Below are 60,948 nucleotides of genomic sequence, written 5' to 3' on the forward strand. Positions count from 1 at the left end.
GAAACAGAGTAATCAATCGGTAGAGATTCAGAATTCTGAGCTCACTCCCTGTTCTGCATCCTTCTTGCGGGCTACCAGGGCGGGGTCGACTGACTGGGCTTCCCTTATTCTCTGGATTAACTCGGGCTAGACTGTCAGACGACCCAAACATGCGACTCTCTTCAGGTCCTGAAGCCGAACCTGTTGTGTGGCCCCAATTTGTCTGCATTCTGAAACCATCAAATGGGTTAAGATACTTATACTTTTCCTGCTGAGGGCATCTGCCACTACATTGCCCTAACTCGGATGATACAATATATTACAATCATAGTCTTTAAGGAGTTCCATCTACTTTCTCTTATGCATGTTGAGATCCTTTTGAGTGAATATGTGCTTCAGACTCTTATGATCGGTATAGATCTGGAAGGTCTCTCCGTATAAATAATGGCGCCAGGTTTTCAAGGCGTATATGATTGCGACGAGCTCTAAGTCATGGGTGGGATAATTCTTCTCATGATTCTTTAACTGCCTGGACCCATATGCTATGACCTTTTCATACTGCATCAGGACACAACCCAGGCCTAGATAGGAGGCATCACTATAAACTGTGTATCCCCCCGATCCACTCGGTAAAGCCAGTACGGGTGCAGTAGTCAGCCGCTTCTTTAATTTTGAAAAACTTCTTTCGCAGTCCTCATTCCACTCAAATTTGGCATTCTTCTTTGTGAGTCGGGTTAGAGGAGCTGCCAAGCTGGAGAATCCTTCAACAAACCTGCGGTAATAACCTGCCATCCCCAGGAAACTCCGGATTTCCTTAACTGATGTCAACTTCTCCCAGCCAAGTACCGCTTCAACCTTTTTGGGATTCACTGATACTCATTCCTTTGATATGATGTGTCCTAGGAAGGCGGTCTGTTCAAGCCAAAATCCACACTTACTCAACTTTGTATATAACTTCTTGTTTCTGAGGACCTGCAAAACTTGCGCAAGATGCTGAGCATGTTCTTCTCTACTATTTGAGTAGACTAAGATGTCATCGATGAACACGATAACAAATTGATCCAGGAACTCTCTGAAGACTCTATTCATCAGATCCATAAAGATTGCCGGGGCGTTAGTTAGCCCAAATGGCATGACCAGGAACTCATAGTATCCGTACTTGGTTCAAAAAGCCATCTTGGGGATGTCTTCTGTTCTTGTCTTCACCTGATGGTAACCTGATCGCAGGTCTATTTTAGAGAAGACTTGTGCACCCTGCAGCTGATCGAAGAGGTCATCAATTTTGGGAAGGGGATATTTGTTCTTGATCGTAACCTTGTTCAATCCTCTGTAATCAATACACAGTCTCAACGTTCCATCTCCCTTCCTTGCAAAAGTGACTCCAGCACCCCAAGGGGACACACTATGTCTAATAAAACCACTGTCATGCAATTCAGTTATCTGTTTCCTCAGCTCTTCCATCTCAATGCGGCTCATGCGGTAAGGAGCAACCAAAATGGGCTATCTGCCTGGCTGTAAGTCTATAGTGAACTCGACTTTCCTGTCCACTGGCAGTCTGGGTAGTTCGTCCAGAAATACATCTCGAAAGTCTCGGACTATCGAAATCTCTTGGATACAAATTTCCTTCTTGGGCTTGCCTAGTTAGAGAAAATAGTAAGATTAAGGTACTAAAAAATTAAGGAAACTTGTCATCAAGGAATAAGTACTAAATGATTTTATTAATTTATAAATAGTTCCTCATTGGGAGGATTAAATACAACCTTCTTGTTAAAGCAATCTATGGTGGCGTGATACGCCGCTAGTCAATCCATTCCTAAGATTACATCAAAATCTCTGTGTCTAAACCTATCAGGTCTACACTCAATTTCCTATTTGCAATCTCGGCATAAGCCCTATAGATAACTTTCCCTAATAGTGTTTCACCCCCGGCAGTAGACACAAATAATAATGAACCAAGTTTATCAGGTAATACATTAAGTTTGGAAGCAAAAACATGTGAAACAAATTAAAGCGATGCACCAGTATCAAATAAAACATGAGCAATATGGTCACAGATAGTGTACATACCCTGTACCACGTCCGGGTCGGCGTCGGCATCCTGTTGGGTAAGGTTGTAAACCCTGCCCTAAAAAGGAGGTCTTCCTTGGTTCTAATTCCTCAGGCACTCTCTCGCATAGTGTTGGGCACTACCACATATGCGACAGGTATTGTTGAGGCGGTATTATAGTCAGTCCCTGTGATCCCTGCCACAGTGCTGGCAGATCTTTCCACGTGCTGCCCCTGGAGCCTGAGGAGGGGCCTGGATAACTGGTCTAGGCCTCTTATTTGGTTGGACCGGCGCAGTAGGTGTTGGTCTGCAGGGTGGAGCCGAGGGTTGGTGACTCCCTGCTGACTGAGGACGGATGTTGAAACTCCTCTCCACAATCTGTGCCTTTGCTAGAACGACTGAGTATGTCTTAAGCTCCAGTACTAATAAGTGTTGCTTGATTTCTGGGCGGAGGCCCCACTGGAATCTCCTGGTCTTCCTGCCCTCATCCATCAATGTCTCCGAGGAGTATCGGCCCAGCTCTAAGAACTTACTAGCATATTTCAATACCGTCATGTTTCCCTGGACCAGCTGAACAAACTCCATCTCCTTTAGGTGTCGGATGTGCTCAAGGAGATACTCCGCATGGAAGGCCGCTAAGAACTACTCCAAGGTGGCTGGTGTAAGCAGGGTGGCCTGCTTGAGCTCCCACCAACGACTTGCTTCCCCTACCAACATGTAGGAAGCAAGGGCAGCTCTTTGCTCAGGAACCACTCCCAAGGTCTTGAAAGCTTTCTCAGTCTCCGCCAACCAGTATTGGGCATCTTCAAAAGAGGATCCCCCTACAAAAGTGGAAGGGTTCAGTCTCCTGTACCTCTCTATGTAGCCCGGGTCGATCAAGGAATGAGCTAAGTCCCGTGGAAGAGGGACTGGGCCCGGCTGAGGATAGATTAGGGGGCCCTGTGGTAGCACCTGCTGATATAGTGAGGGCACCTGATTGTACTGTGGCAGTGTCAGGTAGTACGGTGGCTGGGGCACTAGTTCATACTACGGCGGTGGTGCCGGGTGGTACTGTGGTGGAGCAGGCTCGTGCCGGGATGGCTCGGGATACGCTTGCTGTAGAGGTGGCTCAACCCGTGGTAGTGGGGGAGGTTCGGGTAACTCCCTTCTCTCCTCTCGACCTTGCTGGGCGGCCATGATCCTTTCCAGCATCTCAAATATTCTGTCCACATCTTCCCGAAGCGAATCATCCCGGGCTTCTTGATTTAATGGGGGTCTTCCTCTCTTTATTTCTTTGCACCTGCATTTTACACGGAAGAGTTGAGTAACGATTTATCGGTGGGTATTTCTCTAAGCATTATTGTGTAAGGGATGAGTCCGAGGAACGCGGCTCTAATACCAACTATAATGGCCTCGTAAATTTAAATGAAGATATATGTATAAAAAATCTTAAATGCGGAAGCGAAATAAAAATTTTGATTAACATCCCTTACACAATAACCAAAAAATGTATTCCACATATGAAAGAATAAGCTGATTAAAACAAATACTCGAAATAAAAACTATAAATAGAACTATAAAGTTTCTAGACGTCTAACTCGTCGTTTTCCTGTGGAACGGGCTCGGGAACCACGTCTTCCTGATCTGAAATGGTTAAGTAAGGAATGAGCTACACTAGTCCAGTAAAGACATCACACTATCTCACTGCCACAGAAGTAAAAGTTAGTAGAAAACAAAAACAACCAATGGAGCATAATTTATAGTAAACTTATTTATTAATAATAAAAACTTTTACTGTCCACTTACCTCGGTGAGATTTGTGAAAATAACATATGAAAACAATAGCATTATAACCATCATAAAATCATATACACTTAGTAATATAGCACATGTCATACTTTTGCACTTCAATAATCAGGCAGCAAATTTCCTCTTTTAACAGCCTACTAGTATCCATGGGATCCATAGGGGGTCCCTGCTATACGTGAACTATTAACATTAATAAGCTGATTCCAGGGACGTCCTCATACCCCGTCCGGTATGGGTGCCAAAACCATAAACCTCAATACCCCGTCCGGTATAAGGGTGAAACGGGCCGTCCCCATACCCCGTCCGGTATGGGCACCAAAACACATAAGGTCTCCATACCCCATCCGATATAAGAGACCACGTTCCCAGTAGGGTTCCCTACGGATCCGGTTCGTCCACCATCTCCCAGGATATCTAGTCAGACTGTCCACATTATCCATTTATCAATTCACATAACCTTTTTTTCATTTTCCTTGGTCTCAATTTTTCAATCATACACTAACACGTAAATCAATAATAACACCAAACAAAACAACACAACATCGGGTTCACCATAATTTAAATCGTAATAAAAGAAACCATGATTCATGCATACGAAACCATAAAATAAATACATCAAATACCATACTGCATTTAATACTGAAAAATAGATCAAACAGCAACTGACCGACAATAAATCAGATTCGGGCTCCATTGGCAACCTCAATCAATTATACATATCTATAAAGTCATAAAATACCGTTTTATCATTTATTAGGCTTTAATGTCGTGATAGGAAATAGGGTGAGAGATCCTTACTTGTTTCGGGGTCTGAAATCGGCTCTACAGTACGCCTACGGGCTATCCCTAAATTCCCTGAATTTTCTCCAGAAAACTGAAACGCACTACCGGTACCTGCACGTGTCCCAAAAAATCCCAAATCAGACCTAGGGCCCCTTTCGGCCAATATCAGAATTCCAGCATGGCGGCTCCGCCGTGCTCCTGCAACGGCACCACCGCCCGCGGCGGCGATCCGCCTCGGGTTGGCCGTTTTCACCCGAATTCGGCCAAACATGCATTGGTTCCCTCGATAAAACAACCCTAGGGCCCTCGGTGGGCCAAAAAATCACGAAAAATCGAGACTTATCGGTGGCGGAGCTCTCGGGTGCGGCGGCTTCTCCGGCGCGAGTCACGTTTTAATGTTTTGCTTCGGTTAACCTATGGAGAAAAGGACGGTGATCATAGTGGTATAAAAATTGCATCAAACGGGAACCGAAAAGGGCCTCATCGGAAGCAAAAATCGAGAGAAGCCACGGATGCTGGACTTCGGCGATATTTTTTGGCCGATTGGCCGGTGGTTTGGCTCCGATTTGGCCATAGACGGATTCAGCTTCGAAAAACGAGCCAATTGGGGAAAATTTTCCTCGTTTGGCGGTTGAAAAACCCTCCGGTGTGGTGGCAGGTGGTGGCGGCCGGCTCCTCCGGCGAGGCACTGACGGCTAGGGTTTGGGGTCGGGTGTGGGTGAGGTTATTTATAATCTTTCTCTTTTAATCTCAGCCGTCCATTACGATTTAATCTGGACCGTCCGATCGCGATTAAAATAAAAATAAATCTGGGCAGTCCATCGCGATGCGATCTGGGCTGTCCGTGCGTGATTCAATCTGGACCATCTGCACGCATGAGATTTGGGCCGTCCGTGCGCGTGAGATCTGGACCGTCCGCACGCGTGAGATCTGGACTGTTTGATCGCGTGCACCATGTGGCTCCGTCCGCGTGGTCTCTCGCGTCAGTTTCCTTGCCACGCAGCGTGTTCTGGTTGGTCGAACGCAGCGTGTTCTGGTTGGTCGGGGCCGCTGACTGGGCTGCTAACGTGGCTACTGACGTGGCACAACTTTCCTAAATTGCGTTTTAACTCCCGGTTTCTGATTTTCTTTTCAAAAACACCCCCAGAATCTAAATTTTCACCCCTTTTTCCCAAAATCAATTTCAATTAAATCCCAAAAATAATTTTACCATATTTTATCATTATTTTTATTTTTATTTTCATTAAATTAAATTAAATTAAATTAAAACCTTATAAATTAAATATTAAAAAATTAAATTAAAATTCTAATATAAATTAAAATAAATTAAAAAATAAAAATAATAAATTTGGGTGTTACAATATTTGTATATGTTAAAACCATATTCTAATTTTCAACTTTGCTAAAAGTGTTTCTAATTGTTTTTGATATATTAGTGCTTCTGTTTTATAGAAACAAAGCCAAAAGTTATTTTCAGACAAACCCTTAGTTGAGGTGGAAGTAAAATCTTATCATTAATTATAAGGTGGAAGTAAATCCTACCATTAACAGAATATTCTATTTACCTTAAATAATAGATTAAACGAATTATCTCAAAGACTAAAAAATCCAATCAATTATTTAAAATTTATATGTGGAAGGAAGAATAAACTATAGACCACCTCTTCATGTACAATTTTGTTGCTCTAACATGGAGAATATTACATGAGATGCATTATAGTAGATTAAACTTTATGGAATAGCAGAAAATCAATATATTGGAAGGTAATATGCAACAACTGATGTAGTTATTGTGGATTATATGCAATATTCAGTAGGTTATAAACTAATAAAAATTTAAGTAAAGTTGGTGGTCTTCGTTCAAAGCTAGTTAGGAAGTTACAAAACTAATATTAGAATTAGAAAGACTAAATATCTAGTGCCGAGCAACCAATGTGTGAATATAATAGTGGCAAGACATACTAATAATCGGAGATAATGCCCTCCACTAAAAGGATGGATAAAAATTAATTATGATGCTTTAGTGGCTTCGAATGGGCTTATGGGTATGGGGATTGTTTGTCACAATTGGAGGAGACATGTGGATTTATTTCCAAAGGACTTATGCCATTCAAGGCAGAAGCTGCTGAATTACTTGTGTCGCAATTCAGTCTAGAGATTACTCGATCAAGAGGATTGATGAAGGTTATTTTTAAAGGCAGAGTCCAAGTGGTTTTTAAGTTTTTCCAATATTTGACGCATGATAACTTGAAGGTAGGTTTACTAGTGGAAGATATCTTGTAGTTATCTTCATGTTTTAGATTCTTTACTTTTTCATGGACTTCTAGTGCTAACAACCATGTTACACATACTCTTTTTAGAGAAGTAATGGTATTTTTAAAAAAATAATTGGTTGTTAGAGGCTCCTGATCTCACAACACTCTATTAAGGCATGATACTTTGGATTCTTGATTAATGATATTATTTTTCTAATCTAGAATAAAAAATAACGAAATTATTCTTATACTCTGGCCTTCTTTGGCTCTCTATCTCTTTCCCATAGTTGTCATACTTCCTTTGTAAACTTTCAAAAATTACTTAGAAAAATCAAGGTTATGATCTTTCAAATTATCAAAATTTTATGGGGTTACTAATGACACCGACATAATATTGACAAAAATTATCACCTCAAGGATGAACTCTGCTTATAATAGGTCAATAATCAAGCCTTCTTTAAGTTGTTTAATATAGATCATAAATTTTTTTCTTAAATTTTTTTTCTCTCAACATAGAACTTTTTACTTAGATTTGTAGACCTCATATAGTCATTCGAAATATGAAATTCATCGGTTAAAATCATTAGAGAAATATTTTAAAATCTCAAATTTCAATTCTACTTTTGAGCTTCAAGGTTTCTAAGGTAATAATATCTCTATTTCTAAATTTTTATAAGTAGTCAATCTCATATAAATGAATTAGTAGCCACAATAAGAACTTTTTTACTGCATAGATTAATATTTTTATTTATTACAACACTTGAAATAAATTTTAATGTCATTATTATAGTTTTTAATTTATATTGAATCAATACTGTCATCCGAACTTTACAAATAACTCATTTCTCTCTCTTTAACAATAATCGTAATTTTTCATCAAAAATATTACTAATGCACCATAAAAATAAGACTAAGGATCCTTTAGCATGAAAATAATCAAACACTCAACCCTATTCCTCTACTTAATCTAGCTAATAAAAAGTTCTCGAGACCCTTATTAAATCTGTAGTTATCGGAACCATACTAGTAACCATTATTACAGATAATACCATTATCTAAAATAACAACAAGCTAATATTTTTCTCAATATTAATATTTTCTCTATTAGTCAAAGTGTTATTTAATATTTTGATATAATTTTTACTTATCATACTATTATAATATGTAATGACTCAAAGCTAAATATGTATAAACATATAAAATCTAATAAAAACCTCCGAATAAAGACAAATATATACCTCAAATTTTTAAATAAATATTAAATTTTTTAAATGTCACTCAACTCCAAATTTCAAGGAATTAAATTCCTTAAACAAAAATAATTTGAAACCCAAATCTAAAAATAAAGTTAATAAGCTACTAAGTTTTCGATTCAAAATTTTTTAGTTACTCACGCATGAGAGTTTTTTATGTGCAATTTAGTTTTCAAAATTTACTAAAAAGAAATGACATGAACTCATAGCTTAACAAATTATTGAAAGTGAAATATGTCATAAAATAAGACAAAATAATTTTATAAGTTTATAATATCACAAAATACGAGAATATATAATGAGGATCCACTTATAATAAAAAAAAAAATACAAGATTTTTCACCAAATATGTAAAATTTCTTTTGAAATTTTATTTATTGATATCATCAAAGAAATATCTAAAAAGTCAAAATAAAATTTTTGAATGCTAACAAGAAACTTATACTATGACTTCCAATGGCATGAGACAAGTATCCAAATAGCTCATTAGATATAATCAAGCTCCATATAGTTTTAATACAAGATTATGCTAATCTATATTATCACCTAAATTCATTATTCACTAAAAAAATATATATCGACCAATTTTTAATTATAATATCTTGCAATTTATAAACTTTAACATTATAAATTCGTCTATGACAAAACGAAGTTCATTATTTCAAGAAAATAACTCTATTGATTTAATTTTTTTTAATAGGTACCAGACCGAGAAATAATTCTTGTATACTTATATACTTAACATATAATTATAACTTAAAAGTAAAAATTAATTAAAATAATTGTAATATGAAGATTAAGAGCCTAAATTTTTTTAAACATGACATGTGGAAGTTTTTGTACCTCTAGATATTAAAAACTATCTCAATTCTGAAATAAATCATGCAATTCTAGTGTTCATCAATAGCTTATGTTATAAAAATTATAAAATTAAAAATTTTAGTCATATAGAAAATTGAATTTCGATAAATTTAAATTATCTAACTTGACACATTATGTGTCTTTTTATATGTTTATATTTCTAAAATATAGTCAATATATATATTTATTTATTAATTAACAATAACTTCAGCCATATTCTAATAATTTACCCAATAAAACTGCCATAGAGTCTGAATTCCAAAGTTGGGGCCAGCCCATTTTGCTTGTTTAGGCCTCTTGGTAATCCGCTCCCATGTCCATATGAAAGCACAAGAAAATTTCCCACTTAATATTTGTTATAACTTCAAATTTTTTATAGAATTTATTTATAAATATATATTTATTTTTCTAAAAAGATAATATTTGAATTTTTATGAAAAATTTATGTGAATTTGAAATAATATATCACAAATTTCATAAAATATATCAAAAATTATATTTTTAATTAAAATACATGTAAATATATAAATAAATTTTTAGTTGGGTCAAAAAAAAACATGTTCGGTTAATTTTTTAAAGTGCATGTGTTAGCATAGAGAAAGAGATTACGACTTGGGAGTAAGCAACCGTTGACAAGTAAACTCGCAGTTATCTTATATTAAATCAATTAATTAACTAATTAATTAAGGTACTAACCACACTTCAAATCACATGCCATGGGATGATGAGCCTCTCTCTAATTACATTTCTTTGATCACTTTTGACTTTTTGATGGTGGAGCTTTTTACATTTGGACAAAATGATCCAAACCTTTCTCAGCTTGATTTCCGTCAGGTCATTGTTAATGCAATTTAGGTTTATGCTAATTAGATTCTCCACATGATTTACTTCTCTGATTTTCTTAATTAATTCATCATGCCCAAAAATTAATTCAACTGAAAAGAGAAAATACTGAAATAAACAGTTTTTTTTTTTTTTTTTTTAATTAAACAAAAATTCTATCTAATAATTAATCTTTTAATAACATGATTAATGATGCATTAATAATAATAATGATGATAATAATAGTAGTAATATCATATCGTGGGATTCATCATGTTATATTCTTTAACTTAAAATCAAAATCAAACTCATAGATATATACCACTGTATATGAGTTACATGAATTTAGAATTCATTAGTGGCGTATATATTTACACCGTACATTGTATTCACTCTCCCATCTCTGTCCAACTTAGACAAGGCCCTGAGAAAAACAGGTTGAGGGGAGGAACCCGATAAAGAGACGCTCTATTCTATCCAATCCAACTCTTCAATGTCGTCTTCTTTATTTGCAGAGGCCAGAGGCTGCCCCTGCTGCCGCTCCTGCAAAACTTCCTATTTCATTTATCTCATCACTTGTTGCATTTCAGTGAACTCATGGCCACCAAAACATAAACACTAAAACCAAGTATTCTGGAATCTCTACAGTCAGAAATAATGTAAAATTTAATTCTACAGTTTGATAAAACCAAATATTGACACTGTAAATTATTTCTACTGCTACTGGAAGTAATGACTGATGCCCACGAATGGATGTTGGGTGTGTTTTCTTTTGTCTCCATACTCCCCCCCTAGTATTAGCAGAGGACAAAGAGGAAAGACCAGGAGCCCACATCAATCATCATCTATGCTTTTCATTTGCAAGAATAAGAATATACAAGAAGCCAAACAAGTAGGGTTTCAGCTATAAGATCTGTGTAGGACAATAATACAAGACAATTTAAAATCAACCCATATACCATATCTATATACTTGTATGTTGTTGACTTTTTTGGGCAACAAATGAGAAGATAGCATATGAAGCCAAATATTGAAGCTACCACCATTAACAAAAGTGTTGAATCTTGATTAGAGACAAGAAAACACAGAACAGAATTCTTTTTTTTTTTTTTTTTGGTTATTTGAATAATTTAAGGAAGAAGAAGAAGCATGCCACTCAAAATGGAAAGGTAAACAAATTCAGGGTGCTTTTTATCCATCAAGAATACATAGGCAGATGTGTGTGCTTACACAACAAATGCAGCAAAATTAACCACAGTAAAAAAAAGAACAAAAGAGAAGAAAAACAAAAATAAACACCTTGTAACCTCCCAAATTTCAGTACAATCGCAGTATGCTCCTGGCTATGGACTGTGCTTGATTGGATCTACCACTACTCTTGCCTGACCCACTTCTCCGGCTACCTCTCATCGGCGTTAAGTAGAATCTCAACAGTCCATTGTCGATGTTGGGCGGCGAGTATCTGGCGCTCCTGTTCCTCTCCAACACAAACTCTTCCCTCCTCTTTTTACCATTTGTAGTTGTCTCCACATTGCTCTTCCTTCCACCCATTACAGGCCCTCCGAAGCTGCTGGAGTTCCTCCAGCTCACACTGCTATTGCTACGCAACATCTTTGGATTGAATCCTGGTTTGAGGTCCCCATTGCGTTCCCCTCGCAACTCCGGCCAAGATTCCGACAATGACCTCTCCACGCCGTTTGGTCTGCTAAACCTGTCTTCTTCCTCGTCTTTGTTGACACTTCTCCGGTATATCAACGCCCAAATGTTCCAAGCTTTGCTCCACCGGCTTGACTTCTTGGGCCCCTTCCTCTCGCCACTGCCAATGATCGATGCGTTATCCCTGAAACCCATGTCAAAAGTCTCTGAGTAATCGTCTCTCAATGAGTTCGAGTTTGAATCTCCTAAATCTCTGTCTGGAACGACCAGTTTAGATCCATTAACGTAGTCGACCGTTGCAGGGGACACCTTCGCATTGGAAACAGATTTTATCTCGTCCATCTCAGCCACCACAGCGGCTGCGGTCTTCCTTAAGGAGTTTGACCGCTCGAAGCTCTTTCTCCGCCGAGAGGAAGAATCTGAGTAGTAATCCCTTGTTTGAGCAGACCCACCAGGGACAGCCCCGTCCTCATTGATGGAATTCATTGGCTCCTCAACTGGGATTTGAGCATCAGACCTCGACACTTGAACGGGGGCATCTTCCACGACCGATAACATCGTTGGCATTCGCGGGAACGTTCTTCCGATTAGGTAACCATCCCATGAAGCCCGAGGCTCATCGAATGAGTACCTAGGATCATCGAAAGAAATCCTGCCTGCGTCAAGCGAGAACCTAGGATCCGTGTCGCAGGATCTTCTGCCGAAGCCGTAATCCGCAATCTCTGACTGAGTTTCCCTGTATTGCCTCCCAATTGGCTTCTCCACGGGCAATGTAGCAGAACCGCCACCATTTCTGCGTTTCTTCAGCTTCTGCTTCTGCCTCCATTTCTGCAATTTCTTGCTGAATACTGAAGCGGCGGACCAGAAACTTCCCGCAATCTCCTTGAAATCCCTACCTGAAGGCTTCTTAGTCTGCGAATCGAGATCTATGTGGTCCTTCATGGGCTTCAAATCCTCTTCTCGTACTTGTACTCCTTCGTCTCCTTCTCTTTCTTCTTCTTCTTCCTCTTCCTCCTCTTCCTCCTCCTCCTCCTCCTCTTCCTCCACAATTTCTTGAACTTTGTCTTCGATTACGTTGGCAGCCGCGGCAATGGGTTCATTCAAAATCTCAAAATCACCATCATCTAGGTCGCTTTCGCTCTCTGTCTCTCTATCCTCTTTGGACTCAATAACAGGAACCTGAACTCTAGACGAGGACCCCAAATTCCTGGCGTCGGCCTCAATTTCACCACCTGCAGCAGCAGCAACACCAACACTAGCACCAACAGGTCCTCCACCCTTGGCTTCCTTCTTGTAAGGGTTGCGCTCGTCGTCCTGGTTGAACAAGGACCAAAGCGTATTGCGAACCCTAACGTCGCAAGACTTCCTCTGGGGCTCAAAAACACCGGAGAAACCCTCGTTCTTGGAAGCAGAAAAGGATTTGGTCCGACGGAGCTCCGGGAAGAATGTAGGCCTGGAGCGGTTGTTGGGGTTGGAAGGGAAGGCGTTGGAGGCAGCAGATGAGGAGGAAGGCTTGAAAATAGCCTTAAGGGCGGCGGCGGAGAGGGGAGGCTTGCGAGAGGAGGAGGAAGAAGCAGAGGAGTTGTGATCCAAGACAGCAAGTCGCTCGCAGAGGCATGAGGGGCAGAAGCCCGTGAAATGCTCTTCTGGGTGTCTGTCACAGGAGGTAGAAGGCCTATGAGGCTGAGGCGGCTGAGGCGGTGGCGCTAATGCTACTGCTTGTGGTGGTAGTAATGCCGGTGGCTCGGTGCTGGGATTCATAACCGGTAATGGTGTGTGATGCGCACTCTGCTCATATTATTACTGCGCTTTTAGTGAGTGAAAGAGAAGAATGCTCAAGCTACAACTGTTTGGTTCCAACGGACACAGAGAGAGAGAGAGAGAGAGAGAGGGAGACAGACACAGAGAGAAGGAAGAAGACTGGAGAGAGAGAAAAAAAAAATGATGGGAACAACGGAAAAGAAAATTAAAAAGAAAAAAAAAAGTGAAAAAACCAAAAATAAAAAATAAAAAATAAAAAAATAAAAAGAAAATAGGGAGTGCCCCACACAAACACTCAACTGTGTTATGTGTCTCCTCCTCGTAAGCTTTATTTTCCTTTTCGGTTGTGCACTCGTGCTTTTTGGTTTTTACTATTGTCCCCCCAATCTCTATAGGAGCACTCTCGTACAGAATTACTATTTTGTCCCTACTGCTCTGAAGTCTTTCCTGTTCCCACGTTCGCTTGGCGCTCCGTATAGATAATTGCGTCCGTTCACAATCATGCCGTTTTTAGGTCCGGCAATCGTCGTTTGGGACATCAATGCCGTTTTTAGGTCCGGTAATCGTCGTTTTGGAGATCATCACAACAAAATGATAAAGAAATTAAGGAAATAATTTTAGAAAATGGATATTAATGAAGTAATTTCATTTTAATTAATGTTGCAAGAAATTTGGAGGAGAAATTATAAGTACTGACATTATGTACGTTCCGGACTTGTATGCTTTTCGTAGATTTATATATATATATATATATATATATAAGAGAAAAGTAAAACACCTTCTTATATTCATAATTTTTCATAATCTTTTTTTTTTTTTTTTTTTTTTTGAATTTTTAGGAAATGCTTTGGATTTTCAAAGATTCCTGTCGAGAGAAAAAGCAAAAGTGATCACGCCATCACTAAGGTGTTGCTGCTACTGTCTCTCTCTCTCTCTCTCACATTTCGCTTTCTTTCTTTTTAATTTTTCTTTTTATTTTCTCCCCAACCCCTTTTCTTCAAGGGTGGGGGGGATTTTTCTTTTATCTGGTTTTCCCACTTGGAATTATTTCTGAGTCATGCCTCGCCAGTGGGTATACATGGTTCCAGGCATCAACCGCATGCTCTAAACGCAGTCGTTTTCTAACTACTACAATTGTTTCCTTTCCCCCTGAATTGGTTAATGATTTTTATAAAAATAGGAAACTACTTGAATGTATAGAAATGTGTGTAGTGAGAAAACAGAAACTTGAAACACAAATCTGGAATCGGCCAAAGGCATTGTGAAAGCCATTAGGTTCCCCCCGATCCATTTCTTCAAAAGGGAAACTCATCTCACTTTCCAAAATACAAATCTCCTTCCATATAAAATTATTCTCCGCCTCTCTTTTCTCTCACTTTTTTTTTTAAAATATATATATATATATATCTCTCTCTCTCATAAACTAACATGTTTTTGTTTAAGTATGTTGGTGGACATGAACAATTTAACCATCATTTGGCTGAAAAATTTTTGTTAGAAACAAGATATAATACTTGACCTATAATAAAAATAGAGTTACAAAAAAAATTTATTTAAAACAATTAAGAATGGGATTTCTCATTCGAGTTTGTACCCTAACTCAATAATTAAATTTAATAATTAAATAATAAAATTTTACATATATATATATCATTTATAAGAGCTTACTAAACTTATTAAAATATCTATCTATAAATGTTTTCATTAGTCTTTACTATTAATCATAATCTCATTATTTTCTTATTTAAAAATTTAATTTCTATTGTCAGTTACGTGTTCATATCAATCTTTTAAATTCTTGAATATTTTCAGTCAGCAACTTTCATCTTAATTACTCTCATACATTTTAAAATCGTAAGTGTTATTGTCATTGTTAGTCCACCTATTTGAGTGATTTAACACTATTTACACCATTTTTGTCAAAACTAGCTCAACTAGTAATATTTCCTTCCTCCTTCAAGCATTTTCATCCTTAATTTTAATTCTTAGCAAATACAACAATGAAGAACCTCAAATTTTTAGAAGATAATATGTCCACTTTTAATATTAACCATCAAATTGATAATTATTATAGATATTTTTTGGTATTCTATATATAACATTCATGTTTAGTATTATTTTTAAACAATGTGACTCTAATTGTTTTACATTTTTACATTTTTGGAAGTACAAACAAATTCTATCATGCTCAAGGGAGAAAGTTTCTCCTAAGCTAAAAACGAGCAAGATTGAGATCTCTTCAAATACAAGCTCAAGTAGTCAAGTACAAAAAGTTTTTCCCCCCCTTAATATCTCTTAATTGGTAGAGTTTCATTACCAAAATCCCTTTAAGATCCTCCCAAGATACCTCTTTAATTTGGTCATAGGGTTTAGGTTTTGGAATTGCCTAAACAATCTTAACAATTTAGATCAATTTTTCTTTTCTTAATTTTTGTGTTAAGCTTTCTCAAATCTTGTCTTTTGTCTTTCTAAGTTTTTACTCTTTCAAGAATTTCGCCTTTTTAGGCCTATACAAGCTTTTAACTCTTTTTTCTTCTTCTTTCTACTACATATGCCAACATCTAAACATGTTGCCTTAACAATGTTATGCCCCTATAGTGAGTGACGTGTATTTGCCATGTTTTCTTTTGGCCCTTTGAGTTTTAGACCTCAACTTTCTCTAATTTCATATTCCTCAAACTATTTTTTTCTCTTAGAATATGATATTATTAGTATTTGTTGTCAAGTTCACTATCTACTTATAATTTTAAATCTTAATTAAGGTTTCTTCACATGCCTCAAGCATGTACTCTTTGTGTCTACGATTAGGCTTGATGATATCATTTAGTTGGCTATCACTTCTGAAAGTTTTATATATTTTTTTAAAACGATTTTAAATTTTGAAAAAATAAGGAGTATACACATATTTTAGTATTCTTATCAACGAAGAAAGGACCTCCACCTCTTTCTGTTGGACATGTTATACATCCACCTCCTTCTGTTGGACATGTTATACTTCTTAATGTCACTTGTCAAGTTATATCAACAAAATTCTTTTGTCGTATGGATATTTTCTATAAGCTCAATATCTCATGATGAAAATTGATTACGTTAAGTATTATAGATTACACATTACATGTAAATGTAAGTAAACATGATGAAAATGACCATTTCATGAATAAAGAAATTAAAAATTTTATTCACATTGCATATAACACATAAATATTTAATCAACATTAAAAATTTTAGACATAGCAAGTGTATGATTTAGACATCTAATATGTGTTCGGCATGAAAACAATAAATAGTTTATTTAATCACAAAGAACATATACTAGTATAAACGTTTATGTATCTTGAAAGATATTAAAATTAAAAACCCTAAGTTGGACATATGTTTGATTGAAATTTCTCTAGAAATTTAGTGTAAAATTGGTTAAAAATAATTTTCAGTTAATATTGGAGTATCAAATTTATAATAATTCTACATCACATAACTTATTATGTTCTCAAGGACTTCAACTAAATTTTAGATTAGTTAAATCTAAATCAATTTGATTATAATATGCATAATCAAGTCATAATTCTATCCCATATAATACAATTTAATTGGATTATACATCTCATATTTCACATAATTGATTTGTGAATTTTAATTACGTGTACTACATGACAGTAATTAAGAGCCATCTAATTATATATCATACTACTATATACAATTAATTGCAAAATAAACCTAATTTGACAACATTGAAAATAAATTAATTACTAATGTAATATTGGATCTTTCTTACAATTAATTCTCACTGTTTTTTATACTTTAATTTTATTTCATTATTTTCCATAAATTTTAAGGAAATCACTATAGCAAAAATATTATTTGATAAATTTAGTTATCAAGAAAATTTGTTAGAGTTCAAAGAAGAATAATAGTATGTTTTATTAAACCTATCATCGTTCATAAGAAAATTACTTTTTTTTTAAAAAAGTAACATGCTTCACTTCATGTAGAGAAAGAAGACGACTGACGAAGAGTTAAAAATAGCGAGTGAAAACTTCCTGTAAGTAATGATAATTTTAGAAACTATTCCACGATGGATTTCATTCTTATCTAACCTTGAGGTAGATCAAATTCAATCTATTTTGAATTTATGAATAACTGATCTAGGAGAACAATCTTTAGTCTGCTACTAAATTTCGTAGTTGACGCTTAAAAATAGTGATGACACTAACAGCAAAGTCAATTACATATTTAGTGAGCAACAAATTGTAATTTATCATAAATATACATTGATGCTTGTGAAATATCATAAACGGATTTATTAATAAATTATAGTTACTATAGTCTCAGTTCTATCGCTAAATTTATTTATACTTTTTTCTAATTTATTTTTCAAAAAGTATTAATAATGGCGTATTTTCTTGTTACTAAGTATGTCTTTGTATGCAAAATATATGTTTTAATAATTAAAATTTGTTAAAATTATAAAATAAATAAATATTATTACTTGTTGATTTTAACACAATAATAAAAAATGTAAATAAAATTAATATTTATATAATGTCAATGTTACATAAAAGAATAAAATATTGATCTATCTCATTATTTTTGTTGCCATGAGCATGATCCGATTATGGAGGAATTACGAGAGCAATGGTAGGAGGATGTTTGTAGAATTTAACAACAAGTGTAAAGTTTAACCTCGTGAGTCTGTCTATAATGTCCTACAACAACTTTCATAATATTCGTTGGTAGCTTCTATGAACCATAAAATGTCCTTGACCTCTTTCCTAATAAGAGGAATATGATGCAATGTATTTTACTTGGATAACAATTGTTCGAAAAAGTTAGTAGAATTATAGTCAAATTGATCGATGAGGTTGTAATGTTGAGATTTAAGATCTCATCCCATGTACATTATGCTAGGCATTGGGTCCCTAGTGATTTTAATAAACCTTGTTGACAAGAGGTGTGATAATAATACCTTTGTTGTGGCCCAAATTATTATGTTGTTTTTATTTATGTTAATTTTTATGAAAAATAGAGAAATTTTAATTTAATTTTTTGTAGTTTGAGATTATTTAATTTTAAATATCATAATTTTTTTTAATAATTTATTACATTTCAGTTGATATATTAGACAAATTTATAATCTCATAGTTACAGAAAAATAAAAAAATAAAATAAAATATCATATTTAGTCGAAAAGAATGATTAACTAATTTGATTAACATCTAAATCATGAGTTAATGACTTGTCAAAAAGATATTTTAAATTAGAAATCTCAAATTGTAAGGAATCAAACTCAAATTTATTTTAAAAATATAAAAGAAAACTTAATATGGAAAAAAGTACAATATAAAATAAATATAAAAAATGATTATATTTTAAATTTTTGTTATTGTGTAAATAAATGGAGACCAAGTATTTAAATTAGTACTCTCATTGAAATTAACTAACAGTAATCCTGTTATATAAACAAATATATTATTTTCTTTTTAAAGAAATTATGAGCGATCATTATGTTCATCATATGTCATATCCATGGCAGCATCTAAATTAGAAATTAATACACACACACATATAATCGGGAATTGACATATGTGAATTCTCTACTTTTTAAATTATTTTATATTACATATAATAATTATTTATTTCAAATCTTAAATTATAAAAATAATTTTAAGATGTATTAAAATAAAATTAACTATAATAAAACATAATATTTATATATTTTAAATATAAAAATAAAATTACTACATAACTGATTTATAGTTAATTACAAATTTCAAAATTATACACTATATAAATTCTTAATTATCTATTTTTTTCACACGTTTCATTAATTATCCAGATCTTTTAAAAAAAAACACTAAGATATAATAATTTTTGTATTTCTATTAAAAAATATTTTACTTTTATATAATTCTTATTCATGTTAAATAATATGTATAAAAATTATATTTTATGTTTAGCAAATCTAGTTTCAGAATCATAGTCAAATTCAAATTCTTCTTCTCTCTTTCCACTCCGATATAATTTTCTTCACCACCTTCAATTTTTATATTAGGCCTTTAAAAATTAGGATCAAATAGGTGAATTTTTGAAGTAATTATTTATTTTTTTTATTATACATCAAGTACGTCAAATAAATATATGGATTTGACATGCAGTAATGACGACGGCGCTATAAGAGGAAATTATTAGACGAGGCGCCGCTCGAGTCACGCGAGAGAGAGAGAGAGGAAGAATGAGGAGAGTCATTTACATAGATATATATATATATATATATATGTATGTACACACGCACACACATATATATTATAAGCCCAGCTGTGGAACTGTTATTGGGTTGGGTCCACCCACCAGCACCAGCTTTCGGTCGGTTGAACCTCAGACCTCACGGGGTCCCATTTAAACACCGCCTCTCCATATCTATTAATCACATGTGTACATATATATACAAATATATATATTTTCCTCCTCTCTCTCTCTCTCTCTCTCTCTATATATATATATATATATATATATACATATATATATATAGTTGGGGATATATGTTACTGTTTATGGTTGAAGGGAAGGCCATAGATAATATAAGATATTTGAAGTTGCCAAATGGGGAAGAAGAAAAACGTATATTGATGAGGATGAAATGAGTCGTAAAGTGAAGCTGTCCCCTATACCTACCCTTTTCTTTTTCTTCTTCTTTCTTTAAGTATATAATTAATTAAGCTTCCTTCCATTAACAATTCTTTAGTTGCATTATATTTTTCTCACTATGTATTCAAATTATATTTATATATATTTTAGTTAAAATTATATTGTTATTGATTTGCATGTACCATTTGTTTAATACAATATATAATCTTTAGGGTTTGTTTTTCATGGTTGTTGTTTGTTTTTGTTATAATTTAATTAATATCCATATATATCCAAAGTGGTATTCTTACTTACATATATAATATATCATATATATAATATATATATTTATAGAGTATATCTATGTATGTGTGGAAAGGGCCAACCCAAAATGAAGTTAAACAAAAAAAAAAAAAAAAGAATTGCAAGAAAAGATTTTTTAGAGACAAAAATTCTACTTGTGAGTGCCGGGGCCCCTCTCCTCCCATATGTAGTATGATCACATCGCACAAGTCTCCATCTTTTGTTCAATTATGGAAACATTTTACCATTATTTTCATATATTATACACATCTTTTTTGTTTTATAAAAGATATATATACACACATTATTAACTTCATACATATGTATAATATTATCCAATATTAATGTATCATTGTTGCCACTATATGTAACATATATGTTAACATGTATACCTTATGTTTTCTTGCTTGCTACAATAAATTTAGTAAAGTACACGTACGGTGATACTTCCCACCATATTTATATGCATGTATATATACGTGTTGTACACTGGTTCATATTTACCTATATATACTTATATGTCTCTTTCTCATCTATCTCCAATTTGTCATTTGTATGTTTATGTTTTCACAGTCGTTGTGTACATCATGAGACCAACTTTTAGTGCGTATTATTACCCTAATTTCTTAATCGTTTGATCGAATTAATCGTAAGTCAACATACTAATGTTATGAATTGTTAAATTCATTTTTGAATAATATATAATTTTTCAGATTGAAAGAAATGCCAAAAAGGGTATACTAGCGAGGAAGCTGCAATGTATATATACATACTTGGTACTAATAATGATCTTATACTGTAACTATGATGGAGATGATGATCAAGTTGATGAAGGCAAAATTTGACAAACAAAAACCACTTTTATTAATTAACCCAAAAATGAGAGGCTGAATGAAAATTACCCTTTTGCGTGGTCATTTAAAGGAAACAAAAGACAAGAAAAAATTGTAGAGAAAAGTCAGGACCGCAAAAGAAAGCATCTGATTATATATATATATATATATATATATATGCAACTCAAGCCATGCAATATGAAGATGATTAATTGAGACTTTTAATATATATATTGCATGGAGATGATTTATTGAGACTTTTAATATATATATATATATATATTCTAAACGTAATTAATTAATTTGTAGTGACCAACTGAAGATTCGGTGCTCGGACTAAATACTTTTGTCCCTCTTAAACTTCATGTCGTGAGAGTGAAATTTTCTGATTACCTGCATGCCTCCTTTTATTTTTATTTTCATTTTTTTTTTGTCATCTTCTCCATGAAAAGAAGAACAGAAAATCTCAATCTTCCAGTTTTTTAAGTATGTATATAATAACTCTTAATTATTAACTTATAATTAGACACGAGCAGTAACGCTCAGAGCTTTGTTATTACTTCATTATTACGTATAAAATAAACCCACATGTAAAATGATATAAAATGGTCTGCTGACTGACTACTGACAAGAGAACAAGGACTCTATACCATGAATTGGAACTATAAATATATATATATATTATATAATATGTTTAGATCTGCATATATTCCTAAGCATGTTGATTAATTACCTCATTAGTCTCCTTACATGCAGCTTTTAAACTGTTGTTAATCTAATTAGAAAGTTTAGGTGAAAATTGAGTAAAAACAACGGGTAATTTGGGAGGAAAGCTGCTTTTTGAGATGAATCATGAGATGAAGATGATGAAAAATATTATATTTAATTATGAGTGGTCAAATATTAATAGTGAGAAAAGATAAACATGCGCAGAGATGGATTTCCATAAATTTCGCTCAATCTATTATATCAAATAATGCTGTCTTTAATTTATACTACGCTGAGAATCAGATCATTATAGTCCATAATTACACAATCCCATTCTCACATTTAAAAAGCTACTGCCTTGTACCTGTAGCCACACACACACACACTGTCTTAATTCAATTCCAACTTTTTCTTTATGAAAGAAAATTTTAAATAAATAAATAAAGATTATATGGGTATGTGCAAATATATATAAATATGTGAGAGTAGGCTATGAAAATATATATCTGACCCGTAAAATAAAAGGGGGGAGGGGGGGAGAGAGAAAAAGCAAAACCCATCATTACAAGAGAATTATATGAGTGGAGTTTGCCCCACATATACAAACACTACATAGAAATCAGAGGCTTTTTTGTTTTCTAAATTTAAAAAAAATAATAATAAAAAAAAAAGAGGAAAAACAAAACAAAATGCATATAATGATATTCCAAACACTTTAAACAAAGCCTTCAGTTTGGACCCAACATGCCAGTCCAAAAAAAAAAAAAAAAAAAACACTTGGTTTTATTTCAAATTTTGAATTGGTTTTATATTATATATAACTTGAATCTATATCATATAAAGAAAGGAATGAAAGTTTAGAACCCAAAAAATAAAAACTGTAAATTGGTAAGCGGATGTGTAGCATTGCAGGGAATGTTCCCTAACTCATATCATGCCATACAGTATTCTGGTTGTTCTTTAGAATCTAATCAAATTTCTCTATTTCAATTTTGTTTTTCTTGCAGCTCTTAACTCAAAGCTAAGTTAAACAAGAAGGAAAACAAAGGGGCTACTCTTTGAAACAATTTAAGTTTGGACCTAATTCCAACAGTAGATGATTAATTAGGCGTTGATTTATTTATTTATTTGCTAGTAGTGTGTATATGAGTGAGGTATCACACAATAGCATTAAAAAAAAGATAATTATGGAAGGTAGAGTGAAGGAATCCCAAGAAAGAATTTAGAGTTTGGCATGTTACTAAAGCAAGACAAAAGCATAGAAGCATTTCAATACAAGAGGGTAGGGCAGAGAAGATTTTTCTTAGGGATTTACATATTATTCCAAACAGATCTTAGGTGTGATTATTTTCATTATTATAAATACTAGTAGAGAGAATTATATTATTCACTGACATGTCTTGAAACTTACAAATTTTTTACAGTTTTTTTTTTTTTTTTTGTCAAAAGAAGGATAAAAGTGATGAGTAGTAAGTAATAGGCTATATAGTTTATATACCAGAGACTGCATGAAAATCATCAAGCAGAGAAATAGTCTTTCAAAGACGAAAAGAAAAGATGGGTGCTTGCCTCTTTTTCTCTTTATTTTTTCTTTTTTTAATAAAAAAAAAAAAAAAAAAATGTTAAAAGTAGAGATAAATTCATGGTGGGAAAGTATGTAGAATATGAAAGAAAAGAGAGTGTTCACACAAGAAAGATCCAATGTTTTTCTCTTCCTTTCTCTGAAATTTCTTTTCAGGAATGGAGCCCAGCCTGTTGATCATTTTCACTGTCACCCAATTCTGATCATGATCGTGGCTGATTGAGCAGCTCTTTACGTAGATATATATGGTATACAATTGCCATTCATGATTACTGTAATGGGTTATCATGCTCAACAATTGGGCCTTCTCTCAATTTGGTGAATCTTCTTTTTGCAAATTCATAAATATCCAATTCGAAGCCTATACATTCTTTTAGGTTTCATATATTCCCACTCCCAGAATCTCCTTCCAACTCTAAATTAGCTTCTCAATCTTGCTAAAATGTTGGAAACAAATAAATATTCCCAACATGTACCAATGTAATTACAGCATGACCCCTTATATCATCCAAACATACGTAAAACTCTGTCAAGCACAAACGTTAGAAGTGTTCATAATTCTGTTTGAATCAAAAAACCAAATCGAATAAGATCAAATCCGATCTTTGGACCATAAATTTCTGCCTACTTTCTGTCGTATAAAGTTTTGTCATCAAATCATCAGGTATTTGTTAGTAATACTAACAAAATATAGATATTAATAATAATACATGAAGCGTTAAAAGTACTCTAATGAAAAACTACAATCATAAAAGAAATTCAAGCATTAAAAAAGAATGTGATTTGAAAAATAGTAAAATTATCACTTGGAAACACCTAGCCGGTTGTAAATTAGTGTTGACAATCAAGTACAATGCTGATCGTAATATAAATATGTTAAAAGCTTGATTAGTAGCTAAAAAAATTTACTCAATCCTACAAATCACAATATTAACACAATTTAAATATTAATGTTTGTAGCTGCCCAACATATTAGCAATTATTTTAACTAGAGGTGAAAAATATTTTTCTTAATGGAGAAATGGACGAAAAAATCTATATGGAGATATCACATGATTTTAAAAGTCAAGTCACTAATAGAAAATTCTGCAAACTCAAAACGCTCATATAGGAACTTCAACAATCTCTAGTAGCATGGTTCGACAAATTCAACAACGCAATTAAGAAGTTTGGATTTAATCAATGCCAAATAGATCATACTATATTTGTCAAGTATATCCTGCAAAGAAAAGAGTAATCTTCGTTATATATGTAGATATAATAATTACAAAAAAGTGGTGATTCGCTTCAGGTTGGCTGTTTTTTGCCGAATTCAGTTAAACTTGCATCGGTTCCTGTGAGAAAACACACTTAGAGCATTCGGTGGGCCGAAAAAATGTAGAAAATAGAAACTCACAGGCGGTGGGGCTCTCCGATGCGGCGGCTCCTCCAACTCACATTGTGGTTGGGTGTTTTGCTCCGGTCAATCTGTAGAGGAGAAAACGGTGATCATAACGGTGGAAAAATTACATCGAACGGGAATCAGGAAGGGTCTCATCGGAGGCGAAAATCGAAACACCCCGCGGCGGCACCGCTAAGCTTCGGCGGCGTTTTTCGGTCAATTGGCCGGTTCTTTCACTTCGATTTGACCATGGGTGGGTTTGAAATCAAAATTTGAGCAAATGGTAGAATTTTTACCTCGTTTGGCGGTCAAAAATTGCTCCGATGCGGCGGCGGGTGGCGGCGGTTGGCTCCCCGGCGGCTGGGCTGTCTTCTTCGGCGATGGGCTCTGGCGACTAGGGTTAGGGTTTGGGTGCGGATGAGGTTATTTATACCCATCCGCCTTTGATCTAGGCCGTCCATCACTTTTAATCTGAACCGTCATATTGCGATTAAATAGTGAGTGAATCTAGACCGTTCATCGCGATTCAATCTGGGCTGTCCATGCGCGATTCAATCTGGGCTGTCCATGCGCGATTCAATCTGGGTCATCTGTGCGCGATGCAATCTGGGTCGTCCGTGAGCGTTTTTGATCTAGGTCGTCCGTGCGCGCGGGAACGAATCTCAGCCGTTCGATCGCGCGCACGTAGATCGCCCACGTGGCTCCCCCCGCGTGGCCTCCTGCGTCAGTGTCTCTGCCACCTGACGCATCCTGGTTGGTGGGGCTTCTGACCAGGCAGCTGACGTGGCGTAACTTCTCTAAATTGTATTTTGATCCCTATTTTCTGATTTTTCTTTCAAAAGTACTCACAGAACCCAAATTTTCACCATTTTTTTCTCAAAATTGTTTTTAATTAAATCCTCAATTATTTTTTTCACCCTTTTTATTATTATTATTACTATTATTTTCATTTAATCAAATTAAAATAAAATAAATTCAATTCAATTCAATTAATACATATTTATATTTATATAGAAATAATAAAAATAAAATAAAATAAAAATAATTTGGTGTTACAAAAAAATGTCTTATTTAAAGAATTTGAAAATAAAGACCTAAGAAATCTTCAATAATATTTGGGAATGGAAATTGATAGTTCAAGAAAAAAAAAAATCTCAATTTCTTAGTGAAAAATTGTGTTAAATTTTTAAAAGATATTGAAATTGTAGGATACAAGGCTACAGATACACCCATTGATCCCAATATTAAACTAAAAAGCATAATTGACAATGCTCCACTTGACAAAGAAAGATACCAACTCTTGTGGGTAAAATTAATTTACCTTTCAGATACAAGATTACATATCAATTTTGTCATTTGTATGATAATTAATTAATGAATAATCCAACTGAAGAACTTATGAAGAAAATATTTTGAATTTTCAAATATATAAAAAAACAGGTAAATATGAATTATTTTTTAAAAGAAACAAAAGGTAAGAAATTGAAATGTATACTGACGTAGACTGGATCAATTCTATAACAATAGAATATTCACATCTAAATATTGTACATATGTCTAAAAAATCTAATTACTTAGAGAAGTAATAAGTAGTTAGTGATATCAAGGAGTAGTAGTGAAGCTGAGTTTATAACTTCAACACATGATATATGTGAAAAAATGTGGCTACGATGGGTGTTGGATACGTTGAGTTTCTTTTTTCAAAATTTATTAAAGTATTATATGACAATTAATTCATAGTAATTGACAAAAAACTAGTTCATCATAATCGAACTAAACATATAGAAATTGATAAACACTTTTAAATAGAATATAGGGTTATAAGTACTATTGTTGTGACGGATTCAACCTTCCCATCAAACTGCATATACTTTTACCAATGCATTATCTAAGAAGATTTTGGACAAATTAGATATCAAGTTTGGTTTGCTCAACATCTTCGAACCAATTTGAGGGGGAGAATAAGACATTGACTTTTTTTTATAAAAATTCAAGTCTTATATATATTGGTATCTTTAAAAAAATCTTCATATGAAGTAAAATCATAGTTGATTTTCATAATTAAAATTATTTTTCTTTTTATGATACTGATTTGTATTTAATTATATATTAAAATTCTTTCTAATATTCTCTTATATATATATATTTAATTATTATAAATTAAGTATCATAAATAAAAATTCTAAGAGATAAAAAGATTTAATTACAAACTTTCAAGAATACTTTATCTTACACTAATATAAAAAGAAGAAATGGTCTTGTTTCTTTAATAATGGAGAGAATAACACTGACTAATACAATAGCCCAAAGCAAATATTTTGAAATTGAAAGGAATTTGTAAAATGCTGACAAGCGAGACAGCTTCTTTCCTTTTCTATTTCATTTTTGATGACTAATGAAGGTATGTGGTGAGTGGTAAACAAAACCAGATGAGAAGCATTGAGAGCTTAATAACTCTGAAAAATTATGCTGATAATATAAGGAAAGACTATGAAAAAGTTTTGCCTAAGGAAAAAAGTATTTACAGGAATGCCTATGAAAAAGTAAGAAAACTAAGAAAAAATAATTGAATATGAAACTGATAAAATAAGAAAAGACGACGCTAGATATATTCCTTCTCTAACATTCTTCACAATTCGACAATCCTGTTGAAACAAAATTTTGACGAAGTTCGTTGTAGGTCTGAAACTTCAGCATGAATTATCACTGCTAAGTCTCACCATATCTGCTACTGCATTAACTTTTCCTGCAATTGATGAAAGCAGCTGAGCTACTTCAATCTTTAACTCTGGCCCAAGTTCCGCATATTCTGCCCTCGGAACCACTTGTCCTAATTCTAAAAATAACTGCAGTACATTTTCAGCTGCCGTGTCTAGACCATGCAACGCATTTAAGCATGCACCAATACATGCCCCCTGACCTGGAGCTTCAACTAGGCTGATGTTTGATGGATTTCCTTTGACATGGCACTCAGTTGATTCAGCTTGTGTGGCAACGTCAGATGATGTAAGCAAATTCTCATTTAAGCTCTTCTCACCCTGCAAGGAAATGTGAAAACCAAGATGTTTGAATATGGTGACCCGGGACATTGTTTTGGATGCTAGTATTGTTTATTTAAATGATGCTAACGATTCCAGTTTGTATTACAAGCTTTTTTGAGTTGGTAATGTTACTAACCCTGCTGTTGATGATGGTCTGTTGTTCCTTCGAACTCTGATATGACAGATTCTCAAGTTTCACATGGTTGGCAGATTCTACCATACATTTTAATGTGTTACCAGTTAATTTTTTGACAGGAGTGTCAAAAAGCCTCTTGCAGCCACCAAGATAGTCACGTCGAACAACATACTGGGAAGAAAGTCTTTTTCTTAATGATGATTTTACTCTTTCTACCTATGAACAAACAATAAAAACTAGCATGAGATTCAAGAAACTCTGATATGATAATCAATCAACAGAAGCCGATGATCTAGATAGAACCATGATTTAGAACTCATTGTAGTTTTCATAACCATGACTCAAGACCATTATTCATCATGTCAAAGCTGGGGAGGGGGGGGGAAGGTAAATTTATCTGAGAGATATCAATGTTTGCACTACCAATATCCTTCTTTAACTTTGACCACCCTCTGCCCTTCCCACCCCCTTCGATGCTCTTTATAGAAATAAGACGAAAAAGACAAGCAAATTTACAGGTATAGTTCACAAGATTTCTAACCTTACTGTTTCTTGATAGACTATAAAAATACTGGTGAAACAGGTCACTATCTTCAGATTTCATCTGACCAGCCTTAATATCCTTATCTATTCCCATCTCAGTTTGATCTGTCTGCAAATGGTCTTCCAGATCAAGAACTGCCTTGTGAGAAAATGAATCCTGCATGCCAAACTGATCTTTGCTCTTGCTTTGACAGCCACTATTATCAGGATAAGCAAGTTTGTTCAAGGTGGCCACCTGCCCATCATCTGTAGCATAGCCACCAGACATCAAAGAGCATTTACAATAACTTAGTACCTTTTCTGGGTCTTGTACTGCAAGCAGTTACTTCATAACTATATAATGAATTAGCACTTCTATTTAATCACAATGAAATTTCATATGGTTAGAATATGAATAATAAATCAGGTGTTTTCCTATCAATTTAAGCTTTTAGAGGTAAGTAGCTATGACCGACTAGGCAAAGGTTTAGAGTTGATTATCATTGTCATCCCATTTCCATCAATTAACTTTTAGGGTATGTTACTGTTAACTAAATTTTAGGATATAAAGGTTTGTGTCTAATCTATGCTCTTACCCTAGTAAACGCAAACATGCAGGATCGTATTGAGCATAACTAAAAAATTGAATCATTTCTTATCCGCTTAAACTTTTGAAGCAGTTAGTTAAAAAGAATAAAAACACAAAAGAGATTCGATATGTTTCCAACCACATGGATTTTAATCTCAGCCACGCTGTCAAGAATGTTTATGTCAATTTACAATTATAATTTTCGATGACCATCTGTGTTATACAAGATATTTTCAACAGACCACGACTGCAAGGTACTTCTTTCTGCTTCAGGAATAGTCTTAATGTGCAAGACAATTATTTCTTGCTCATCTTGACAATGAACTATATGGACCAAAATGTAATAGTGATTCAATAACCTGTTATAAACCCAGAGTAAAAACAACATCAAAACCAGCTAAAAAGGCACAATGTTGCTTGTTGACTATAGTCATAGTCTCCTGCTATGCAATGGATTTAGCAACTCCGGATTCAACTTACTTTTGTTTGATCCTGTCCTTTACAATTTCAATCTCAATCTAGATGCTCAGATTTAGAAAGAACTTAGATTGCTTACTAACTGTTTTTTTTTTTTTCCATAATTTTACTTTCAGTTAGTCTCATATCTAGTTGAAGTTGATGATAGAATACATGAATGAATGAGTGTAACAATTAAGGATGCATAAATGTGACACTTCTATGATATATGCACCAACAATTAAGAAAATTAATGATGCATGTATGTGACCTTTCCATGATACGTGCACCAACAACTAATACGATAGATCTACTTAACATTTCCATAATACACACATATACATGACTTTTTAAGGATATATGCACATAAATGATATTAATACGTATACATTTACCTATTCATTGATTCATATATCTAGAAAATATCAAAGGTTATAATGCATTATTATTATTTAAGTTAAATCATTTTTCATTAATCTCTCGCTTTATCTGAATTAATATATAATTTATCAGAAATTTAGGAAGAAATGTGCAAAAATAAATATATCCCTTCTGAGTTTAAATCTTGATATAGTGCAAAAATATAATAGTTTATAGAGACTATGTTAGCATCGTTGAACTTAAAGTCAATAATCATTTGTGGACTTATTAAGAGAAGAATTTATCCTCAAACACTTAGAACTCATCTGTGTACACAGGAGAATATAATTCATAGAGATGGTAGTGTCGAAAAGTGTGTATACGAGTAATTAGAGTAAAAAATATAATAGTAAAATACTCGTATATGATTGATTGTAAGCTTTCTTTTCTTATACTCAAGAATATGTATATATAGGGTCTCATTATTCAATAATAAACACACAATTTTATTCTTCTACATAGTATTAAAGCTTACTCTTACCCTATACATCATCAACACCTCTTCACTAGCAAATAACCCTTCTCAGTTACCTTACAAGTAGACAATGAACTTACCTTACCCTCTATATCATCAACACCATAACGAGCAAAACATTCTCCTAGTTATCTTACAACCCAAAAGATGACCTACCTCCAAAGACCCAGAGAATAAACCAGCACCAGTTACCATACATGACTTAAGATTATCTCAGGTGTACTCAACAAGGAAGAATCTGAATCCTAAATCGAAACATGTCCAAATGTTAGAGTCAAATTCTGAAAATGAACTAACTTATGATAATCCTTTGCATTTTATGATAATATAACTATTATAATTCAAAACAAAACCAAATAATATACCAAATACCTATTTTGTCCAGTCTCAAATTTTGTATTATTTGACAAGTATTCACATCCCACAAGAGGTTTTTTATGAGCTTAAATACAAAGTGTATTCCTAACATATTATTTAAGGCATCATTTATAAAAAATAAAAAAATATTATGAAGTTGAAATGCAAAAACTGAAAAAAAAATGAAATTTTTAGAGAAAATATACTTCTAATTTTATTTTTTATTTCTTGTATTTATATTTAAAAAATATATATAGTTATTATTCTTATTCTAGTTGGAATCTAATTATAGAATATAATTATACTATTAGAACTCTAACTAATATAGTATTTTACTTGATATGAATTCCTTACAACAAAAAACCGAACATGGAAAACAATGGACCTACTAAAATAGACCTATGAGATGCAAATGGGTATCAACCATGAAGTACAAAGCTAATGGTACAATAGAGAGCTACAAAGTCAAGACTGGTTGCTAGAGGATATGATGTGAGCATGGATGACTTGAACTATTCAAGCAACCAACCAAGTCAAGAAAGGAAATAACCCCTAAAGAAGTTAAAAGTCCATGGGAAATCTCCCCCCCCCCCCCCCCCCATGAGAGACTTTTTCCCACTCAAGAGAGAAAAATCTCTCTTGAAGGTAAGTTTCTTTTTCTTCTCCATATTTTTCTCAAGTAGCAAAAAGTTGACTAAGGAATTTTAAACATCCATCAAGGGAGAATCAAGATCATATTTGTTCAAGTTTCAATATCAAGATCATATCTTTCTAAAAAAACATATTCACATATGAGGAAAATCAAGGGAGATCATGAATTGATTTTAAGCATTTATCATAAGATTATGGACGGATTACTTTCCTAAGAATAAGAAAATCTTCTTTAAATTAAAAGATTTTCAAGAAATTTTCTTTAAGTTGAAAGATCTTCAAAAAATATTTTTTAATTTAATAGATACTCAATATTTAATAAGGTTTCTACAAAAGGAGATCATATCTATTCTATTTTAGTTGTAATTCTCTTAATTTTGCTAGTTTTTTTATTTTATTATAGATTTAATTTTCTACATAATTTTTTTATTAAATTAGAAAATTATTTTCTTTATTATTCACATTGCCGACACTATAAATAGGTCATCAATTCTTACTTGTAATAATTGAAGTTTTGAGAATAATAAAATTACAAAATTTTAATATCAACTAGTAAAGTTTTTTTCAATTTTCTTGTTGATTGGGAAATAGTGTTTACTTATCAAAATAACTTATGACGTTTTCATCAATCTTTTTGTTAAATTAATTTTAATTTATCAAAGTTTTATTTGTGGCGTTCTAATTAATTTATTTATTCCTGTTATCTTAGTTTTCACTCCTCTGTTGAGTGTGAGTCAAGTAGGAAGGATTTACTTAGAGTTTTGAGTTTCTGGATACTGATATATATGCGGAGTTTTGGATTATACTATTGATCTCGCGTTCCCCATCAAAATATATCTAGATTTATGGAATATGTAACACCCAAAAATTTTATTATTATTTTTATGAATATTATTTTTAATTTTTGTAAATTTTAAATGAAATAAATGATTATTTAAGTAATAATATATGGTTTTAATTTAGTTTAATTTAATTAAATAGAAATAAAAATAATAATAATGATAAAAATGGGTACAATTATTTTTGAGGTTTAATTGAAAATAATTTTAGGAAAAATGGGTAAAAATTCAGATTTTGGGGATATTTTTGAAAAGAAAATCGGAAACCGGGGATCAAAACGCAATTTAGAAAAATTATGCCACGTCAGTAGCCCGGGCCAACCAAGACACGCCGCGTGACAGAGACGCTGATACGGGAGGCCACGTGGAACGGAGCCACGTGGGCGATCCGCGTGCGCACGATCGGACGGCTGAGATCCGTTCCCGCGCGCACGAACGGCCCAGATTGCATGCATGCGGACAGCTCAGATTGAATCACGCACGGACGACCCAGATCACATCGTGATGGACGGTCCAGATTCATTTCTAATTTAATCGCGATCGGACGGTTCAGATTAAATCGTGATTGACGGCTCAGATTAAAAAGAAAATGTTATAAATAATCTCATCCACACCCAACCCCAAACCCTAGCCGCCAGAGCCCTCGCCGGAGAAGACAGCCCAGCCACTGGAGGAACCGACTGCCGCCACCCGCCGCCGCACCGGAGCACTTTTCAGTCGCCAAACGAGGTAAAATTTCTCCCCTTGGCTCGGATTTTGATGCTAAACCCACCTGTGGCCAAATCGGAGCCAAATCACCTGCCAATTGACAGGAAAATGCCGCCGAAGTCTAGCGGCACCGCTGCAGGTTTCTTCAATTTTTGCCTCCGATAAGGCTCTTCCCAATTCCCGTTCGATGTAATTTTTACACTATTGTGACCACCGTCCTTTCCTCTACAGGTTGACCGGAGCAAAACGTCAAATCGCGACTCGCACCGGAGGAGCCGCCGCTCCTAAGAACTCCACCATCGGTAAGTCTCGGTTTTCTATATTTTTTGGCCCACCGAGGGCCCTACGTGTGTTTCCTCGCTGAAACTGGTGCTAGTTTGGTTGAATTCGCCGAAAACAGCCAACCCGAAGTAGATCGCCGCCGTATAACCCCCTTTTTTTTTTTTTTTAAATGGCATATGATCAACAATTCTATTACCCAACACGCCAATTTCATACCAATAACATTCCCCATAAATAAAACTTGTCCACGGTTCATTGTTCTAACTCAAGGTAAACTTGTAGTTCTACCTATACATCAATGACACCCCATACCATACCCTTCCAGCAAGTCAACATCCATACTAATATAAACTTTTACAGGCGGTAACCCACCATAAAGAGACCCTGGCCCTATGGCGCTAAAGACTAGGTTCCGTACCCAGCAACTCAGATACCGGCTCCATCCCTACTTCATCTGGAAAACGACAAAAAGTGAGTTCACATAACTCAATACGATAAAAACCAAGTTGCAGGTATAATGTGCAGTGACAAGACAGTTAGTATATCTATATGCATTTCTCTTACACTACCCAAGTCATGCTTTAGAACTACCCTACAACTAACCGTTATTTACCTACCCAGAAAGACCAGCTATTCAATAACACATACAGCAACAGCAACTCCAGTACCCCCATAAGTACCCTGTCTAAACCACCTACCTCCTGCCTCAACCCTACCCTAGTACAACACCAGCCCCCCTACCCTGGTAGACTATTCGGGTGCCTATCCCACATGACTCCCCAGCCAAAGTCACACCCTAAGCACCCCTGTTCACATTCATCACCAATATCAACTACTCGTATGCCCTTCTCCTCTACTCCACCCTAATAGGCTACCCACGCACACACACCACCATCTCGTGTCACCAACATCGGCGGCTCACATCCACCACCTCGACCCCAAGAGGCCACACACGCACACGAATACCATTACCACACGCCACCAACATCGGCGACTCATACTCACATCTCTACTTCTCGACCCCATTGGCCACTCACACACACAATACCATTCTCGTTCGTCACCAACATCGGCAACTCATGCTCACTCCTCCACAGCTCGACCCCAATAGGCCATGCACACACACAATCCGTCCACACCTCAACCTCAATAGGCCACACACACACCCAATCCGTCCACACCTCGACCCTAGTAGGCCACACACACACGCAATACAGTTCTCACACGTCACTAACATCGACGACTCATGCTCACTACTCCATACCTCGACCCTAATAGGCCATGCACACACACAATCCGTCCACCCTTTGCCCCCAATAAGCCACGCACACACACAATCCGTCCACACCTCGACCCCAATAGGCCACACACACACAATCTGTTCTCGCACGACACCAACATCGGTGACTCATGCTCACTACCCCACACCTCGACCCTAATAGGCCACGCACACACACAATCCGTCCACCCATCGGCCCCAATAAGCCACACACACACACAATCCGCCCACACCTCGACCTCAATAGGCCACACACACACACATAATCCGTTATCGCACGTCACCAACATCGGTGACTCATGCTCACTACTCCACACCCTGACCACAATAGGCCACACACATACACCATCCATCTACACCTCGACCCCAATAGGCCACGCACACACATAACCCATCTACGCCTCGACCTCAATAGGCCACACACACACACACAATCCGTTCTCGTACGTCACCAACATCGGTGACTCATGCTCACTACCCCACACCTCAACCACAATACGCCACGCACACACCATCCGTCCACACCTCGACCCCAATAGGCCACGCACACACACAACCCGTCCACACCTCGACTCAACAGGCCATACACACACACAATCCGTTCTCGCACGTTACCAACATCGGCGACTCATGCTCCCTCCACTATCTCTCGACCTTATTAGGCCACACGCATACCAAGACTTCCCGCACACGCCGATGATGTTCCCTCACCAACTTTTAAATTTATAGTAACTATACCAAACCATCTCCCCTCACCACACTCCCGTTATACCCCTACCAACGCGTCCCTACTCTCTCGCCCTAAACCATACTCTATAGTCCCCTCCTATGCCATCCCAATCTCTAGCAACTACGTTCTTGTCCCTCGCTAAACCGACCTCTCCCTACGGTTCCATAAGCCTCTTCCCTCACCCGAAACTTTTCATACATGTCAATTTCTATTCCATAGTCCCCTCCCTCTCACAGTCCGAACTCACACCGTCCCACTCACCACGCACGTCCCTCTCACCTTCAAACAGTCCGAACTCACACTGTCACACTCCCCACACTCACCCCTCTCACTGGACACTCACCGAATTCGTTCCTCCTGCTCATTCCGCTCACAACTCTCTCCGCACCCCCGCTCCTGCACACGACTCCCTTCGTCATCTCGGATTTTCCCACACATGCCAAACTGCTCACTCCCTCTTCCTCTCAGTGACCTTCCCTCGGTGCTCATACTCACCGCACACAACCTTCTCTCTCTCTCTCTCATAGATCTCCCGTATGCCCCAATGACGCCATCCTCTCCTTCTCACGGCCTCCTCCGCGAATGTCTCCGCCATTCCGCTCTACACTCCACCTCTCAGCTCCGCCCAGCTACCTACGGACTCCCTGGCCTCGGCAACCTACAAATAACATCACAACTCACCCAATACCTACACAACTAAAGTTTTTACCGTACCTTCCATTTCCACTTTCCTTCCTCTTGCCGATCGCACCGTTCGTCGTCCACGGCTCTCTTCTCTCTCCTTTCTTGCTCCTCTCTGCTCCGACTCCCCTCTCTCTCTTCTGGAACCTTCTTCCCTCTCTTCCTTCCTCCTTCCCGCTCTCTTCCTTCCCTGGTTTTCTCTTTTCTTTTTTCTTCTGTCCCCCTTTTTCAGTTATTACACGCCGTGGGCGGCAGCACCGTCGTCGGAGCACGGCGAAGCTGCCGTGCTAGAGTTCCAAAATTGGCCAAGGAGGCCCTGGGTCTGATTTGGAGTTTTTTGGGGACATGTACAAGTACCGGAAGTGTGTTGCAGTTCCCGAAAAAAAAATTTATGGAGTCTAGGGACTGCCCGTAAGCACAGTGAAAAACTGATTTTAGACTTCGAATCAAGTAAGGATCTCTCACCCTATTTCCTATTACGGTATTAAAGCTTAATAAATAATAAAATAGTATTTTATGAATTAATAGATATGTATAATTAATTAAGGTTGCTAATGGAGACCGGATCTGATATATTTTCGGTCAGTTGTTGTTTTAGTTATTTCACAATTTTAAATGCATTATAGTATCTGATTTATTTATTCTATGATTTTGAATGCATGAATCACTGTTTATTTCATTATGGCTTGATCTTGTGAATCCGATGATATGTCTGCATTGTTGGATGCTCGTTACTGGTTTAAATATTCATGATTATGAGAGAAACAGAAAACTAAGAAAAGAATAGAAAATGTATGTGAATTAATAAGTGGATAAATTGACAGCCTCACTAGATATTCTGGAAGATGGTGGACGAACCGGATCCATAGGGAACCCTACCAGGAACGTTATCTCTCATACCGGACGGAGTATGGAGACTTTAAATATTTTGGCACTCATATCGGACGGGGTATGGGGACGGCCCGCCTCACCCTCATATCGGACGGAGTATTGAGGTTTATGATTTTGGTGCCTATATCGGACGGGGCATGGGGACGGCCTTGGAGTTAAGTTATTAAGGTGAATGGTTCACGTGTAGCAGGGACCCCTATAGATCCCATGGATACTGGTAGACTAGTAAAAGAGGAAATTTGTTGTCTGATGATTGAAATATTAAAGGTATAACATGTGTTATGTTACAGAGTACGTATAATTTCATGATATTATAATGTTATTATTTTCATAAGTTGTTTTCATGAATCTCACCGAGATAAGTGGACAGTAAAGGGTTTTATTATTGATAAATGAATTTGTTATAAATTATACTCAATTGGTCGTTTTTATTTTCTACCAACCTTTACTTCTGTGATAGTGAGATAGTGTGACATCTTTAATGAGTTAGTATACCTCATTCCTTACTTAACAATTTCAGATCAGGAGGACCTGATTCCCGAACCCGTTTCGTAGGAAGACAGCGAATAGATGCCTAAAGATTTTATAGTTTTCCTTATAGTATTTATTTCTAGTATTTATTTTAGTTAGCTTATTCTTTCATACGTTTAATACGTTTTGGTTATTGTGTAAGAGATGTTAATCATAATATTTTATTTCGCTTCCGTACTTAGAATTTTTTATATATACGTTTCCTTTTAATTTTCGAGACCGTTACAGAATAGACTATCAAAAGACTTTTGCATCTGTTGTCAAGATGAGCAAAGTCCAAATTCTATTGTCTTTAACTGCCAACTTTGATTGAAAATTGGAATAGTTTGATGTAAAGTATAGTCCAAATGCTTACATAGTATCTTTAGTAAGAACCTTAGAAAATGAAGAATTACCTATAAACATGCTTAAGTTGAAGATTATCTATATTGTTACAACCATGCCACCAAAACCCCTCTGATTGGCATCACCTTCAACCAATTTATACTTGGTTACTGTTGCTATAACACATCCTTGCTATAACACATTTAGTTTTTTCATTTCAACTTTCAAGCAGTGTGGTTGAGTATTGGGAATCCTCAATACTGTGCATCAGATTAGTGCATTAATCACAACAAAATGAGGACAACTTTGATGTTATTGCATTGACATGATAACTTTCGTCCATCTTCATTCTAGTAGAATATGTTAATAAGAAATCTTCTCTTGATCTTGAACTTGATTAAAATAGATTATTCAGCAACATAAACAATCTCTAAAAAGTCCTAAGAACATTTTAACTATGTAATTGCTCAAGATATCGTTTTACCGCCCTCTAAGGAAAGCGTCGATAATACACAGCATATAACTAGCCTAACGGAGCCAATTGATTTGCGTATTCAATTACAAATCGAGGATATGGTATAAAAACGCCAAATAATTTTCAAGACGGAAGTTATCTTATCGATGCTGTATTCATGCCTGTTCAAAATGCGAATCATAGTATTCATTTTTATGAGACTAGGAATGAAAAACAATAGATACTTTTTCTAGAAATCTAGACAAATGGAAGTTTTACTCCTAAAGAAGCACTTCACGAAGCCTCCCGAAATTTGATTAATTTATTTATTCCTTTTCTACATGCGGAAGAAAAAAAGTTCCATTTAGAGAACAATCAACACAAGGTTACTTTACCCTTTTTTCTTTTTCATGATAGATTGGCTAAACTAAGAAAAAAGAAAACAGAAACAGCATTTCAATATATTTTTATTGACCAATTAGAATTATATTCATCATCATTCCATCTCTGTACAGCCACAATAACTTAATTTTTATAAAAGTGGCACCAGGATTTAAAAGAAATTCTTGGGCAAGGACTAGTTAGAACATAAACAAGTAGCTTCAGTTGCTTCAAAAAGAATTCCCATTTGTTATAAGCGAAGTGTTGACCATCAGAGTGACTTGCAATAGTAACTTAATTTTTATAAAAGTGGCACCAGGACTTAAAAGAAATTCTTGGGCAAAAACCAGTTAGAACATAAACAAGTAGCTTCAGTTGCTTCAAAAGAAATTCCCATCTGTTAAAAGCGAAGTGTTGACCATCAGAGTGAATAGATTTCAAGGACTTAATCTAAGAGTACCAAGACTTGTAATAGGAATAGACATATCTTCAAAATGTGAGAAAAACCATAACAAAAGCAATAAAAAAAAAAGCTAAGGCACAATGTCACTTCTTGAAGATAGTTAGAGCTTCTAGTTGTCCAAGGGATTTAGCAACTCTCTCTCCAACATTCAACTTAACTGGGTTCACTTCCATTCCCTTACCATTTCTACACTAACAGATAGGAACTACATGTTTTTCAATCTAACAATCGATACCCAAGTTTAGAGAGTATTTAGATTCCTTAAATTGTTCTGTTCACACAACTTTACTTTCAGTTAGCCTTATATATAGGCGAGATCGATAATCAAATACACAAATAGCAGTATGACAATTAGTGATAATGTACATGACCTCCTCATGGTACATACACCAATAATTAATGATGCATGTATACCTTTCCAAGATACATATGCATGTATTTGACCTTTTAACGATACGTACAGCTACATGATATTAACATATGTGCGTGCCCGATATTAACATGTATACATGCATGTAGATGTTGATTCTGTATCTACAAAATACCAACGATTGGGAAGCACTGTTATCACTTAAATTAAATCATTTTCCAACATAACTAAGACCTGATGCACTGTAGAGAATGGATCTGGTAACTTCTTATTTCTGTAGTATGTGAAAAACTATTACAAAGTCGAGAATCTTATGCATACAGCTCAAATTATGGCATTAGAACATGTAAACCAACCAGAAACAACTCCATTGGCAAAGTATAACAAAGAAACATGTTTTCCTCTATGCTTTTCTTAGATGCTAATGCATTTTATAGCATACTAGACAGTCATCATTATTATTCAAGAGGTTAGAGAACCTTTAAAATGGAAAAGATAAGTATTTTTGAGCATCTATAACCATTATACCATTATCATCATCTATACTATTATTGAGATCCTTCAACATAAGAAACTCAAAACCAATTTGCTACAAATGAGTCCTAGCAAGCAAAAACACAGAAATATTGTCCTTACAAAGATTTGATGATAATTATGGCATCTTCACATTTATAACCACTTTCATCATCTGTGCTACTGTTGAGATTATTCAACATAAGAAACTAAAAAGCAATTTGCTACAGATGAGTCCTAACAAACAAAAACACAGAGATATTGTACTTACACAGATTTGATGATAATGATGTTCTCTTCACATCGTTTAAACTCTGCACCTCAGGAGAATCTAGATCCGCACACACAGTATAAACAAAAAGCCAACGATTGTTCATCTCAATGCTGTCAGTATGCATCAAACCATGAGTGTTTGAAGTAATGGAAGCACTGCCATGTGTAAAGCATAATCAGTGACAAAACTACCATATACTTACCTAACATCTGAAAATGCTGAAGTTTGGCTTTTGTTTGTATCAGCAGAACTTTGAGACAAATTATGGAGGCTTGACTTGCTGCCTCTAGCATAGCTATTGGGAGTTCGAATTTCGTGGTATACGGAAGCATAACCTCCATCATCATCATCCGAAGGCGAGGAAATTTTCAGGTCTTCTTGCTACATGTTTGCAATAAGATTTTGGACATATTAAGAACTTTTTAGATAATTTTATACCATAAATATTATTCTAACTACAGAAAAAAGAATGATCAAATTACTTTTCAATACAAATTAACATGCATGAGATACTAGTTTGATGGCCGAGGGAGTTTAAGGCCACTGATGAAAATGGTAATGTGGTGGTGTTGCAGGGAGTTAAGGCTATTGATGGACATGGTGATGGAAAAATGAAGTGGAATTGGAAGAAATATTCACATAAGAGATTATACATGCAAGATATCATAGTTGAACCCTGATCATTGTTAGAGGGCTTACTACCTCTGTTAATCGTGAAATTTTGGCTTAGGCCATCATATAAATAGGCATTCTATTTTAGCAGCATCTTGCTTGATTTCTTCATGGAATCTAGAGATTTGTTGGGTCTTTAAACCTGCCTTGTATTTTAGATAGTGCTTTGTTTCTCTCATAATAGGGTTACTCTTATTCCAATGTATTTTTCCACTATTCTCTTTTATTATCCTTCCTTGTTTAAGATCCCCTCAAGAGTGTGTTAAGAAAATTAAGAAAGTGGTTAGAAATTTCTTGTGTTTCCAAGATCGGGTGAGATTTTGAGTGATCATTTAGTCAGATTGGAGGTTGTTGTCTTCCCAAAAAGAATAGATAAATGGGTTTGGTAACTTAATGTGTGAAACCTTGCCTGCATTGACTGAATGGTTATGACATTTTCCTGCCAAGCCTCACACTGTAGTTTAGGATGATTAATAAGAAATACAGATTGCTTATTTCAAAAAAAAAAGAAAGGAAGAAGAAGAAATACATGTTGCATCAAAATGAATACTAAAGCCAAAAGCACTATATCTCATTGGAGCCCCTAGAAAACTATTTGATATCTTTATTATCCTTTCACACCCTTATCCAGTAAAGGAAAGCATCTTGTTTTAGGACACTTGCATAGGTCATCTCTCTTCAGCTACCTTTTTTGAAATATAACTCTCTTAAGCTACTTGTTCTCAAGGTCTCTATCATTTATTCCTTTCTTGCTGCACCTTTTTATCTATTTCCATTGCCCATTCAAAAGGTCACATATCTTGGAATCAATTCTTTCTTAGAAATCTTAGTAACGGGGAAACTATCGACATGCTTTCCTTGGTTAACTGAATTGGGCCTCTACATATTTACTCTGTCACTGACTGTAGGCTTTGAAATTTGGAGTTTTGAAGTGTTTTCTAGCTTGCAAATTCTTTGCGGATTTAACTGAAATCTGCTATAAGCTTCCAGGCCCTGTTGTGGTCTGTCCCCAGATGTGTGTGGAGCACTATTGGAATGATGAGTCTCATATATTTTTTCTTTTGTTGTTTTCATTTTGATGTGATCAGGAGTCTATAGACTAGGTTGTTTTATGTTTAAAGTGTTAATTGGATCTCTCCTCCTAACCTTTTATGTTTTATCTCTTCCTTTCACCATGGTGTTGGGGAAGATGGACTCTTTATAGCTTATTCAAGTCCATAAACTATTCAAGGAGATTGAATAGTAGGGAAAGAAAGAACCATTCCCAATTGCAAATTAAACAGCACAGTGGAATTAGTATACATTTTAGGTATTGTTTGGTGTAACAAAATTACGGAACTGACTGGACAAAAAATTATATGTTTGATGGTAAAAGAGAGATGGTTGAACAATTGAAATTATTTCAAATTATTTTTCAGATGCTAATGATTTACATTAATTATAATCTACTTCAATCAATTAATATATTTCCTTTTATAATTTAAATAATTTGATAATTTAAAATGACATGATTTTGCATTAGCCATGAAAAAACATTTAACTGTATAAGGACTTATGTAATTAGACCTACATTTGTTCTGTCCAAATCGTGCATCCTAAGCATATGACTCTTGGTGCAACTTAGAAACTGAATTTCTTGTACATGAGAAGGAATATGTACATGGGTATATAAATAGCTATTATTCTAGAATTTGGAGAGACTGAATTTGTTATATATTAAAAATAAACATATGCATTAAAGCTCTCTAAATATATGCTAATAACGTTATTGTAATAGAAGATGATAAACAAGAAAAATTGGTGCTCAAGTAATGTCTAGCAAAATAGTTCCAAACTAATGAATTAGATAATTTGAAGTATTTCCTTAGAATTGAAGTCGCCAACTCAAATTCTGGAATTTTCCTCTTCCAGCAGAAACATATTTATAACCAATTAAGGGATACTGACAAGCTAGTATATAAAACAGCTAGTACTTCTATTGATTCCGTTCATAAATTGGGAGCGTTAGAAGAAGATACACTAATAAATAAAGAGATGTATCATAAATTGGTTGTAAGATTCATATAACTATCCAACATGAGACTAGATATTGCTTACGCAGTAAATGTTATAAAATCAGTTCATGTACAATTTAAATAAGTGCACTAATAGGCAACTTACAAAATGCTGCATTATTTAAAAGGGTCACCTAAAAAAGAGATCTTATTTAGAAAGAGTGACAGGTATTTCTAGAAGTCTATGTGGATGCAAATTACACAAGGTCAATAGTGGATAAAAGATCTATGGTAGGTTATTGTATCTTATTTGGAGTAACGTGATTACATAGAAGAGTAAAAAACAAAATATAGTTGCAAGATCAAGTTCTGAATGAGAATTTCCAACAATACCCCAAGGGATATGTGAACTACTATAAATAAAAAAAAATTAAAAGATCCGAAAATCAATAGAGAGAACTCTATCCACCTATATAGTGACAATAAATTGGTCATATATATTTTATACAATTCGATACAACATAACTAGACTAAACATATTGAGGCCGACCAAAGCTTTATTAAAGAAAAACTCGATAGCATCTAATATGTACTTCATACATGTTTACCAGCTCATAACTAGCAGATGTATTAACTAAAGACATGAGTAGTCCAATATTCTAAGATAATATTGGCAAGTTGTGAATGAACAATATCTAATCCCAAACTTGAGAGAGAGACTTAAGGAGAGTGTACTATATGTGTAAATTAGATTAAAGGACATTAGGGTAAAATATATCATACGTAATTAATTATCTATTTCTGTTCTATTCTAGAAAACATATATATAGGGTTGTGATATTTAATAAAATACATGCTCACAATCTTAACAATATCTATAGTTGTTATAATGAGAAAAAGAAAAAGAGACTATTACGAGAAATCAATTCAAATTTTAATATCAATGGGATTCTCTAACCAATATCTATATTTTTATGAAACTAATTTCCTAAATGCTAAAAAAGAAAATTGAAGGGTTTCTTAACAACTTTAAAATGTCTTGTTCTGTTCAATTCTATCTAGTTCCATTTAATCTATTCTAAATATGCACCAAAACGTTATCTTGATATGATTCAATTCTATGAGAAGGATTATTGTGTTTCAACCTATTATATTAATGAAATGAACTTCATATCAATACTATACAATTTTTATTTTTTTAAAAAATAATAATGAAATGAACAAACGATGGTGCAATCCAATATATTCCTAATATCTAAACGAATAAATGTATGACAATGAGCATCTACTAAAACCTAAGATATCAAACAAAATTAGTTTGATGGAAAAAAATTTTAGTGCAAGAATCTTAGCAGTAGCGTGCACAGATTTACAAAATAAAACATAAAGGAAAGTGATATTATGAAACATGAAAATGAAATATGAGAAAATACCTGGGAAGAAATGCAATCTAGTTTTATGGGAACGATATCATATGCTGTCACTTTATCTTGTGCCCACTTTGGGAGTCTAGAGACGCTAAACTTAAATGAAGCGGTAGTGCATGAGCTTTCCCAATGAGAATGCTCTTTTTTCTCTATATGATTGGTGTACTCTAGTTGTGATAAATCTCTTGGCTGATCTTCTTCTTCAAAATTCACAATTTGTTTAAAAGCCACAGGTCGGACCAAGGCTCTTGGTGACACTGTATGACAATTTTCCCTGACCTTCTGCAGTATCTTAGAAGACACACGAGCAGGCACTTTCCATACGAAGATACAACCATCACCTCCTGCCTGAATACATCAACAATATGAGACACGAAATACTATTTCAGTAGTTGCATAGTTTTGTAGTTCAGTTATCATATTTATTTGTAACCTATTAATTAAATTATTTGCATTAAGTACAAAAAGATTGAGTACAAACTGGAAGAACAGGGATTAACTGCTAAAGCCTCCTCTTTATTGAAGTTTATCTACAACTTCTAAGAAGATTACTTTCCGTATTCTAATTTTATTATGATAGTTCTAAAGAACGTAAGAACATCCAAATGACATCACCCTTAAAGAGAAATCGAAGAAATTTCTCCTTAGTATGAGTGGTATCTGATGGAAAAACATCAGTGTCTTCCTTTTGTTCCATAGCAAATAAACAAGTTAGGCACCCGTTTGAGTTAGCTCATTCAATTGTTTAGGGTCTTAGTCATGTTCCTAAGTTAGGTTTCCATTATTTTTGTTGATAACTTTCCAAGAATGGTTCAAAACTATTTCATATGTTTTTTCACATTCAATTCTAAAACTCAAGTCATATATCTGCATATTTTTCAAAGTGAACATGCTAAAGGATATTGCTCAAAATGTTCAGTAACTTTCATACTCAATGTGGGGTGATCAGTCCATTCTTGCCTACACAGAACACAGCCATGTTAGAATGATGTTGTTGCACAAAAAATTCGAGAGTTAATTAAATCCCTTGCGGTCTATTGATTTATATGAAAATTCCCAAACTTTGTTGGAGTAATCTTATTCTCAATGCACGCTACCTTTTATTCTTGTACTGTATTTTTTCCTCACAGAGATTTGTTTGCCTCCACATATTTTTGTTTGTGTTATGGATTGCAGTTCTTTATACCAAAAAAAATAAAATCAATCATTACGATGTAACAGAATTTTCTTCAATTAGAAATAATGGTAATTATTTAACTTACTATGATTTCTATACAACATTTTAAAAATTGAATTGACGATGTATTGAATCAATTTGAGTGCCCATAGATGCCAAGAGTAAAGACATAACCAGGTAACACTTAATACAGTTGAAAAGCCAAATGTAGACACAAGCATACTATAATATGCAAGTTTCAGAATGGGAACTTACAGAAACAACATGCTCGCAGTCAGGCAAGAAAATGAGGCCGGTCACCACTTCACCATGCCCCATGGCTTGAGCGACAATCTCTCCGCTAAAAAAGTCATACATGCAGATTGACTTGGTGGAATATGAGCAAATCAGATAACAGCCACTAGGATCCATAATAACCTGTAAAACATGATTCATTTTCAACATTAAAACGTTGCAATGCCTATGTTGATTGAATGATCTAATAAGCTTTCCAAAAGCCATTTCAAACATGCTTACCTTTTTATCTAAAGAGTGGAATAGAGAAACCAAGTTTCCAATTGATATCACTACTAGAGTTCTAAAAGTTTTTTACTTGTACAATGCACAGAGAGAAATAACTATTAATATCGTGTTAGAAAAGGACTACAAGGACAAGTCAATTGGTTCAACTTACCTTTATTGGTTCTCCAAAGTCTTTATCTTGCTTTAGTGATCTAATAAGCCTTCCAGAAGCTATGTCAAATATGTTTACCTTTTTATCCTACAAGTATAATACAAAAAATCACCAATAAATTTCTAGTAATAACACCACAAGAGGTTAGCACATTTTCTAATTTTAGAAAATAGCAGCTATAAAGAATCGATATCATGTACAAACGACGACTACAAATTGGTTTAACTTTCAATTGGCTAAGGGGGTCATGTTGAACTATCACTTTAAAATGGTCCTTTGATTCCTTAATAACTACCAGAGAAGTACACCTGACCAACAGTAACAACAATCTCCATCGTTGGATCTACAGCCATGTCGTAGACAGTTCCATGAGACGCCACTTGATGATGATGACGTGAAATCTTATATCCATCCTGTGTTACAGCAACGCCACGAAACACCAAGGATCTGCGGGGAAAAAAATAATAACTTTAGCTGCCGGTAGTCTCAAACTAGATGGCAAGTGATAGTTTCACGTGACTACTACAAGTAATTGAAGCCTAATAAGATTAGAAAGGCAAAATTTGAACTTCAAGAAACCTAGAACCACCATGCCAATTATTTTCTTACTCATTGGAAAGGATAACCATAATTAAAGAATGCTTTTGCAAGAGGATGCAAACTGATGACGTATGTATCACTAATAAAATTCTTAAGTTGATAAGCATCATTTCAATAAAATCTGAAGTTACAGAAGCATACCTATCAGCACTGCAACTGAGAATCTTATAGCCATTGCAGGCAAGTTTCACCGAAGTGACAGCAGCAGAATGATCATCAATAGTCTCCACAAGATCAAAATTCCTTATACAAAGAGAAGTTATTTAGTGTCCACATTCAACAAACTAAGAGCACGCCAAAAATTTAGTAGAAAACCTCTGCACATCATAAAGGTGGATTACTCGATCCCGTCCACCAGAAGCAAGGAAGTAATTGCAATCAATTTCTTCAGAATCAGCATCCTTTGTGCTTGACAACCTGAAGCTCAAAGAGAGGATCTCAGCATCATGAGTCTCCTGCCACAGTATCATATATTGTCATCAATGTCAGGAGAGCAAAAAAAGCCATAATTTATGCCCATATATATTCAACCATCAATGTAGATTCCTAGAATTTACATTTAGACAAGTGTAATCAGATGTATGTAGGTCATAGATGTGCAGATTCCCCTTGCAATCACCAGCAGCCAGATATTTTCCATCCTGGCTAACAGCCAATGACCGGAAGCCTAGACTGCTAATACTTGTCTCCAAAGTATCGCGTTCAAAAATTCCAGCACTTACTGAAGTAGGAGATAGGAAAAGAGAATCACCAAGTTAGATAATAAATTATGATAAATAAGAATCTAGTCTACAATTATGGAAAAGGATATCAAACTTCCAGCATGTCCATGTGTACATTTCAAAATCAAATGCCTAACAGAAAGTGACTTACCTAAATGTGCAGTGCCCACTGTTTGACTGTTCAAAGGATTATAGTCCACATGAACGTCTAATGAATCAGGTTGCAAGGCGAGATCCCACAATCTGATAGTACCATCAGCTGAGCATGTTGCAAAGGAAACCCCACCAGAACAGCCCCTGGCTACACATGCAGAAGATGGATCATGCAGGTTTTCACAGCAAAGATTCTTGATATCCCATATGCACCCAGAATGTGAGAGTAGCACATAGGACCTGGTAACCTGGAGAGGTACAGAAACATTTGCTTAAGCTCCAAAAAAAGGGATAAAAAGACAGAAAGTAGAACACGAGCAAGAACTTGTCCCTATTTTTCTTGAAAAGGAAATGCAATACAACGTACAAAAAATGACCAACAAAAATTTATGAAGTAAGCACCTTATTCAAATCACTGATGTTCCATACATAGAGACTATGATCTCCATAAACAACCACTGCAAAGCAGAAAGATATTACCCTTTTCCAGTAAGAAATAAATGGTAAAATCCAAATTTCGAGACAGTCTAGAGAATTATACACTCACCAAGCTTTTCTGTTGTTGAGAACTGACAAGCAACTGCATCAGGAAGAGTGGATGCAGGTTGAAAATCGTTTTTACTAACTCCATCATGGCAAATAAGTTCATTCTCCATATTGATTTTTTTGGCTTCTGAATACAGTATGCTTCCAGCATATTTTAAGCTATCAACACTAAAGAGCTGTACTAGTCCTTTACTGCATGCACAAGCAAGTAGTTTTTCTGATGCAGATAGAGCAAAACCCTTTTCCACCTAGAAACAATTCTACATGTCATAACACATAATCACTATAAAAAATATTAAGCTGCATAATTGATTGCAATTTAGACAACTGGATCATTATATGTGAATTTCTTTCAAAAGTAGATTTCTATGACTTTTTTTCTGCCCTGTTCATATACCAAATCCCTTCTGTTTCAGGTAAGTTTTTATTTAAAGAAGAAAAAAAAATTCTAGAAGTCACAACAAGAAACCAAAATTCCTACAACCATTTTATAACCCAACTCAACCATAGGGAAACCATTGACTTATGAGTTTCTGCACAAGCTCAACTTTCAGCATAGCAAATCAAATTGGACTATAGGGAATCTATAATGTTTATATCATGGACAAAGAGATGTCTCCATCAGCCCATTTTTCCTGCTGGAGCCTCAGTTAAAGTTCCACTTTATAAGACAAGTCAGCTAGCTAACATCTAAAATAAACAATGAACAATCAAGTCAAGGCATACCTTCAAATCCACAGAATTTCTAACTGATGGCCCAGAATGTATGAGACATAAAACACCTGTAATTAAAATGAATAGAATGGGACTCATTGATCGGACTTCAAAGGCTCCAATGAACTTAACATCTTAGCTTGCAAGAGAACTCCAACCTGCATAAGTCAGTGCATATATAGGAAAAAATTCGCCAGCTTGTCCATTATTTACAATGTTAGAATTAGTCCAGAAGGAAGACGTGACTGATACGAAAGAGCTTCCTTTCTGAAGTCCAAGGTCAACAGGCTTTCCATGTATTGTTAGTGATCCCGACTCTTTACTTGATCTGCTCCTTGGAGATGTTCCAATTGTCCAGAACTTCAAGTGTTTCTTTCCAGCAGTAACAATGAATTTGGCATCTGATGAGAAACTCACAGATGTAACAGTAGAACAAGAAGAACTTGCCTTGAGTTTTGTAATCAGCGTCCCATTCCTCCAATCCCAAAGATAAATATATCCTCCAACAGAGACCAAATGTCCACCTTAAAATTAAATAAGAGTTAGGTAGTTCAAAAACAAAGCATAAAGCAGGAAGACGTAAATTTTCAGAGAGAGGTGAATGACAACATACAAAAGACAAATACATATATGGTGAGCAATAATAACTGACGAACGCAACTTACCATCAGGAGAGAAGCATATGCATTCAACTCCAAATAGATGGCCTTTCAGCTCAGATATAAAGCTCAAAGTTGTGTAGTCCCACACTAAGACTGCAGGTTGATTCCCTGACTGTAAAACCAAGTTAAAAATGCACATTAGTATTGCCATAACATAGAATAAATATATTTATTACATAGTTATTTTTTAGCATAAGTCTTTCTTTTTAGTTAATTTTCCCATTCATAGTTCTCCTTTTCTTGGCATAGGGATCCCTAAAGATATAGAAAATAGACTCAATCTCTTATTTAGATTGTGTTCTTAATAATAGCAGCAAATAAATCCTTCTAACCAAATAAAACACAATTCTCTCCAGATTCTTCACCAAGTCAACAAGTCGACTCTCATCTGAGTCCCTAAACATATCCACTGAAAATTGCATGAGAATGAAGTAGCTTATACGTAACAAATTGCACCTTCAAGAGATCCATGAACTAGAGCATCCAGATAAACTAGGGCCAACCAGGAGACAGTAACCAACCTAAATTTGGGAAATTTATAGCCAAACGAAAAGAAACGGTAGTCAACAACCATTTTAAATCAAACACTGTTAGATATTACAAAATGATGGTACATTTGGCATCAGCTTAATCTTCGGAGATGATTCCCATACATTACATCCATGTCGAAATAAAAACCCAAATGAGAGAAAACAAATAAATCACTAGAAAAGGCAAAAGGAATTCTAAAACTTACGAGAAAGCAGTAACTATAAAAGAAAACGAAAATGTACCTCTCCAGCTGCTACAAAACGCCCATCCTGCGATACAGTAACGCAGCTAAGGGGCTTAGGCGTCCGATGGGAGACCGTGAGGTGTGATTGAGTGTAATCATCCACATCGTAAACGACCACCACACAGCCCGCCACGTAGACGCATTTTGTGCTGCAAATACTCGAGGCCAATCCACTGGCATTCTTCGTGGTCAGTCCGATAACTTCCTCCAAAACCAGCTGCAAAAATTTCAAATTGAAACTAATACGCGATGTTTAAATCTCACTAATCAATTGAATTAGATAAATACTCAAAATTCAGTCACTCCCTCCAAAACCAGCTGCAAAATTTTTAAATTGAAAGTAACACACGATTTTTAAATCTCAGTAATCACTTGAATGTAGAGAATAACCCAAAATTCTAGAGGACCAACCTTCGAGTGCGATTCGAGTTTCTTGATTTTACGGTTTGGTTTCATATTGATTTGAGCCCCCCAAAAAAATTCTAACAAAAGATGAAAAGCTCGCGATTGAAGGGATTGGTGGATTGGACCTAAATCTATACTTAATCAGAGAGATCAAAATCATTTAAACGCTATGAGCCGTTAGGCTTTTAGGGGCAAAGCTGTTAACATTTTCAAATGGAGAGAGAAGGGAGGGGCGGGAAGCTGGGAACAAAACTTCACCTGCTTTATCGATTTGTGATTTGTCGAGAAACGGGGTCCACTCACTGAGTCGTGCGTGCGTTAGTATTGGATACTTCAAGATTTGACGACGTTGACCAGATTAATCACAGGGCGCAGATTAAGCTTGAAGTTAATTCATTTAAATTTTAAAAAGGATTTAAATAGTAAAATGGCTTGTGATACTTTTTAAGCCCTTAATTTATTTTATTTTTTTTGCTACTACAAGCTTATGCACTTTTAAAATATTTATAAATAAATATTCAAAATTAACTCATTTTTAATCAACATCACATATTGACTGTAAATACTTATTAATGACATAAAATTCTCTAAAATACATTAGAGAAATCTCAATGTGTCTTATAAAAGTAATTTGTTGGTTGACATTGTTCAGACTCTTGAAATTACTATTAAGCATGAGAAACTTTTAGGTTTGTTGTTTGATCAAACTCTTTAAGAATAAATCAAAGAATAGAATGAGAAGAACAACATGATAGCTGTTGGTTTCTATTAAGCACAGGCTCCACTCAAATGATGAGCAAGAAATGCATTAATCTTTGAACAAGGTACATAATAAAGTACCGATTTTCATTGAATTTTTTTTTTTGTGCAATGAAATACGAGTCTATGCTTTATCTATATTTTATATCATTAAAAAAAAAATTTATGCAATGAAATACGAGTCTATACTTTGTCCATATTTTATATCTTTAAAAATGATAAACTAGTTCAAAATATTTGTTCTTTTGATGATCCCAAGAAAAATAAATATCCAATATGACTTTTTATCATATTTATAGTAATGTACACTAGCTATCATAAACTATATAACTTGATCAGCCTGTAGAATATTAGAATTACTAAAATCAATAGTTTACTTGAATTTTTTTATTCTTTTACTCGCATAACAAGTTAGGAAAAATATATTAATGTTGCAGCTACTATTATAAGTATAAAAAGAGATTATAATGCAAGATTTTATTAGCAATAATTAGAGCAATGCCTTTCTCGTTGTTACCATGTTTAAAAGGGTGAAGATAAATCAAGCTTCTGAAGCTACCAAAGGGCTATTGAACGACTGAACCAATAATAAAGTCTCATGTTCTCACATCTTTGTAATTAGTACTCAAATGCATGCCCAAATATTTAATTGATAGGTCCGTTATTTTACATCCTAAAATTTTTGCTAAACTACTCATATTACTCTCATTTCTCAATCTTATTCTCAAATTTTGTAAAATTTATATTGAGATAAAAAAAAAAGCAACTTAAAAATAATATAGAACGCATCTAAAATCTTATAATGATCTCTCTTCTAGTTGACAAAATATCAGTATATCATCAATAAAAAATAAATGTGGTACTTTCATATATCTCTCATTTACCCACCTTGAGTCCTTTAAACAAACCCAACTCTTTAGCTTTCACTAATAACTTATTAAATACTTCAATTGCTACTTTAAATAATTTGAAAAATAATGGATCCCCCTTACTAATACCCTTTATTAGATGCTTTAAAAATTATTATGGGCCATCATTCACTAAAATTGAGAAGGAAGTTATAGTAATACAAGTGTTGATCCACTTCCACCATTTAACTTCAAAGCTTATTCTCATTCGCATGTAATTAATAAAACACCAAAGGACATTAAGGCTTCAAGGCGATAATAGCAATGGACATCAGGTCCTTTGTAATTGCATTGGGTTTAGTATCATGAGTACAAGGAATTCCCATGTGTCTATAATGATGAAACACATTATACTATAATATAACATTTCTTAACAAAAGTTTAATTAAAAGTTATAGATGTTACTTTTATGTCTTAATACATGTAAATATTTAAAAAATAATAATGTACATGAAATATTAGTTACATGAATAAAGTGTTGGTTTGATTTTGATAGAGTAAAGCAAACTTACTAATCAACATTCACGAGAAAAAACTAAGTAAAATAAGTTCGATGAGAGAAAATGATGGTACACAATAGAAATGAAAGGTTTAAAATACGTGACAAAATCAGTACGAGGTATAGTCCACATAGTTTATAAAACAATATCATTTTTTTCAATGAATTGGTCTGTATTGTAGTTATTATATTTTTTTTATCTGAATAAAAAATGTTAGATAGAGTTTTTAACATGTTGTATTTATCTCAACTAAATTATTATTTTAGTATAAATAAAATGTTCAATTATATTTTAACAAAAAATGTAAAATAAATTAAATTTGAAAACTTATGACCCAATTAAATAATTTTAATAAGTGAAGAAATTTTTAATTTTCGATGTGTAATTATATCATCATGTATGAAAACTCTAAAGCTAATCAACTAACATATTTTTTTGAATGAAAAATGAGGTTAGGTCAAGTTTTAACTTATTGTAACTATATCAATTAAGGAATTTAGTTAGTAAGGAATGTTTTTTTTTTTTCCTCTCATAAACACAATAAAGTCATTAAAATTTAATTAAATTTAATCATTATAATTTTATTAATAAATTAGTGAAATAAATTCTTGATTATATTAAATCAGATATTATAAATCAATATTATGTTATTTTAAGCAAAAACATCTTAATCTTTAAATAAAAATACAGGACTTGCACTATTTTAAGTTACTCTAATTTTAATGCGGAGACAACGAATTCAGCAAACCTAACTCGGAAGTAAAAGTAGTCTGAGATAATAGCCATGTTTTAATTTCCATAAAACCTCCGCCAACAAAGAGGTTCAATTTATATCGTGCACGTGCAAGAGCATTGTGATGATGTGACATCCCATAACGCGAATGCCAATAATCATATTAAACGATTTCATAATATCTAAACTTCGTTATTTGAAGTTTTTACTTTCTGCAATGTATGGATGCATCCATGGCCATGATTATCCTCTATGATGATAAGCCCCTTAAAAGGAAAATCTTCCATGGATATACTCCGTGAATTACCAGAAGCATATATATCGCCCCGTTATTTGGATTAGTTCGGTAACTCCGTATAATCCTCTACTATCATGCTATTTCCATTTTCACAATTTCAAATCGAGTCAGATATTAGATTTACTGAGCTGCAACTGACTGGCAGAGCCGGTCGCCCGTAGCCCCCGTTAGAGTAAAGAATGTTAATTACATCTCTACGTATACCCGGCGGAGTAAATAACACGTGTTGCCACGTAGGATATCTTTGAATGGAGACGCAGCTCATGAAGTAAAGAAAGTACATTGACTAAAATGCCCTCGAGACCGATCATCTCTCACCAACCTCCCCTTACAATAAACTTCTTCTTCAATGGTTGGTGCTAAGCCTCCAATCTTCCTCACCTGAAAATCAGCAAAGACAAAACCCTCCCACTATCTTCTACTTTAAGCCATCCCCATCAATGCCCGTTTGATCCTCTCTCTCTCTCTCTCTCTCTCTCTCTGTATATATATATATATATGTATACATCATACCTCACTCTGTTTCTCACATGGCGGCTAAAACTCTGCAACTCCAATATCCGTCTCGTTTCTCAACCTCCCGATCAAAGCTATTAGGATCGAGTCAAAACCATCTGGGATTCGAATGTGGGATCGTGAGAAATCCGATCAAATGGGAGGGTTTGGGCGTGTCGTCGGTGGGGTTTATGAGAAACAGAGCAGGAGGGAAAACAGAGGAGTTGAAGGGACAAGCGGTGAGGTGCGCGGCAGAGGGGATAGAGAGAGGAATCATAGTGGGAGAAAAAGGAGATGATAAGGTAGAAGTGAGAATTCCGGAGAGGTTGAAGGTGGTGGCATTAATGGCGTGCGTCATGTGTCTCTGTAATGCCGATCGAGTTGTCATGTCCGTTGCTGTTGTTCCTCTCGCTGCAAAACTTGGTTGGTCAAATTCTTTCCTTGGCATCGTTCAGGTACCCTTCACATCTTTCTCTTTGCCCTTTTGTTTTTTGTTTTTTTTTTTTTTTCATTTTTGCAAACTCGTCGTTTTCGTGTTCCCCAAAAAGAAAAGGTCAAAAATTAAAAAAAATAAAATAAATAATTCAATCAAAAGTATTGTTTATTAATGGTACGGCATAACTACAATTTTTGTTTGTGGCTGTACGAAATATTAGTTTTAAATTTCTTATCTAAAAATTACGAAATTAGAAGGGAAAAAAAAAAAAAAAAAAAGTTAAATGCAGATTGTCAAGTTTAATGTATTTTAGTTATTTTATTATGTACAATATAACATAAAAATAAATTCAGAACCGTCACCCAAATTTACTAGTTTTAATTATGTTACGTTTTTTTCTTTTTATGTTATTAACTTATTATAATTTCTTAAAAAAGATTGTACATTTATATATATAAGGATTAAAGAGATCAGGTGTGGTTGTCGAGAGAGCCATTTGTTGATCCGGTCAAAAAACCAAGTGCCAACACATAATACAACTTCAAGTTTTCAACACTTTAATTTAATGTCTTTGGTAACAGTGTATATATATATATATTTTTTAATAAGTCTTATCGTTAATTTTACAAGTAAATGTGTAACTGTCTATTTCGTATTGTGATTTAACATCCATACTAATAAAATTTTAAATAACGTATGTATCGAAGTCATCATTTCTTTGGGGATACATATTCTCGTCAGTAATAGGAGGAAGGTTGGTGGACAAATATGGAGGAAAAAAGGTTTTGGCATGGGGCGTAGGAATATGGTCTTTGGCTACACTTCTTACTCCTTGGGCTGCCAACCACTCCACAACTACACTCTTCACAATTCGAGCCATCTTTGGACTTGCCCAAGGCGTAGCTTTACCTTCCATGACCACGTTCCTTTTCAGGTATTAAAAATAATATTATATTATTTTTAAGAATATTAAATATTTCAGTTTTATTATTCGTAAAGTGAATTGAAATTAAAAAGTTATTGTTGATCTGTTTTTTTAATTTAAACTAAAATAAAGATACCCTAAATGATTTTTTAGAATTTATGAATTGCTCAAATTATTCTATAAGAAATTCACTACGAATGTACTAAAGCTTTTTTTTTTTTTTTTTTTCTAATGTTAGGTGGTTCCCAAGTCATGAACGTGCAACTGCAGTTGGTATTTCCATGGCTGGATTTCATATTGGGAACGTGATGGGCTTAGTTTTAACACCTCTTATGCTATCATCACTTGGAATTTCTGGTCCTTTCATTCTCTTCTCCTCTCTAGGTTTATTATGGCTCTCAACGTGGGTGTCTGGGGTCACAAATGACCCACGACGTAACCCATATATCTCTAAATCAGAACTGCTATATATCCAATCCGGCAAACTTAACTCTCCTAATCCCAACAATACTGACACGCCACCTCTACGTCTGCTCTTGTCCAAAATGCCATCTTGGGCTATTATTTTCGCTAACATAACCAATAATTGGGTAATTTCTTCTTATCATCATCACTTTACTTTACTTTTCTCTTCTTTTTTTAGTTTATATTGATTATAACGTTCTTAAAACATGCTTTTAATCACAGGGTTACTTTGTTCTTCTCTCCTGGATGCCTGTTTATTTCAAGACAGTAAGTTGCTATTTCAATTCCCTTATCATATTTAATTAAATTCACTTTCAAAGTATTATATTAACCATACATTTTAAAAAATTTACTTGAGTATAGGTGTTTAATGTGAACTTGAAGCAAGCAGCTTGGTTTAGTGCTCTTCCATGGGCGACAATGGCAGTTTCTGGTTACATTGCAGGTGCAGCATCCGATTCCTTAATCCAAACAGGCTATTCGTTGACCCTGGTACGAAAGATCATGCAGGTAATTTCCTACACAGACTGTATTTTGAAAATTCCCAATGGAAATGCAGCATGGTTGATAATGATCAATTGGTATGCATGACAGTCAATTGGATTCATTGGACCTGGGGTCTCGTTACTTTGGTTAAACTACGCGAATTCACCGGCTATGGCTGCAGTATTTATCACAATAGCCCTGAGCTTAAGTTCTTTCAGTCAAGCTGGCTTCCTTCTTAATATGCAAGTGAGTAGATTTCAGCCATAATCAAAACCAAAACCAGTTTAAAGTTCCTCCAACTATTGATGCTTCATTTTTAAACCCATTTTTTTAATGTAACTTGTTTGGTTGACCAGGAAATAGCTCCTCAGTATGCAGGATTTCTCCATGGTTAGTTTCCTTGTGTCTGCTAAGCCTGAATTGATTTCTTTCTTTATATATGAATTCAGAATCTTAATTATTGGTTCTTTCTTTTTTTTTTTTTTTTTTTTCTCAGGCATTTCGAATTCGGCGGGGACTTTAGCTGCAATAATAAGTACAACTGGAGCAGGTTATTTTGTTCAATGGCTAGGATCATTTCAAGCATTCCTCAATCTCACAGCTGCACTGTATTTTGCTGCAGCAATCTTCTGGAACTTGTACGCGACGGGAGAGCGAGTTTTCTAGATTAAAATTTCATATAATCAACTGGTAGCTTAAGTAGTATATGTAGGGTGTACAAGAGGAAGTAAATACGCAAAGATAATCAACTAAAAAGACGAGAAAGATTGATTTATTATGAACCAGGCAGAAATTCTCATGTCTCATTGTATATTTTTTTTCTCCTTAATTTTGTTTTTGTTCATTCATTAAAGTCAAAGAATTGAGACTTGTATGTATTTAATTATTATTTAAATTATAAATTAAATCTACAACCAGTTTTTGGTATATATAATAATTGAAGGTTTATATTTTAAAACATACTTCAAATATGACTCAAAACTAATATGCATTACAAACCCAAAAAAAAAAAAAAAAAAAAATTATATATCTTCACATAATTTTATATAATTTTTTTACAAGAAAAAAAAAACATAATATTATGTAATAATTTTATTATTAAATGACTATAAAATATTAATATATATTTTATTGTTTACATCTTAAAAAATAAATCAGGTGCCTTGCAATGTTTAATTTCTACTGTTATTATTTTTTTGAATTATAAAATACGTGCAGTCCGTGAGCAATGACGTGGCAGATTGTGATTGGATGAGTAACCAAATTAACAAACTGACAACCGCAGATGAGTAAAACAATGAGGCTGAACTTGCTATGCGACAATTGTCACGTTTTTTATGCTCATTTGCAGCATATACGTAAATCATAAATTCATTATTGGATTAATACACCAGTTTTAATATTATTAATAAAACATTATAAAATTAAATTAAAAAATATTTAAAAATATAATGAGATAATAATTAATTTAAATAAAAATTAATTGTTCAAATGATATTTTTTTTCCTCATCTAAAATTTCATTCAGATTAAATATTAAATTTTTGTTGAGAAGATAAATGTTAAAAGATATTATTATTGCCACCTGAAGGCCGAGAAGGAACTAAATATATATACATTTATATTTCTACGTGTGTGTCTGTATATATATACATATGTATATCCTCTCCGTCACAAATCTCCGATTGAAAGAACCCGAAACAACCAAAGTCTACTTCTTCGATTTCTCCACACACTCGGATAGCTACTATTTACCCTTTTAACTCACTACCCTTCACCTCATGTTATCATTCTAATTTGTTAGATCCCAAATTCACATCACCCCATCAACCTCCGCTTACTATCTGGAGAATCCCATCTTCAGAATTGGAAATTTCAGTCAAACCTAGGAACAAAAGTTTTTTCTTTATGGTATGAACCATACCCACCATCTGATTACTGATTAGCCTTGCAATTCTGTCTTCCTTGCAATTCCAACCAAATCCAGTTGCAGTTTTGGGAATATACTGGCTCTGATTAAGGGATTTCTGAAGGAGCCCAATTAAGAAAGCTTGAATCTGAATCAGGTTTCCTTGTTCCTCATTCTTAGATATGAATTTCAGGAGCTTGGAGGAGTTTTGGCCCTTCTATGTAAGTCAGCACTCTAAGCCTTCAACAAGACGTTGGCACTTTGTGGGAACACTAACAAGTATGGTCTTTTTGCTATGCTCACTTTTCTTCAGTTGGTGGTTTCTATTCTTGGTGCCATTATTTGGGTATGGATGTGCTTGGTACAGCCATTTTTTTGTTGAAGGGAATGTCCCTGCGACTTTTGGTCATCCTTTTTGGTCTCTTTGTTGTGATTATAAGATGTTTGGATTGATGCTTACTGGAAACATGGATAGGGAGATCAAGAGATTGGGAAAGAGGCCCGTGTTGCAGGTCCTTTAATCTCAATATAAGTTTTTCTGGCTTTTTTTTTCTTTTTTCATATTATAGGATGCTTTTTGGTGTCTTACCTTTATGTATGTTATTTTGGTACATGTGTCGATACCTGTTTATTAAACTTGCATATGAATTCTTGAGTGGAATAAATTAAGGAGATATTTCTACTGTTATAGTTATCTTGATTGACTGTTTTCAGCTCTTCTGCTGTTTCAATACTGTAATTGTTTGTCTTTCCTGGTAAATTTTCTTAATTTGTTCCTTATTTCAGTTTATTCAATCCTTGGGTAATATTGGTTGATTATGGATGTATTAACTTGATTTTTACCCAGGGTTTGGTTTGCTCTAGAAATATAAGCTTTGGTAAGACCACTTGTGAAACTTCAAGAGTAATCAATGGAAATAACTGACTGAACTTAAAAGTTATTGCAATTTTGGTTTCTTAGTGCTTTGCGTCAATCCTTTGTTTGCTTTCGAGGATAAAATTTACATCTGATTTAGACCATATTTGGTTTAATAATTGTCAATTCATGTTCAATCATACTTTTGTTCAAAATTGAAGAAATACGCTCTTAAATTCTACTTAGGTGTAGAAATCAGATATCTATTTGGATATTAAGATATCTTTTTCCTTTCAGCCTTATCCCATTTCTATATTGGTTATTTCTATTACATGAAATTCGTACTTTTGAGCCAAACGTAGCTTAGCGATAATTAGTGTGAAGTCCGTCTAGTAGTACTGTCAAAGTGTCCAGGAAAAAGATGCCAATAATACGACTTATCCAAATATATTGGGTTCCTCTTCAGTTCCTAGTTTTCAATTATTCAATGTATAGATTATGGACGTACTTTATATATTTAGTGAATAAATGAACCAACTCCCCTCTCATAACTTCATTCCTCAACAATGAATGTATTTAAAGAAGTGTGCCTACCTTAGCGGAGCAGATGAATACACGCCCACTATGATTCAACTATGGGATTCTAGGCTATTGTGTTGTCAACAGAAATTTTCCTTGCCATTCTACTGTTAAGAAGGGTATTTCAAGTTTCAAGCAGCTAAAGACGTACTGTAGCTAAACAGCACCAAATATGTAATAACTTAAGGCGACAATAACTTCTGTTGTATCATGTAGATGATGAGGCTTTTGTTTGCTACTATCAAGCAATCCACTTTTTACAGAACTCAAGGCGGCTGGGGAAACATTCAATCCAAAATATGTAATAACTAATTAAGAAGACATAGATTGTAAGGTATATTGTGACTCTGTCATTGGTAGAGGTAAGAGCATACAGATCAGCTTGGTGTGAGATAAACAGCACCAAATACAAGGTACCTTTCCTTGTAGTAGAGTTTGATCTTTGCCTATTTGATAGTTGCTGCTGCATTACTCAGTTACTCAGCTTTGATTGAAATGAGAGTACGGTTTTTCCTGTTTGTTGCATTTCTTGATGATATTTTTGCAAAATGTATCTTTAGTATTGTTAGAAACAGGTAAGTGAATTATATTTAGAGCTGTAAAGAAGCATGAAAACTCTGTAATTCATAGCATCCATCATGTTGAGCTGCTAAACTCTGGAAACTCAAGGGTTTGGCTTGCTGGTTTGCACTGGTCCTGGAGGCGTGTGCAAAAATCTCACAAATTTCAATTTCAGTTAAATTTCAAAATTATTTACTTCGAACCAACTTAAAATATATCTTTTGTACTTCTTTGGGTGCGAGCGGGTGGAAAGATATTCTTTTTTTCCTAAAAAAAAATCTAAAAATGTTACATCCATCATTAAATGACCTTGAAGGAAGAGGAGGCATGGGGTCTATGTGGAAGAATATAGATTTAAAGTCTATATAATACATAAATTTAAAGTAAAAGACATTTAATTTTAAACAATTTGTACACAGTATTAACTTTAATATTCATAAACAATTCAATAACGGTTTGACCCTCGGTTGATCTGATTTGGAAGTTTGTGCATAATGTATAAAGAGTATTTCTTCTTAA

General features: G+C 34.4%; 4 protein-coding genes across 7 annotated transcripts; 2 read left to right on the plus strand and 2 right to left on the minus strand.

Moving 5' to 3' along the window:
- Positions 1-10,055: 10,055 nt before the first annotated feature.
- On the minus strand, positions 10,056-13,383 carry OPS (LOW protein: UPF0503-like protein, putative (DUF740)). Of its 2 annotated transcripts, none has more exons than XM_022032937.2 (2): positions 11,088-13,383; positions 10,056-10,331 (listed from the first exon to the last, which is right to left on the minus strand). In XM_022032937.2, the coding sequence occupies exon 1, from the start codon at positions 13,203-13,205 to the stop codon at positions 11,106-11,108; it is 2,100 nt and encodes a 699-aa protein (XP_021888629.1). In that variant the 5' UTR covers positions 13,206-13,383; the 3' UTR covers positions 10,056-10,331; positions 11,088-11,105. The 2 variants fall into 2 exon arrangements, with proteins under 2 accessions (XP_021888629.1, XP_088065865.1); XM_088209739.1 differs by having other exon boundaries at positions 10,056-10,430.
- Positions 13,384-27,084: 13,701 nt separating this feature from the next.
- LOC110814234 (Transducin/WD40 repeat-like superfamily protein) lies at positions 27,085-50,950 on the minus strand. Of its 3 annotated transcripts, none has more exons than XM_088209403.1 (20): positions 50,527-50,944; positions 50,114-50,332; positions 49,344-49,452; positions 48,837-49,202; positions 48,691-48,746; positions 47,966-48,212; positions 47,821-47,876; positions 47,417-47,666; positions 47,101-47,264; positions 46,859-46,998; positions 46,685-46,786; positions 46,252-46,390; positions 45,944-46,030; positions 45,526-45,687; positions 44,100-44,441; positions 40,203-40,381; positions 39,998-40,110; positions 28,352-28,599; positions 27,811-28,026; positions 27,085-27,671 (listed from the first exon to the last, which is right to left on the minus strand). In XM_088209403.1, the coding sequence occupies exons 1-20, from the start codon at positions 50,569-50,571 to the stop codon at positions 27,324-27,326; spliced, it is 3,588 nt and encodes a 1,195-aa protein (XP_088065529.1). In that variant the 5' UTR covers positions 50,572-50,944; the 3' UTR covers positions 27,085-27,323. The 3 variants fall into 3 exon arrangements, with proteins under 3 accessions (XP_088065529.1, XP_088065530.1, XP_088065531.1); XM_088209404.1 differs by lacking the exon at positions 50,527-50,944 and adding an exon at positions 49,797-49,861 and having other exon boundaries at positions 50,114-50,246; XM_088209405.1 differs by lacking the exons at positions 27,085-27,671; positions 27,811-28,026; positions 28,352-28,599 and adding an exon at positions 32,330-38,777 and having other exon boundaries at positions 50,527-50,950.
- Positions 50,951-53,910: 2,960 nt separating this feature from the next.
- Positions 53,911-57,354, plus strand: PHT4;2 (phosphate transporter 4;2). The gene is made up of 8 exons (XM_022041688.2): positions 53,911-54,668; positions 55,357-55,583; positions 55,813-56,164; positions 56,262-56,306; positions 56,403-56,549; positions 56,634-56,771; positions 56,882-56,915; positions 57,022-57,354. The coding sequence occupies exons 1-8, from the start codon at positions 54,249-54,251 to the stop codon at positions 57,189-57,191; spliced, it is 1,533 nt and encodes a 510-aa protein (XP_021897380.1). The 5' UTR covers positions 53,911-54,248; the 3' UTR covers positions 57,192-57,354.
- Positions 57,355-58,156: 802 nt separating this feature from the next.
- Positions 58,157-59,121, plus strand: LOC110814244 (transmembrane protein (DUF962)). Its single transcript, XM_088209931.1, has one exon. The coding sequence runs from the start codon at positions 58,616-58,618 to the stop codon at positions 58,952-58,954; it is 339 nt and encodes a 112-aa protein (XP_088066057.1). The 5' UTR covers positions 58,157-58,615; the 3' UTR covers positions 58,955-59,121.
- The last annotated feature ends 1,827 nt before the right edge of the window (positions 59,122-60,948 follow it).

Source organism: Carica papaya, chromosome 8, assembly GCF_054855325.1.
Source record: "Carica papaya isolate Zhongbai chromosome 8, ASM5485532v1, whole genome shotgun sequence".
Lineage (NCBI taxonomy): Eukaryota > Viridiplantae > Streptophyta > Magnoliopsida > Brassicales > Caricaceae > Carica > Carica papaya.

Bases quoted from the DNA above. Each gene is read 5' to 3' on its own strand.
- LOC110814234 (XM_088209403.1), bottom strand. From the start codon at position 50,571: ATGAAACCAAACCGTAAAATCAAGAAACTCGAATCGCACTCGAAG. The intron at 48,747-48,836 runs GTTGGAGTTCTC...TTTTAATTACAG, and splicing joins ATATGCACTGACTTATGCAG to GTGTTTTATGTCTCATACAT. The intron at 40,111-40,202 runs GTAAGTATATGG...GCATACTGACAG, and splicing joins TCAGCATTTTCAGATGTTAG to CATTGAGATGAACAATCGTT.
- LOC110814244 (XM_088209931.1), top strand. From the start codon at position 58,616: ATGAATTTCAGGAGCTTGGAGGAGTTTTGGCCCTTCTATGTAAGTCAG.
- OPS (XM_022032937.2), bottom strand. From the start codon at position 13,205: ATGAATCCCAGCACCGAGCCACCGGCATTACTACCACCACAAGCAGTA.